At 34.2% G+C, this 70,072-nt stretch overlaps 9 protein-coding genes across 23 annotated transcripts; 4 read left to right on the top strand and 5 right to left on the bottom strand.

Moving 5' to 3' along the window:
- The first annotated feature begins 3,518 nt into the window (after positions 1-3,518).
- LOC108335906 (protein LPA3) lies at positions 3,519-8,709 on the top strand. 2 transcript variants are annotated; one of them, XM_017572112.2, is made up of 10 exons: positions 3,519-3,678; positions 3,813-3,995; positions 4,256-4,303; positions 4,415-4,454; positions 4,553-4,653; positions 5,112-5,304; positions 5,379-5,477; positions 5,706-5,823; positions 6,053-6,196; positions 6,570-8,709. In XM_017572112.2, the coding sequence occupies exons 1-9, from the start codon at positions 3,610-3,612 to the stop codon at positions 6,174-6,176; spliced, it is 975 nt and encodes a 324-aa protein (XP_017427601.1). In that variant the 5' UTR covers positions 3,519-3,609; the 3' UTR covers positions 6,177-6,196; positions 6,570-8,709. The 2 variants fall into 2 exon arrangements, with proteins under 2 accessions (XP_017427601.1, XP_052725439.1); XM_052869479.1 differs by lacking the exon at positions 6,570-8,709 and having other exon boundaries at positions 3,520-3,678; positions 6,053-6,416.
- LOC108335905 (UDP-glucosyl transferase 73B2) lies at positions 7,153-8,709 on the top strand. The gene has a single exon (XM_017572111.2). It carries the CDS (start codon positions 7,153-7,155, stop codon positions 8,626-8,628), a length of 1,476 nt encoding a protein of 491 aa, XP_017427600.1. The 3' UTR covers positions 8,629-8,709.
- Positions 8,710-9,508: 799 nt separating this feature from the next.
- Positions 9,509-18,485, bottom strand: LOC108334837 (dihydroneopterin aldolase 2). Of its 10 annotated transcripts, none has more exons than XR_008245822.1 (5): positions 18,247-18,475; positions 16,096-17,290; positions 10,350-10,551; positions 9,954-10,207; positions 9,509-9,705 (listed from the first exon to the last, which is right to left on the bottom strand). XR_008245822.1 is itself a non-coding variant. In XM_017570770.2 (4 exons), the coding sequence occupies exons 2-4, from the start codon at positions 17,285-17,287 to the stop codon at positions 10,006-10,008; spliced, it is 1,596 nt and encodes a 531-aa protein (XP_017426259.2). In that variant the 5' UTR covers positions 17,288-17,290; positions 18,247-18,485; the 3' UTR covers positions 9,742-10,005. The 10 variants fall into 10 exon arrangements, 8 of the variants coding, with proteins under 8 accessions (XP_017426259.2, XP_052726040.1, XP_052726039.1 ...); XR_008245823.1 differs by having other exon boundaries at positions 9,509-9,683; XM_017570770.2 differs by lacking the exon at positions 9,509-9,705 and having other exon boundaries at positions 9,742-10,207; positions 18,247-18,485.
- A 5,785-nt stretch (positions 18,486-24,270) lies between these two features.
- Positions 24,271-38,677, bottom strand: LOC108335705 (protein ENHANCED DISEASE RESISTANCE 2). 3 transcript variants are annotated; one of them, XM_017571818.2, is made up of 22 exons: positions 38,031-38,665; positions 37,613-37,687; positions 36,457-36,510; positions 36,255-36,320; positions 35,922-36,025; positions 35,576-35,643; positions 35,375-35,491; positions 35,203-35,243; positions 35,012-35,112; positions 33,353-33,448; positions 32,955-33,019; positions 32,605-32,676; positions 31,681-31,836; positions 31,234-31,466; positions 31,109-31,148; positions 30,826-30,980; positions 30,637-30,738; positions 29,625-29,669; positions 29,395-29,535; positions 27,115-27,210; positions 26,889-26,990; positions 24,271-24,711 (listed from the first exon to the last, which is right to left on the bottom strand). In XM_017571818.2, the coding sequence occupies exons 1-22, from the start codon at positions 38,172-38,174 to the stop codon at positions 24,604-24,606; spliced, it is 2,181 nt and encodes a 726-aa protein (XP_017427307.1). In that variant the 5' UTR covers positions 38,175-38,665; the 3' UTR covers positions 24,271-24,603. The 3 variants fall into 3 exon arrangements, with proteins under 3 accessions (XP_017427307.1, XP_017427308.1, XP_052725235.1); XM_017571819.2 differs by having other exon boundaries at positions 38,034-38,665; XM_052869275.1 differs by lacking the exons at positions 24,271-24,711; positions 26,889-26,990; positions 27,115-27,210 and adding an exon at positions 27,857-28,379 and having other exon boundaries at positions 38,031-38,677.
- Positions 38,678-43,348: 4,671 nt separating this feature from the next.
- LOC108334633 (uncharacterized) lies at positions 43,349-47,243 on the top strand. 2 transcript variants are annotated; one of them, XM_017570522.2, is made up of 4 exons: positions 43,349-43,682; positions 43,782-43,799; positions 44,750-45,235; positions 46,507-47,243. In XM_017570522.2, exons 3-4 carry the CDS (start codon positions 44,889-44,891, stop codon positions 46,994-46,996), a joined length of 837 nt encoding a protein of 278 aa, XP_017426011.1. In that variant the 5' UTR covers positions 43,349-43,682; positions 43,782-43,799; positions 44,750-44,888; the 3' UTR covers positions 46,997-47,243. The 2 variants fall into 2 exon arrangements, with proteins under 2 accessions (XP_017426011.1, XP_017426010.1); XM_017570521.2 differs by lacking the exon at positions 43,782-43,799.
- Positions 47,244-50,154: 2,911 nt separating this feature from the next.
- LOC128194344 (uncharacterized) lies at positions 50,155-51,482 on the top strand. Of its 2 annotated transcripts, none has more exons than XM_052869796.1 (3): positions 50,155-50,367; positions 50,439-50,603; positions 50,775-51,482. In XM_052869796.1, exons 1-3 carry the CDS (start codon positions 50,207-50,209, stop codon positions 51,343-51,345), a joined length of 897 nt encoding a protein of 298 aa, XP_052725756.1. In that variant the 5' UTR covers positions 50,155-50,206; the 3' UTR covers positions 51,346-51,482. The 2 variants fall into 2 exon arrangements, with proteins under 2 accessions (XP_052725756.1, XP_052725755.1); XM_052869795.1 differs by having other exon boundaries at positions 50,439-50,696.
- A 540-nt stretch (positions 51,483-52,022) lies between these two features.
- On the bottom strand, positions 52,023-53,003 carry LOC108336035 (uncharacterized). The gene is made up of 2 exons (XM_017572329.2): positions 52,486-53,003; positions 52,023-52,410 (listed from the first exon to the last, which is right to left on the bottom strand). Exons 1-2 carry the CDS (start codon positions 52,672-52,674, stop codon positions 52,147-52,149), a joined length of 453 nt encoding a protein of 150 aa, XP_017427818.1. The 5' UTR covers positions 52,675-53,003; the 3' UTR covers positions 52,023-52,146.
- Positions 53,004-53,130: 127 nt separating this feature from the next.
- Positions 53,131-60,674, bottom strand: LOC108336034 (MOB kinase activator-like 1A). The gene is made up of 7 exons (XM_017572328.2): positions 60,547-60,674; positions 58,675-58,723; positions 55,174-55,282; positions 54,934-55,027; positions 53,955-54,088; positions 53,702-53,865; positions 53,131-53,536 (listed from the first exon to the last, which is right to left on the bottom strand). The coding sequence occupies exons 1-7, from the start codon at positions 60,567-60,569 to the stop codon at positions 53,462-53,464; spliced, it is 648 nt and encodes a 215-aa protein (XP_017427817.1). The 5' UTR covers positions 60,570-60,674; the 3' UTR covers positions 53,131-53,461.
- Positions 60,675-63,679: 3,005 nt separating this feature from the next.
- Positions 63,680-65,866, bottom strand: LOC128194388 (uncharacterized). Its single transcript, XM_052869973.1, has 2 exons — positions 63,983-65,866; positions 63,680-63,899 (listed from the first exon to the last, which is right to left on the bottom strand). Exon 1 carries the CDS (start codon positions 65,864-65,866, stop codon positions 64,061-64,063), a length of 1,806 nt encoding a protein of 601 aa, XP_052725933.1. The 3' UTR covers positions 63,680-63,899; positions 63,983-64,060.
- Positions 65,867-70,072: the final 4,206 nt, after the last annotated feature.

The raw sequence follows: 70,072 nt of genomic DNA, 5'->3' as shown, positions 1-70,072 counted from the left end.
TAAAAGACTTGAAAAGTGAGTTGTCACTTAATATTACACATTAAAAAAACTAATTGACTTAGTTAATCTCTATTTAATTACTTTTGTTGTTTTTTTGAGTTTCTCATTACAAGTACCAAGATACATAGTTTTTTTTTTAAGTTCAAAACAAAAGTATATTTTACATTTTTTTTCTTCTTGCATAAAAATTATGTTTATAACTATGATCGTGCAAATAAAATAAATGGGATGAAATAATGTTTTAAAATTTGTCAATAGTTTGCCTAATAATAATTGAGGATTTTTTTTTTCAATTAATGCATTCAAGATATGAGGAATTCAGTTTTCAAACTTTTTGTAAATATTTTATTTTAATAACCTAACCTGGTTCTCAAAGAACATTTTCTTTTAATATTTTTTTTTTAATTTTCCATTTAATGGATTACGATAGCAACTTGTTTCAATTTTTTTAAAAAAAGAAACTCCTTTTATTGGCTGCAATTCTGATTGCAGTGTTATGAATTGTAATTAGGATGGTAAAAGAGGAAATGTTGAGTGCATTTATTACATTTGATTAGCTTTATGGTTTTCACCATCGGAGGTAATGAATATTACCAAAGACCTTGAGCCCACACTAGGTGAATGTTCCCCTCCCTGCATGTTTTTTTCTAGGTGTTTTGGTTTTCTGGTATTTCCTGTAATTTCCACTTTTGCAATTTGCTTCTTTATATGGTTTCAACTCTGCGTTTTAGTTTCAACTTCATTCTATATGTTCATTCAATTCCATTTAGTTTTACTTTCCATTTGCATTATAGTTTCAGTTTTTATTTTGTGTAATAGGAGCATCATAAAAATAGTGGAGAAGGAAAAGAGAGCGCAAAGTGTAATAACTCTAACAAAAGATATATAATTGCCGGTGTAAAATATGAGACTTCTCATTTAAAGCATTGAAAAATGTACCAAAAACAAATTTGAATTAAATGATGGTAGACATGCAAAGAAAATTGAAAAAAAAAACCAAATATTTCGTGAATTATATGTTAATTTAATTATCTAACATGATTTATTATTCAAATTTGTTAAATTACCCAAAACTTAGAATTTGGATAAATTATTTGAATCTTGATGTAACTTTTTTTCTATAAATACCATTAAGAAGGATATATCGAAAATATATGTGAGAGAAAAGAACAAGTTGAAGGAAAAGTTACATTACATTATGAGTAAGATTTATTTAACTTTTAATTTATGGACATTTTTGCACTACGAAGGGTTATATAAATTTAACTATGCATTATATTGATTCAAATTGGAAGTTGAGTACCAAAATTCTCAGTTTTTGTCATTTCCCTCCACTTTACCCTGGATTTGAGTTGTCTAAGAAGATAAATAAATTTTTACATTATTGGGAAATTGGAAAGAAAATATTTTCTATCATCTTAGATAATGTTTCTACCAATGATGTGTTGGTAAAAAGTTTAAAAAGTCAGCTCATTTTACAAAATTCATTTATTTGTGATAATGATTTTTTTTCATGTGTGTTATTATTGTTGGGAAAATCTCACAATATACTCATTCTGATATTTTTCTGAAATTGAGTTTTATTATTGGGCTTTAAATAGCCATGACACTTACAATATTACTAGAAATAAAAATAAAATATCAACTATCTTAAAAATAAAATATTCTTAATCTATCATAAAATAATATTATACCTAAATAAACTGAAAATCATAATTACGTGTCCCTATTTTATCTATATCAAATCAAACTAAATATTACTATACCCAAAAATTAATAAAATAAGATTTAAACAAAATTATTCATAAAACTCTAAAATTTAAGTTTATCTCAACAGTTATACCTACATTTTAAATTTGATGGTACAAAAAGGATTGGAGATACTTGGTAATGTTTTAGATCAAATTAGAGAGAGCATGAAGTATAATGTTAGGAGTTTTAAAAATAGAATGATTAAATTTAAAAAATACCTCTAACAAATATGGGACATTGATGCATCAAGTGCATGATGTCTAGATGTTCTTACAAGATGGAACTCAACTTTTTTTATGCTTCAAAGTGCATTTAAATACCAACAAGTATTTACAAGTTTATGCTTATTTGATGAGAATTACAAGTATTATCCATTAGAAGAGGTATGAAAAAAAACAAAAAAAAAAAAACTCACTATTTTCTTGTTATTTTATGAAATTATAAATTTGATTTTTTTCTCAAGTTATCTTACATTTAACTTGTACTTTTTACAAGTTTGGAAAATTCAATGTCTTATAATGAAAAGTGTAAAAGATGAAGATGAAATCATAAGAAATATGGTTGAAAAGATGACTGTGAAGTTTGATAAATATTAGAATGAATATAATATTATTCTTACATTTGGGAAATTTTAAACTTAAGGATGAAATTGGAAACATTGAGATTACAGGATTGATCTCTTTGTTGGAAGTAAAGTTAGGGAAAATAAAGGAAAAACTATACATGCTATTCTCTCAATACTTTCAAAACATCAACTTCAAATGCTCTAAAACATAAGCAAAGTGATCTCTTATCCTCATCTTCGATGAAGTCAAACCTATTTGATGTAAGTTATTTATTTTATTCTAATTTAATTATTATTGTTCATATAAATAAACTCTCTTTTTTTGTGTGTCATGTTAGGAATTAAAAAAACGTAAATTTCAACTAGCAACTTCAATGGAAAAGAATCAACAATATATATTTGGACGAGTTCACATTGGATATTGATTTTTCAGAACATATAGATGTTCTTGAGTGGTGGAAGAGTAACCATCAACATTTTTCAAATCTTTCCTTGATGGCTAGAGACTTCTTAAGCATTACAACAGTGGTATTTGAATCAACATTCAACATTGGTTCAGACTCTTACTAAGTATAAAAATTGTCTTTTGTCAAAAAATATATAGACAATTATTTATACTTCCAATTGAAAGCATGATTTTTGTGATGGTAAAATTGTCTACTATAAATGTCATTAATTTTTTTTTTAATTTTCATACACAATTTTCTATATCCTAATTTTTTCTTTAATTTAATTTCATTGAAGATGATGAAGACAATAATGATAAAGATAGAAGAGTGAAAGATATTTCTTACAAGGTGCCTCTCTAATGATCCTGAAAATGATGAAGAATGACTTTTGGGAGTTTGGTATAAGTTTTTAAAAGTAAAATTATTGACTGAACTTAATTTTGCACACAATACTTTGCTAATTGTTCTTTGTTATGGATTGTATTGTATGGAATTAGAGAGGTGGAGGAGATGCAATTGGGGTGATGACAATGAAGAAGATGATGCTGTTGGAAAGAATTAACAAGAAAAGTGACCACCATGACTTAGGTTGGGCTGACCCTATAATCCTTAATTATAATCAAGCTTCAACCCATAAACTGAAATAAAATTTATTTTATGCTGAAAAATAACACTATCAGTGTCTTCTATAAAGGGACTAAAAGCAATTTTAGTGAGAAATTAAAGTAACATAAAAATTGATGGAGTGCGAATAAGACTTTGAATATTTCACAAAAAACTGACTTATGTTATGAATATTATACTTGTTGGCATCTCTCTTTGGATGAGAGGTTCAGGTTGAAAATGGTTTTATCCAGTTCCATGATTCTCTCTAATTCTCCCTTTGCATCCCCTTCTCTTCCAACTTCAACGGTAAGATATTGTTCAACAACACTTTCACCCAATTGCCACAAAATTTATAACAACAGAAAGTTTAATTTGCTTAAAATTTTTCTCCAAAATTCCCTACCACTGTCTTGTACCCAATTGCTTTTCTGAATCTATAGAATGCCAAGTTGGAAACTTTTTTCCTGAAATATGATGGGATCATCAGAGTTAGAGGATTTACGGCTTCTTCAGTGACACCCAGAAACCGAAAATTATCAACATGTTCTGCATCGAGAGACGGAAATGCCTCTGTTGAAACTGATGCACCTTTCCCTGCTGATTACTCTGAGCTTCTGGAACAAGTAAGCATTTCATGGTTCTCACTCTGCATCAATTTTTATTCGTTGCTACATTAAGCTTTGGTATTGATGAACCAATGTTCTGGTCATTTGGTAAATTATATTATATGCAATAGTGAATTGCGCAACAGTGTAAGATTCACTGAACCAACAAATTTATAAAAATAAAAAGGTGGGACTTATAGTAATTTGTTCTGTAGACTCAGATACAGATGCTAATTAAGTATTGAACATTAAAATCGGTGTCTTTGTTATTGAATCAGGTAAAAGTAGCTGTGAATTTGGCTATGAAGGATAACAGACAGCTAATGGTGAGTAACTTTTTATAGTAATTTTATCAGGAATCGAGAACAAAAGTTACAACACAGAAAAATTGAGGAGCTGATTTATTATAAAGCCTGTAATGAAAGAATCTTATACAGGAGATTGAGTTTCCCACAGCTGGACTCGGGTCTGTGCCAGGTTCTGTATACTTAAGTATCATATTTTTGGTTGGAGTCATGTTTAGTTGTTGTTTTAATCAATATGTAAACTGATTCATCTCACTCAGTACATCACAGGTGATGGGGAAGGTGGAATTGAAATGACTGAGAGCATGCAATTGATTCGGGAATTTTGTGACCGCTTCATTATTCCAGAGAAAGTCACACGAACAAGAATAGTAATCTTCTTGGTTTAAGGATTTGTTCTTCTTTGTGCTCCTGCCATGTCTTTCTGGGTGAAAATTTAAAATCCTTCCTTATGTAAAAAATGGTTCTGTTCTCCTTGCATTTCTTTCACTTTACTTGAAAGTTGATGTTGGTTAAAAAAATAGTGTTTTTAATAGTACAATATAACCAAGTTTACATTTAGTTTCAAGTCTCTTGCTCTATAACTCCAGTGCATATAAATTTCAATCATCCAGTTGCCATGATTAGATTCCATGGGGGATTATGAGTAGTTTGATTGGACCAAGTAGTTCTAATTTTCTTGCTTATATGTTGTCTCCCCTTTCTTCATACGTGTTTGTCTACAAAAGTTTGTGTTGTTTTGTAGAGATGGTTGTGTGAAAGATTTTAGTGTCAATATTCAGTTTCCTCATTCCCAAATGAAATTGATGCATAAACTTGTAATGATCAGTTTTTCCCAGAGGCTAATGAAGTTGACTTTGCTAGACAATCAGTCTTTGGTGGATCTTCTTTAAAGTTGGACTATTTGACCAAGCCTTCATTTTTTGAAGATTTCGGTTTTGTTGAGAAAGTGAAAATGTCAGACAGAGTGAAGACAGAAGATGAACTTTTCTTGGTTGCCTATCCATATTTTAATGTCAATGGTAGATCCAAAGGTCCTTTGTTGTTGTTTATATGAACAATGTGAGTTTCCTGATCAGAGTTCTTTGTATTTCAGAGATACTTGTTGTGGAAGAACTTTATAAAGAGGCAGTCTTGAACACAGAACGAAAACTGATTATTTTCAATGGAGAACTCGATCGCATAAGATCTGGGTGTATCCTTTGCCAAATGTACTGCTTTCTAATATGAATCTACCTGCTCCTATTCTCCATTTTAAGAGTTTATTTTCTTTCAAAAATATTAGTTAGGTAGTAATTAGAAAATAAGTTACCAAAGAAAATAGTATCAAAGATGTGATTTTGAGAAATCAACTTCTATAACCTTAGAATTTCTTTAGTGTTCTTGGCTTTTTGAGATAGTATTTATCCTTGATTTGATGAAGATTATCCATCATTCTTCTACCCAAAGCTTGGTGCACTCACGAAGACCTTTCTACCGATGATGGAAACTGTGTATTACATTCATAACTTCAAGGGCCGCAATGGAGGAACACTTTTTAGGTGCGCTAGCTAAATTAACTTCATTGGTCCAATATGTTGGAAGGCCATACTTAATATTGTGGTAATCTGAGAAATTTTGGATATATTGCTAGCAGATAGAATGGAATTTCTGTCTGTAGCTAGACTTTGGTTTAATAACTGCATAAGTGCTTGTAATTATGAAACTTATTTGTTTCTCTTTGGGTGCATGTACCACTTATGTGTTATGTGTTTACTGCATTTTCCTCAGGTGTTATCCAGGACCCTGGAAGGTCCTGAGAAGAGTTGGGCCTAGGAAATATGTTTGTCTGCACGAGCAGAATAGTATGCCATCCCTCAAGGAAGTTGCTCTTGAGATTCTTCCATCTGCATAATATATCAGGAAACAGTAATGGTAAGCAATTATAGTTTCCTACTTAACATATAACTTAGTGCAATCACTATGGTGTCTTTTCTGGAGCTACAATATTGTCTTAATGTATGTCTTATAGACAAGAAACTATTGGCATTAATTCAATAATGCTGATTCGTTGACACCCCTAAGAGTACAAACTCTCCTACTGATCTGGATCTATTTCTTCTTGCTACATCATAACATCAATCTCTTTTATCTACCACTTGGCGTCAACGAACTTTTTTCCTTTAATGTCTATAAAACTAGTCTCCTACTTTTTGGTTGGAGGAAGATTGATGAAAAAAAATTGTGGAAACCAAGAAGATTTTTATGTTCACATAATTTATTAAGTTACTTATGTGATGAGCAACAGGGGTTGGTCTTAAGCTGTTCTGCAGAAATTTAGAAGGAACTGAGCACTTGCCATTTGATTAACAAAGTATTAAAGTTGTGGATCAAAGTAATGGCGTTTTCTAGCACAAAAGTGGTGTCAATAAGTGGCAATTTGTTACTTGTCCAACAGCAGAATGAAAATTCTTTTTGTTCGATTTCTTTATTTTTTGCTGATAGAATTACAGACATGACCTTTTTCGTTTGTAAAATCTTCTACATAAAAGTCATTTACGATAAAAAGAATCTTGGCCAAGTAGTGCTCTAACTTCGTTAAAAACGAGCAAGACTATATACAATAAAAGAAAGCATTTCTCATCCAACGCAAAGCTCTTTCAAGAATACACGTTCCTTCATTTACAATTGACATTTGACATTACCTAACAGTCAAATGAAAATATGAAATGTTTATGCTTTGTAACAAATAAATTCATACCAGCAAGTAAAAAAACTTGACTCATCATCACTACATTCCATTGATTAGGCTTAGTTTTGACCTTCAGTTATAGCTTCTTCTTTCTTCTTCCTCTTACTATAAAACACAATTCTCAGACTTACCCACAACAATGCAACTATACTTGTTCAGTCACAAAACAATGTCTTTTGAAATTTGCATAGTACCCTTTTGGGGACAAGGCCATCTTTTTCCCTGCATTGAGCTATGTAACCGTTTAACATCAAGAAATGTTAACATCACCCTCATCATCCCTTCCACCATTACAACTTCTCTTCCCTCTTCCCTCCTTCAACACCCTCTCATTCGAATCGCCCAGTTCCCGTCACCACCTCCACCGCCATCCCACCACGACCTTGCCCCGGACCTCGAACGCATCCTCGCCAACAACCCCACCCGACCCGTTTGCGCCATCGTTGACATCATGATGAGCTCCTGCTCCGCCCCCGTTTTCACCAAATTTCATATCCCTACGGTAGCCTTCTTCACCTCCGCCGCCTGCTCCGCCGCCATGGAACTCGCCACCTGGAAAGCCCAACCTTTAAATCTTGAACCCGGCGAGACCCGTTTACTTCCCGGGTTGCCCGAAAACATGGCAATTACGCATTCGGACCTTAAACGACGACCTCAACATCCTCATCCTCCGCCGCCGATCGGTGCATCACCGCATTACGGAGGAGAAACCAGGTTTCCTCCGCCTCCAGGAAAGGGACCACCGAACCACGGCGGGGGATTCGGTTTTCCTCCGCCGCCGGGGAAGGGACCACCTAAACTGGGGGAACCGCCACCGTGGCTGGATGATGTTCGAGAAAGCAGCGCGGTAATCATCAACACGTGTGATGATCTGGAGCGTACATTTATTAAATACATAACAAATCATATTGAAAAACCCGTCTGGGGTGTTGGACCACTTTTACCAGAGCAGTATTGGAACTCGACCGCTTCAGCTCTCTTAGACCGTGACGTCCGGCCGAACCGCCGGTTCAGCGTCACCGAAGAAGAAGTAACCCAGTGGTTAGATTCAAAGCCACGTGGGTCGGTTCTGTATGTATCATTTGGTACAGAGGTGGGTCCCACTTCGGAGGAGATGGAAGAACTCGGTGGAGCCCTGGAGTCATGTGAAGAAGCATTCATTTGGGTGATTCAGGCCAGTTCAAGTATTGGAGGTAGTAAAGAAGGGTATTTTGGGAATAGGGGTATGATAATACGTGGGTGGGCACCACAGTTGTTGATACTGAGTCATCCTTCAACGGGTGGGTTTTTGTCTCATTGTGGATGGAACTCGACGGTGGAGGGTGTCGGACGTGGGGTTCCGTTGTTGGCGTGGCCCATAAGGGGTGATCAATACCATAATGCCAAGTTGGTGATGTCTCATCTTAAGCTCGGTTACATGGTGACGGATGATATGTCGGAGAAGATAACCAAAGATGATATTGTTAGGGGAATAAAGAAGTTGATGGCCGATAAAGAGATGAAGAGAAATGCTGAGATTCTAAGTGCCAAGTTTCAGCATGGGTTTCCTAGAAGTTCACTGGAGACTTTAGATGATTTTATTGACCACATCAAGCATTCAGGCGTCCATTGCTAAGTCAATATGTTCTTTCTAGTGAATTGAACTGACTCTGAGATTTAAATAATGAAAAGTGATGATGTTCTTTTCACAAATAAATGTTATCTTTTGAACAGAGAATGTTACTATGCAGATAATACATACAAATTAAAGTGCAAATAAATGGATAAGGAAAATAAGAAATAAATAAAATTTAACTAATATAGATTAAGAAAAATTAATTTCATAAACCTAATAAAAATAAAATTTTATTCCAGATATATCATGATTAAAATAAATCTTTTCCACAATTGAAGAAAACATGATTTTTACTTTAAGAAAAGTGATCACATAATATATATATATATATATATATATATATATATATATATATATATATTATAGGTGTTAATTATATTTTTGGTTTCTAAAGGGTGAAATGCATAAATACAATAGGTGTTGCCTAATGATATTGTATCCAAGTGTACTCTTCTCTCCCCCTTCCCCACCTCTCTTCCTCCCAACTCCTCTTTGAACAATTTGTAGATTGACCATTCATAGTCTATTTAACAATCAATTTTTAATGAGAAAAAAATTTGTGGAGTAATCATCTCAAAATATTTTAATGCAAGAATGTTAACAAATTTCTTCGGTTAGGATGTCAGATACGTAAATGATATCTTTTTAAGGAATTAGAAAGAGCTTATTTTAAGAATCTCCTGTCTTAACTGAAGTGTAGGTTCCACTATTTAGGATTCTGTGTCTAGTGTAGCATTATTTATGTTCCTTTATATAAAATAACATAAAAGATATGAGTGCATTTTTTTTTCTCTAAATTGATTGACGAATTTAACTCAAATTGGTGTTCTTCCAATACACTCGATGTAACCATAATTTAGGGTTTCATCACAGTTTCCGGTTTAATAATAAGATATGTCTCGAATAAAAGTAAATATATGGCAAGTCAAATATATAAAAGGAGCACTTCACATGGGTCCAAATAAGGATCTGGTCACCAATAACTGCTTCTGCCTAATTTGCTCCAAAACTTGGGTGGAAGCAGGATACAACCAGGGCATTTCGATTGTTAGATCCTACACAGCCTCCAGTATGTTACTAAACAGGATGAAAATAGAGAAACTATTATGAGCATTTCTTCATGTCAAACCAAATATGAACGATATATTATATTGGATGTCTAAATTTTGGAAGATGAGAGAAAAGCAATACTTAGACAACTCTATCAATAACTCTCTGGATGTTTAGTTTATTTTGTATGCCTAACTTTTTAACTTCTAATTTTATCAGCAAGACTGACTCATGATAGAGAAAAAATTAATGGCCAAGGGAAAGAGTGATATTACTTTTGCGTGGATCTTGAAAATATAAGAGTGGAACCAAAACAAATATAAAAGTTTAGCCTGACAAATCGCTTCTCCGTCTATGAATCTCAACGCCTAAGTAATCAACTGGACCTTGAACTGCCACATGAGGCTTTTCAACCTTCACTCGAACAGCAAAAATTTCTTTATGATTTGTCAGAGTAGTTATTGCAATTTTTTGGGCCACTGATTCCAGAAGGTTGTGAGGTGAGCCTTCAAGAACTTCCTTAACTATACTGCATCACAAATTATTGACATGTTAATAAGATTACAGCTACTAAATTAAGACATTAACCAATATGAAGAGTGCCACTAGAAGTTCATGCAATCAAATGATGAAAGCATAACCAAGACGTTCTAAATTTGTTGGCCACTCACTCATATATTGCTGTGTAACTAACTGTATCAGATAAGTGATCAGTTTTGCCAGCAGTTGCGAGATCCATCCAAGCATCTATATCTACCACGAACTTCTGGCCCAGTTTCCTTTCTTCCGGCTTTGCTCCATGAAAACCATGGAATGACAATCCCCTCAGTACGAGTTTGTCTCCACATGCCAGTGCATCAGATTCCATTTTAGCTAAAATAATCAGCAAATAGAAATATAAAGGCGTATTTTATTTTTAAAATGAAATTAAATAGTCCTTAGTTAAACTATCTCATACTGATTCATATAATACATATAATAAGCAAGTAGTATGTGACATCTTCAAATATATAACAACTCATATAATAAAGACGTCACATTTCAATAAAGAGAACAGTCAGAGTAGAATAGTAGTTCCGTAGTTGACATTACAGTCATCCACATAAAGAATAGAACTTAAAACTTAAACAATTTAAAGCATTTCAAAATAACACCAACTTAAATTTAGAAATCCTAAAAAGACTATACACAAACAGCACACAACACAGAAGCAAGGATGGCTAGATAAACAAGCAATAAACATATAGTACAATCAATCGATGTCATCATGCTTAGTTACATATAAAAGAACAATTAAAGCATACTCTTTAAACCATGACTCAAACACTCAACACAACTCATACGGATTGGTATAACTGTCGAACTATTGGTCGTCTTTGCACTTGCATAGTTCAACTGGCCCTCCCCAACACTATGCAAGGTAAATCCCCCAATCTGTCTATGTCTAAACTCTAAGACTATAGACGAGGACCTCCCTCTACTCTCACCACTCACACTGTTCTTCTCTATTTGAGCATGAACAGTGCTTTGAGTGTAAGGATAGACATACCAGTTCAAAGCTCCATACAGTTATACAGAACAACATTAACACCCCGCACATCACTTTCAATCATCTCACACTCAATTTCATCATTTCAATTTGCAGTCATATAATTTCAAGCCACACAATTCAAATATATGGACATACATACATCCTGACAGTCAAACAACATCAAATAGCTCAAACAGATGTGGAAAAATATGAAACTCACTGAACCCGGTCTCCCAACGCACCAAGATGCAACGCAAGACAACAAAAATTCGCACAACGCACCCCTTAATTCGCTATGCGAATTAACTCGCTGAGGCCACTGGCCTCAGGTCTTCTCGTATAGTGCACCCCTTAATTCGCTATGCGAGAGCTCAAACAGAGAGCACACCCCCAAACCTTCTCGCTATGCGCCCAACTTGCTCTTCGAATTAAATGGGCAGTGATTCCAAATCACCACCAGTCGCATAGCGACAGGATTCGCTAGGCGAATTTCACCGACAGAGAGCACACCCCCAAACACTCACAGAGCGAGACCCACTCGCTAATCGAATAAAATATATAATAGCTCCAGACTCTGGCCAGTCGCATGGCGATTAGATTCGTTATGCGGATGTACAAACAGAGAGCAACCCTCTCACTTCACTCGCACAGCGCACTCATTCGCTATGCGTGTGCATTGGAAGAGAGCACCTCGCCAAGGTGACTCGCTATGCGAATCCACTCGCACAGCGAGTCTGCATAATCTGCAGAACGAAATTCTGTAGAATTATGCAACTCAACCACTCCTTACCACTTTTTCCCAACTTGGCCAACTTCTAACACTTCTAATTTGATGTATATACTTAATTAAACTTGTCTAGATGATCTAAAACCTTCCTACTACCATTCCAAAGTAATTACAACTCAAATTCAACTCTAAAACACCAATTTCCACCACTTAGGGACCCAAATTCAATTCAACCATTTTGCACCTGTTTTGATCAGTTTGATGACTCTAACAAGTCACAAATAACCTCCCTATAGTGTCCCAACAGACTACAAGAGCCCTAGACCCTTAACTCTCAAATTCACTATCTCACTTCCTCCAAAATAACTCAAAACACTAATAATCCTCTTCACTTTTAACATACACTTGCTACAACAAATTTTTTCTCATCAAACAACAGAATATTACAGCTCTCAGCACATGTATTGTCCATACAATCCATAGAAAAAGATATAGCTCCCGTTACCTTGGTGGTTATAAGCACAATACTTTAGGAGAAGCCCCAAAACAGTAACCCTCGTTGTAGAACGCAAAACCGATCGGTTCATGTCGAAGCTCTCGACTCCCGAAACCCAAAATCACCACCTAAATGACAATACACCGGTTCAATTTCAAGATTTGGTAGAGAGAAGGTAGAGAAAGTTAGGGTTGAAGTTTTAGAGAGGGAAAGTGATTTTAGAAAAAATGAGGGTCTCTCTCTGGGTCCTTATATTCTCCCCAACAACAAAAATTTTCGTCCTCGAAAATTAAACTTACCAGTGAATAGGTGAGGATATGACTCTCTCATTTCTTCCTCTAACTCCCAAGTAGAGTCGCCTGTTCTACCATCCCAAATGACCTTGACTAGTCTGACAGTTCTTCCTCTAAGTTATTTGTTTTGGCTCTCCTCAATCTTTATTGGTTGCACTTCAACTGACAAATCCTCTCTAACTTGCACATCCTCAACTTCAAGCACATGAGAAGGATCGGACACGTATTTTCTCAGCTGAGATACATGGAACACCGGTTGCAAGTTTGCTAACTGGGGTGGCATGGCTATCTCATAAGCTACCGGTCCTATACTCGTAGGATCTGATAGGGGCCAAGATACCTAGAAGACAGCTTCCTAGCCCGAATGGCTCTTCCTACGCCATTAGTAGGAGTTACTCGGAGGAAAACGTGATCTCCAACTGCAAATTCTAACGGCCGGCGCCTCTGGTCTGCATAAGATTTATGCCTACTCCGAGAGGCTCTCAATCTCTCCTGAACGAGCTTCACTTTGTCAATAGTTTGTCGAATCAACTCTGGCCCATTAAACACTTTTTCTCCCTCCTGAAACCAACATAGAGGCGTCCTATAACGTCTCCCATACAATGCCTCAAATGGTGCCATACCGGTGCTAGCCTGATAAATGTTGTTATAGGTGAACTCTACTAGTGCTAACACTTCATCCCAGGCTCCCAAGTGATCCAAGACACACGTTCTAAGTAAGTCTTCCAATGTCTGGATCGTCCTCTCAGACTGTCCATCCGTCTGGGGATGATAAGCCGAGCTCATTTGCAATCTGCTGCCCATCTCGCTCTGAAGCGTCTGTCAGAATCTAGAAGTAAAGCGAGGATCTCTGTCCGATATGATGCTAGAAGGAATGTCGTGTAGTCTCACGATCTCATTGACATACAGTTGTGCCAACTTCGCCATAGACATCCTTAAATTGATTGTCAAGAAATGAGCACTCTTGGTCAACTTGTCTACAATTACCCAAATAGCATCATGACCCCTAACCGTGCGTGGTAAATGAGTAACGAAGTCCATGGCTATGCTATCTCATTTCCACTCCGGAATCTCCAACTGTTGCAATAAGCCTCCCGGTCTCTGATGCTCTATCTTAGCCTTCTAACACGTTAAACAAGAGGCAACAAACAGAGCTACATTTCTCTTCATACCGGACCACCAAAAAGACTCCTTGAGGTCTGATACATTTTAGTCATGCCGGGATGCATGCTAAAATGACTTTTATGACCTTCCTCCAAGATTAACTTCTTCAATCCCGAATTGCTAGGAATACAGACTCTGTCTTTGAACCTCAAAATACCATCAGCCCCCAAGGCAAAATCCTTACCTTGTTCAGTCCCCATCAAACTGGCTGACGTTTGGAGCTCAACATCCTTCGACTGCTCTCTTTAACACGCTTCAATAAGTCATTGGACACCACCAAATTATTGCATCTGATGCTGTCAGGCTCTAATTCAACCTGTAGTCTCAAATCTCTGAAGTTTTCCACCAACTCTAATTCTCTGATCATCAATGAGGACATGTGCACTGCCTTTCTGCTCAATGCATCTGCCACTACATTGGCTTTCCCCGGGTGATATAGGAGATCAAAATCAAAATTTGTAAGGAACTTCATCCATCTCCTTTGTCTCATATTAAGCTCCTTTTGATCAAAGAGGTACTTTAAGCTCTTGTGGTCACTAAATACCTGAAATTGGGCGCCATAGAGATAGTGCCTCCAAGTTTTCAAAGCAAAAACAACAGCTGCCAACTCCAAGTCATGAGTCGGGTAGTTCTTCTCATGAACTTTGAGTTGCCTCGAAGCATATGCAACTACCTTCTTCTCTTGCATCAGCACACATCCTAACCCCTGAGAGGAAGCATCACAGAAAACCTCAAAGGGTTTTGGGTGTCAGGAATAACCAACACCGGTGCACTAGTCAATCTTTGCTTCAGCTCTTGAAAGCTAGATTCACACCTATCAGTCCAAACAAAGGGCTAATCCTTCCTGGTCAATTGGGTCAGTGACGCTACTATCGGAGCAAAGTTCTCAATGAAGCGGGGATAGTAGCCTGCTAATCCCACAAAGCTCCTGACCTCTGTAACCGTCTTAGGCCTTTCCCACTCTATAACTACTCGTACCTTGGCTGGATCAACAGCAATTCCACCAGCCGAGATAACATGCCCCAAGAAAGACACTTCATCCATCCAGAACTCACATTTAGACAGTTTTGCGTACAATTTCCTTTCTCTAAGAACTCCAAGCACTGCCCTAAGGTGTTCTTCATGTTCTTCTCGCGTTCTAGAATAGACAAGTATGTCATCTATGAAGACAACAACAAACTTGTCTAAGAAGGGTCTGAAAATCCTGTTCATGTAGTCCATGAAAATGGCTGGAGCATTAGTCACACCAAAAGGCATAACTACATACTCATAGTGGCCATACCTGGATCTAAAAGCTGTCTTCTTCACATCATCTGCTCTCACCAAGATCTGATGATAGCCCGACCTCAAATCAATCTTAGAAAACATCGTAGCTCCATATAGCTGGTCCATCAAATCATCTATCCTCGGCAACAGATATTTGTTCTTAATGGTTAGCTTGTTCAGTTGCATGTAATCAACACATAGTCTGGAGCTACCATCTTTCTTCTTTACTAATAACACTGGTACCCCCAAGGCGAAGCACTAGGCCGGATAAACTGTTTCTCTAACAGTTCTTCAATCTACTTCTTTAACTCGACCAATTCTGCTGGAGCCATCCTATAAGGAGCTATAGAAATTGGTCCTGCTCCTGAGACCAAATCAATAGAGAACTCCACTTCACGTGGAGGAGGTAAACCAAGAACTTCTTCAGGAAAAACATCCAAGAAGTCGTTCACAACTGCGAGGTTTACACTCTGATTCTCTTGTGCCGCATGATCTGAAACTTGAGTCGCTTCTATATGTGATAGCACTAAGAAGCAACTAGCGCCTTCCATGAGGTCTTGCCTCAAGACGCCGATTTACAAAGACATATCTTCATCTTCATCAGGAAACATCAACTCCTTATTACCGCAGTCGATGAGGATGCGATTGGCAGATAGTCAATCCATTCCCAAGATTACTTCTAACCCTTGTAAAGGTAAACATATGAGGTTTACCTTGAACCGACGTCCCTCTACGACAATCGGACAACGGACACACATAGAAGACGTCCTAACTAACCCTGATGCTGGTGTAGACACCACTAGGTCAAAGTCTAACCCCTCTACAGGCATACCCAACTTTTCAACACATGCCTCCGATATGAAGGAGTGTGTTGCACCCGAATCAAATAGCACAACACAAGACACGCCAAACAGCAAACAACCACTGATGATGAGATTACCTGAGCTGACTGCCTCTGATCCTGTCATAGCATATACTTTGTCCACCGCCTGAGGTCTACCACCTCCCCTGGGTGGAGGCAAACGAGTCCTCTGCGCCTGAGGCCCTGACTCTGCTGTAGAGGTACACTCAGCAGCAATGTGTCCCTCTTTCACGCACTTGAAGCACTTCCTTGCTACACTTCCCATAGGGCAGTTGTTCCGGTAATGAGGTCCTCCACAACCAAAACATCTAACGGTGCCAGATGGTCTGGTTGGTCCTGACTGCACTAATGGCTGAGAGGATGAACCCCTAAACCCAGAAGAAAGGGATGGTCTAGTGTAAGGGGCCTTCCTAGTGCTAAGTCCACCACGAGACCCAGATGATCCCCCACTCCTAGCAGGCTGACTCTGTTGTCCCTCAGATTCCCTCTTCGTCTTCTCTAGATCACGTGCCATCTCCACTAGAGCAGGGAACTCTCTGATGCGCAACCTCTTTACAAGCAGCTTGATATCACTCCTTAAGCCATTTTCAAATTTTCTGCATTGCCATTCTTCATCCACCGCCATAGTGTTGAAGCGAAGTAGATGTTTGAAGCGATCTGCATACTCTGACACTGATCTGTTGCCCTGTACCAGCTCCAGGAATTCTACTTCCTTTGCAAATCTAACACTGTTTGGGAAGTACTCAGTGTAGAATTTGACCCTAAACAACTCCCAAGTAATAGGAGTCTTACTCCTTTCAAGGATCATCTTCATGCTACTCCACCAGTGGCCAGCCTCCCCGGTCAACAGATATTGAGTATAGGCCAATTTTCTCTCATCAGGACACCCCTTAGCTTCATATATCCTCTCCATGTCCCTAAACCAGTGGTCGGCTTCATCAGGGCTGCACTTTCCAGTGAATCTGGCTGGGTGATGTTGGAGGAAGCTCTCCAAGCTCCACTCTTGGACTGGAATAGCGAAGGAAGAAGCACCTAGAGTGGCCCTGCCACTAGTCAACACTTCCATGAACTGCCTTTTAGTGTTCTCAGATGACACTCTCGCGTTCTCAGCAGATACTCTTGCGGCTTCCAGATTTTGTAATGTAATGGTGTTCTGATGCACCAAAGCAGCATTTTGTTGCTGCAATGCTTGAAGTACAGACTCCAACATTCTGTTCAAGTCAGACGGCTCAATCTTAGGGGTAGGAGGAGGAGGAAGTCTAGGTGCCATCTTCTGTTCACACAGAGAGAAAAACCATTAGCACAACTTAGGGAAACTAACATAACCACCTACACATAGCTAAAAGTACATAAACACAACAATGCACCCCCACAACCTAAGAAACCGCTCTAATACCATAAATGCGACATCCTCAAATATATAACAACTCATATAATAAAGACGTCATCATTCCAATAAAGAGAACAGTCAGAATAGAATAGTAGTTCCGTAGTTGACATTACAGTCATCCACATAAAGGACAGAACTTAAAACTTAAACAGTTTAGAGTATTTCAAAATAACACCAACTTAAATTTAGAAAAAATGCAACAACAAAATTAAAGTATAGAACATGTACATCGAATTACTCAACAGAAAATGGTTTAGCTGATAATCAAGATGGAAACATAGAACATTGACTTGCTCAGTATCATATACATGTACACCATGTACATTCGAGGCAAGAATGTAGTCTCTTAACAACACAATTATGTAATAAAAACACAATCTGTCATCGTTTAGCACCTCTCTGCTATTTGGGGAATACAGGTCCAGTATTGAAAAGGTTTTTTATCTGAATTTTATACAACGAAACAGAAACATAAACTCCAAAAAAAATTTCCCAGAGATTTTCTTCCAGCCAAACCAAAAATACCAAAAACATATAGTTTTAATTGAAATAATTAAAATCATAATTCATACAGATAACATCATTATGGTGAGTAGAATAAAGGGCTAAAGACATCTTTGTCGCAGTTATGTACGTGTCATTTCAGGTTATGAGTTTCACGTAAATAGAAATTTAACTTAGTAAAAGTCGAAACAATTTATTCATTCCACAGTGTCTAGTTTTCCAGGTTTCAAATTCTACATTTTATCCACGCGAAACAAATTTGGCGAGTTTAAAGAGAAAAAATTTTAAAACCCAAAACGAAGTCGTTTGGAATCGCGAGAGTGAAGAAAACTCACAGATTAAGGGGTTAGGTATCACTCTTGTTCTTATTCAACCCCTTCTTCGTTCCTTCTTCTCAACTGCGTCGCGCCACCGTCCGTCCCTCGCCGCTGTTCGCACTCGCTCGCCGTCGCGGTCAGTCGCCGTCGCAGTCGCTCCTCTGTGCGAAGTTGGGTGGAGAGGAAGTGATCCTTCTCAACGCCTGCGTTTAGTGTCTCAGCAAGTGGATATTAATGCATTTCAAATGCTACCCTCCACCGAAAAACATATATATTATATTATTTGTAATATAAATTTTTTAATTGAATTTTAAAGTAGGAATTATAAATAATTTTTAGTTATTTAATAATTATATAAGATATTTTTCTAGTTTTGTAGTGGAAAACTGAAATCAGAGAATAATTTAAGAGTGTCAGAGAAAGGATAAATATTAATGATAATGATAGAGGACTGAAATGTGATTGTATCGTCCCCTTTGTTTATAAAAAATTATTTACACGATATTATTTATAATATTTTTATTTCAATAGCTAAAATTTATTTTATCTATAATTATATTTATAATTATACACACATTTAGTTTTTTTAATTCTACCTTTTTAATTAATATTTTTAAAATTCAAATAATTTATGTATATTTAAAAAATGCATAGTGTTTAGACTAGGGATTATTATTTTATGATAAACGTTGTTTTAAGTTATTAATGGGTTCTTTTAAATATTAAAAATTGATTTTAAAAAGACAAGTACAGATTGAAACAAACAAGGGATTACGAAGAAGGTCTAAAACCATATTCTTGTTGAAAAAGAAAATCCAAAAAATTTATCATGCAAGATAAATATTCTAAATTTTATGCAGAATTAAATTAATATATTGTAATCTTGTTCCGCACATACAATTTAATAATAGATAATTTAGTAGGTATTGGTTTAAAAAGAAAGCAAGTTGTTACTTTGTTGAATTTAATATATTTTACTATAACATCATTATATGTGCTAGGTTGAACCACCAATAAACTCATACAAAAACTATCAACATATATTATAACACTTTCTCTTAACTACAGTATTTTTAAATTTTTTTATGTCATTTTATAATGGGACTTACTCTTATAAAATAAAATAAAAAATTGATTAACAGAGGTTAGATATTAGTATCTTGTTAGTAGAAAAAGTTGAACTTACAATCTTTTACATTTTTTTTAATTAATCAAACCAATCTTATAAATTAGTAGAGGAAATTGAAAACACAATCTATTTCATTATTTTTTTCTACCTTACCACTAAATTATCTTTGTAGTTCGTTTTACCATATCTTTTCAAACGAAATTTTGCTTTCACATTTCCTTAACTTAAATACAGCATATAATTATCGAATCATAATTAGTCATTAATTCATTCTCTGCATAAGAATCTATCTTTTTGTTTTATATTTCTATTTCTCTTATTACATATAATGAAAACTTTTTTCTCTTAAAAATAAAGATTTTAGAGAAAAAACATAAAAAAAAAATATTTAACACCGTAAACAAATTAGTTTACAAAAAATCCAAACATTACTCTCAACATAAAACTTTAAAAGAATAAACTTATATATATATATATATTTTATTTACTCCTAGCTCTCCACGAATTTTTAATATCACTCTCCCTTCGTATCAACATTACTCTCTATTTTTTTAACAAGAAACTTCACACTGATATTAACTTATAGTAATATTAGGTGTATGATTATGATACTCAGTTTTTCTGATACATATAAAAAAAATACTTTAACACATAAACTTCTTTATATTTATTGTATACTATTTTTTTTAGTTTTCTTTTTTTTTGAAAAAAATGCAAAAATTTATTCTTTTATATCATTTATCTTTATATTATATGTTAAATAAATGTAGAAATATATCAACATACCATTATTCGTATATGGACTGGTATATTATAATAAAAAAAATTATTTAAATTAGGTAAGATGATTAGTAAACTCCTTTTTTAATATATAATTTAGTTGTGCATTTAGAATATCAATTTGAGATTTTTGATCAAACATCACACATCACACAGTTGAAACTAGTTAATCTATGATGGTGACGGCATACATTCTATATTCTTATAATTAAAATGGCATCTTGACAAGTTTTTTGGCCTTGGCTTTTCCTATATCTCTTCACATGTGGTCATATTTCAAGTTATTTGCTCACAACTTTCTTTTTTTTTCATATAATAATACATAGTTACATTTATTTAATTTTGGTTTGATGGATTTTGAAGAAAGAGTGAAAGAAATTTTTGGTTAAACTTAATTAGTTTACAGCAATTGTGTAGAATTAACATACGTGTGTTTTCTTTATTATAATAAGAAACATATACTTAAAAAATTAATTATTAAAATAAAAAAGTATATACATAAAATAGTTATATTTGTTGGAATTTTTATGTTAGAAATACATTTTCTTTCAAATATAGTTGTAAACAAATTGTATGTATATTATTCGACCAACTGCTTTACTGAATAATGGATGCACTCTTTCTAATGTCCCTATAGATTAATGAAATGTACTTAGGATTTGATTGGTAGGTATATAGTTGGCATAAAAAAACATTATATGTATTTCAACAACCGAAGAAAAAAAGAGAGTCGAATTACTTCAAAATTTAACCTTCAATTATTTAAGGTAAACTATGAACTGTATATTAAAAACAAATCAAGACACTGTTTTTTTTCTAACCTTGTCATATAAGATATCTCGATAATAGATAGAAGAGAAAATTTTGAGTGATGTGATTCTAGTTAAAAATTCATATGTGAGTTTGAATCTCACATTAAAAAAAGAAATAGAAAATTTTAACAAAATATATATATATATATATATATATATATATATATATATATATATATATTTAAACAGTCTCAATTTTTTTTAAGATTTTAGATTATAAATGTTATAATAGTTTTTTTATATAGATTTTTCGTATGCTTGAAAATTTGTTAGTATTAGATATTCTTGATAACATTTTTTTTGAAAGATTAAAAAATAATACGAGAGTCGACAATTTATTTTAATGATATGTTCAAACAAATTCAATATTTTATATCTAGCTTAATATCTCTTCTGACTCAATATTTATAGTAATTGCTTAACAATTTTTCTTAAATTTTGTCATCCAATATGACCTCATTATTTACCAGTCAAGGAGTTCTAATTGTATTGTGATAACTAGACAACATGATACATTTATGTTTGTGTAAAGAAAAAATATTCATATTATTCTCTCAAGTCATTATCTTTTAATTACATTAATGTTAATATATTGAAATAGATCACATTATTTTAATATTAAGCCTTTATGTTTTTAACTTAAATTATTTCAGATAATTTTGTTTTTTAAAGGAATTTGATTCTTCTTTTTGTTGTTGAAATACATGTCAACTTTTCAACTTTGTTTAGAGATATGTATACATCTAGTGTAAGTAAATTTTATAAATCTACAATGACATGAAAAGAGTGCATCATTAATGTTGAAAAGGAGTTGGTGGAATTTTATACAACTTTTTCCCATATTCGAATGAAACTTCAAACCTACTTTTGAAAATTAGTGCACATTATATACATAAGATACAAAGAAAAAATAACAAAAGTTATTGAGTTGAATACAAAATTACAGTTGAGATACTTAATTAACATTCAAACATGATGTACAAGTAATTAATATATACTCAAGCTTAGGTTTATTGAGACATTATCGACTTTAATCCTTATTGAAAATAATTTTTAGTCAAGTTATTCTTTTCTTCGAGCTAAATTAATATATATGAGAAAAGAATTTATTGGTGGATAGTATTAATTAAAACCACACATTAAATGGGAGAAGACATAAATATGTTGATGTGATGGGATCCAAACTTTAAGGAAAAAGAAAGTAAAAAGGAATTTGTTTTCTAATTTAGATTGATAAAAATAAAACTTGGCAACTCTTTCCAAATTTTATTTTAGACTTATAAAACAGATTAAAAACAATTTGTAGACATGTAAAATGTAAAATATTGAATGCATACTTTTGTTACAAGATATAATGTTAATTTAATGATAAAAGTTAAAAAGAATGTGAGAGAGGTTATGTGCTATTTCCGTACTATTTGAAGAATATAAGATTGATTTAAAGAATTAAAAAAAAAAGAATCAGATGGATTATAGATTTGACTCCTCCCACCTACCCAAACTAACATCTTAATTTTATTGATAAAAGAAAAATTTTAACTTTTGTTAATTTAGTTTAACTTTTATATACTATGACTAAAAACAATAATTTCTTCTAAATAACTTAAAAGTTATTGTAGGTATAACTTCTAAAATAGTTATTAAAAAAAGTTAACAATCTTTGTCAGCTTAAATATATATTTAATGATAGTATATGATCAAACTAATACATTAGATAATGAAAGTAACTTATAAAATTTTCTTAATACAATTCAATCTGAAAAAGTATTACAATTATTTTTAATTGTACAAAGTTAAATTATAAACCCACAAAGATCCAAAACCAAGCTGCACCAACACAAAAAAATAAAAAATAAAAAAAATGAACGTTTTTAAAAAAATTTAAACCAACCTTATGCATATGTTTGCTTCTAATATATTCAAAACGATCTTTGAAATGTATTATCAAAGAGGATTTTAAGAACACTTTACAAACATCTATTATGTACCAAAATATATTATCTTTTAAAAAATAATAACAGAACGTAATGTGATATAAAAACATCTTCATGATTTTTCAACAAAAAAAATCATATATCACATTAACATAACTTTTTTAAGACAAAATACTTTCTACATGACCAATCCAAAATGCAATGTTACAATTTAAAATTTCAGTATGGACAACAAAACCAACTTTAAAAAAGTTTCAAAAATTGATTTTAAAAAATCCAGTAAACTGTGTCAAAAAGTTATATCAGAATATCGTCGGATTTAAAAATTATGGGATTGTAAGAAGAAAGAGCCACGGTTCCATTCTTGGTGTGACCCATAAGGGGTGACCAATTCCATGATGTCAAGTTGGTGGTGTCCCATCTTAAGGTGGGTTACATGGTCAATGATATGTAAGGAGAAAAAACATATTGATATGGTAATAAAGAAGTTGATGAGATAAGACATGATGAGAAATGCTTACATTCTAGGTGCCAAGTTTCAGCATGGGTTTGTGGGATTTCATGGACCATATGAAGCATTGAAGGGTCGATTGTGTATGTTCATTTTGGTGCCTAGGATTTGCCAGAACGAATTGGAGGAACTGACACTATGACATTCAAATAACAAAAAAGTGACAGAAGTCTGTTTAGAAATAAATGTTGTCTTTGTACAGAACTGTGTAGATAATAAGTACTGAAATTAATAGATAAAAATATAAAAACAAATTGAACTAATATAGATTAAGGAAAATTAATTTGACAAACCTGATAAAAATAAAACTCTATTCCAGACATATCATGATTAAAATAGATTTTCTAGAAAGTAATTGTTCTTCAAAAGAAAAAAGAAAAAAAAAAACTCCTATAAAAGAATTTGTTGATTTCTTAAAAGGATGAATGAATTTTTCCCACAATTAAAAAAAAAAAACTTTTTACGTTAAGTGATAACATATAAGATACACAATATATATATAATTTTTTTGGTATAATAGTAATTTATTTACTCTCTTTTTATTCACTCTTTCAATCATAGAGGATGAGATTCCCGTGCTGTCCTTTCTACTTTGTATTCATCCAAATAAAACATCTATCAGTATTTCTCTTTTTTCTATATCTATATTATTCTTAATCCAGATAAAACAACATAATCTTAGGGAAGAGAACCTTCAGAATTACACACTTCATGAAATCCCCTCCTTACTACACATACAACCTTTTTAGGTATAGAACCGGGAATGTCAAAGAAACTACATTTCTACAAGATGTAGATACAATCTTTGGTGGAGAGGAAGTTGTCATGGAAAATAAACTATATGCAGGAGAAACTATGTACATTTACACAAGCAAATTCCATGACGAGATGAATGACTGAACTGAACCTTTTTCTTCCTTCGACTTACTGGGAGTTACAAAAAATTGTTTGAAACTATATAACAATATTTCATAATCAGATGAAATATATCCGAATATGAATACTTTGACAAAATACAGATCCTAACAGCTTAAAAACTTAAAATGAACTAAAAAAAGCAAAAAGGAAAAAGAAAAGAAGAATTTCCTTTTAATGTTTCACAGAAGAACCCAATTATAAAACAATGAGCCTACATCCCAGAGAAAAAAAATGGTACACTTGCATATTGCTAACAAATGATTTTGTATAGAACAGAAACGACTGAGTTAGTCATGATACATCCTGTTCCAGTTTTGGGACGATGGCAGATTTAAGCTCTAAGTGAGAAATACGAACAGCTCCAATAAGCCTCTCGGGCAACTCATCGGGAGTATTTGCCTGTCAATAACAATTGTCATGATTTAATGATACATACTAAAAGATATCAAGAACAAAGCATTTGTTCAGAACCACGTACAGTTGTTACCTCTCATGCACACATGCACAAGCATAATAATAGTAATGCAACGATAAATAAAATAATTTCTCATTTAAAATCCAGCAATGAAACTGAACACGGCAAGAACATGATCCAATATTCCAATGCTCCCGGTTCAAAATACAAATCACAGAAAAATCTCTAAAATTTTTTAACCCACTCAAGATTATCATACCAAACTGGAATTCAAGTAAAATGTAAAAACATTGTTTGTTTCGGTACAGATACTTAGAGTAGCAAATTCAGACATAAACTTAAGCAGTTAAAATTAATAATAATGAACAAACAAAACTATTATATCTTTATCATAATTCTGCTCCGTAGCATCATTATATGTAAATTGGTGGAGTGATGGACAATTGGCACAATACAACACCGGCCTCTCCCACATTCACACTTTCACTACTACGTTTGCTATCCATCTTGCCATCTGTGGTTAAAGATTTACAAATTTAAACTCAAATTACTTGGTCTGCATAACATTATTACTTGTGTGAAACTTTCTTTTAACCGAAAATCAAATGCACTCAATTTTAGAATATACATACCATATTAAACAAACACAATAGTGGAAGCATAAAACCAGCACCTGGTTGGTTAGGGGCAGATCCGGGGTTGACCATGAGTTATCATGGTCACCCTCAATTTTTTTTTAACTTGTTTTAATTTTATACTTAAATGTTGAAATAGGTGATATTATTTTGTTGTACAGATTTTATAAAAGCTGATTTTGGATGTACCTAACTTTAAGTTAAGGAACATAGGTTGTAGCCTTTCTCCGAGATATACTTGTACTCATCTTTATATACACATATACATCAGCTGAGTCGGTACTTTTGGCCATCTCTAAATTCAAGGTGATAGGTCTATCCTACTCTGTTGATAATTTTCTAGTGAAATACAGTCACTCAACCGTCTGGCAGCTGTCTACCAAGCAACATACAACACAAGATTTGGTCTTGACATGCGACTGCAAACCCTCCCAAACAAGCACTAGATTTGGTCTTGACAAAGAATCTTTGGGTGCTCCAACCTAGTGTGTGAGGGGCCAATCACCGACGTTCTTTGAACCCGTTCCCCCAACCTTGGTTCTCTGTTCCAACTTACTTGGAGTTAAATACGTTTGATCACACGTTTTTTTAATATGGATGTTCGTTTTGTCGCCATTACAGTGTACATATCTTTGAGATGGTCTCTGTTGATTTTGTTCTCATTTTCTGGTACTCCTATTATTGCAACTACAAAACTCAACTGGAAAAATAACTCTCGACTACCAACTGTTGTTTTTTGGCAAATTAGCTGAACCCAATGTCTAAGAGATACTCAAATCCTTCAAGACATGCACTCTTATTTTTGGAAGAAGGCCAAGATATCTTTGATGCAACCCAAAAAGTAGCCTCCCTCACATAGACCAACCAAGATATGCTCTCACATAGAATTTTTTTTTTTTTTTGTGTACATAATTTTAAGATAAATAACATAGGTTGTAGCCTTCCTCTTTGAGATATACTTGTATTCATCTTTATATATACATATAAATAAACTGAGATGATACCCTGGTTTTGCTCCATCCCTAAATTCAAGTCATAAAAAAAATATTTTGGCCCCCCACTAGAGAAAATAGTTTGCTGCATAGCTCTGCCTCCACAGGAGGTTTGGTGATAACATACTGTTACAAGGTGCAGACATTCTTTTCCCATTATATATAAATATCTAACGATAATGTAAACTTGAAGGAAAATACAGATATAACTTAACCCAAACAAAAGGTTTGGTTCAGAACTAGCTCAGCTTAATAGATTATTTATAATTCCTTGCAGTTGAGGGTTATAAGGACATGGAATGGAATTTAAAACAACTCGTTAAAACAGCAACACATTTTTTGTCATAGCAAGCTCCACAATCTGAAAATTAAATACCCACAACCTACCTAAGTGAAATCAACTAAAATCAAGTATTATTAATAAATGTTAAATGTTCCACACTAGATGCAACAAGAAAATTAGTCTAGCCCAATTGCTGCCACTTAAATCTCATGACTTGTTTAGATGTTAATTTCTAGTAATATCTAACGCACCTGTACAAGAAAAGCCATATCTACAACCAATGTTGTAATCACACCAATAACCAGCCCCAAAACTCCATTGGCAACAGTAGAGGAACCAATATCAACATCAATCTACAATTAAAGAGTGATTGGTTAAAAAATCATAGCAGACAATTAAGATTCAAACATCATTCATCAGTGGGAAATTTTAACACAAGACAAACAAAAAATTTATAGAGCTTGAATCAAATTTTACTTCTAAATACTTGGGACCACGAATGTAGTTGCAATCAACTGCCTTTCCCAGCAAACAAGGAGTACTCCCAACACTCTGGCGTACAATCCATGAACCCTGCATTTTTAAGATAGAATATCAATAAGTGTAACGAGAAAGTATGCCTGTTTCTCCTCTCCAGTCTTTATGGAAAGATGGTAGTTATAAATTACAAACAAAAGTGGCAAAGAAATAAAAAGAAATGTAAAAATATAAATGGAAAAAATCAAAGAAAGTCATAAAGCCAACAATAAGAGATTTGATCCTGTGGATTAAGCTAGGCCAAAAATGTATATACATCAACTTGGTAACAGTCAGCAACAAAGCTGCATACATCCACCTAACGCACATTTTTTTAAGGACTGTACAATTATTCTTGGGAAAAGTGAACTTGGCAATATGATATTCCCATATTGGTACAAGTTTAAACAATTATTTTTGGCTATCATTGATTTTGTTCTGTTTGAACTTTGACCCACACAAGGAGAGGCGAGTATGTTCTTTCTTGTGGCATCTGAAAAGAAGTTATCTTATAACCAATTATTTACTTGGAACCCCACTGCTGTCCATCCATTTGAATTTTGAAAAGCCTAACAAAAATATTAAATGCTAGCAAACATGTTTTTTGTTTTACCCACAATTAGCACTCCCAACCACAGAATTTCCAAGCCTGGCCTCCTAGGAATATATATATATATATATATATATATATATATAACAAACAAAACCTTAGAATTAAGTGATGACTAGCTAAGCATATCAGCCATTGCACGAAGCAACAAAACAAAGGGAACTAAAAATTTAAATCTTGTCATACGATCATATCTGAGAATTGTGTTCATGATAAGATCCAATGCAATCCTAAAATATGTATATATAAACCAGTCCAAATTGCTCTACAATCCGGTCCTAAACAAGGAATAGAGTTAATAAGCATAATCAGGAAACTCTACTTGCACGACAGTGCTTGCAACCTTAGTTTTAAACCCACAGTTTAACTCATGTCTAGGTACACGAAGACGCATCTGATAAAAGTTGGCGAAATTTGATTAATTCAGTCAGTCTACATATTTGAGCCAATTTTTTTTACATTTATGCTATGTGCAGGCTGAATCCCCCATTGAAGAAGTTGGTAAAATATGAAGGAAAAAGAACATTTAAAAATAAAATTATAGACTATTGCTTACTTATGTAACGCATTGTGAATATGCAGCCACGAAATTCGTGTATCTTGTTCCAGTATGTCACTACGACATCAGTTCTGTTACTCTTATTTTTCCATTTTATTAACTAAATGAAGGGTAACACAATACTATAGGCAAAGGAAGACCATGAAAAACTATAAGCCAAACAATTTAAAAGGATATATTGGATGATGATTTGTCTATACACAAGTAACAAACAACAGTATCAAATCACTTAATTTATGTAGCTAAACCCAATCTAGATGGAAAAAGGATTGGTTGTTGTGAGATGCATTCTAAGTCATTAAGAAGATTCTTATAGTAAATGGTATCTCAAAAAGCTTTAATCTACAACCAATCCAAATAGCATCATGTAATCTATGTATCCAGCCTCGCCTAGTGGGATTAGGCTTTCGTTATTGTATACATTGTTTAGAACAAATTACATATGGTACATAGTTTAAGGTGTCTCTTGCAGCCACCACACTCACAAAAAACAAAAGATGACCATACCCATATTAAGACATAACTACAAAAGAATGATACAGCTACAAATTATAAAATTAACAAGTAAAGGCAGCTCTGATGCACCGATAACAAGTAAATGGTTTCTAAACCAAATTTTCAAATAATAATATCAGTAAATAAAAATAGTTTTAAATAAGGTATAAACTGAATTTTAAAATATCAATATCAGAAAATTAAGTACCTTTAACAGTTTAAAAAATCTTAAAAACTATAAAAGTAAACATTTAACCATGTTTAAAACTATAATTTGTCATTTCTAGTTTATATATACAATTGAGTTTAATATATTTAGCATATTTAATTTGGATAATATTCAGTAATGATTTTTTAATTGTGGTATGATTTATAACAAATTACAATAGCATCATATATTTTTCATTTTATATATTTTTCAATATAAAATGAATTGTTGCATCATATACATGTCGTATCCTAAATTTTTCAATATAAAATGAATAAGATACATGTCGATATTTGTATAGTATCTATACATCATATAAAGGCAGTGATAGTTTCCTAAATTATAATGACGAAAATTTTCAGTAAATACCTTAGGGACTGATGGTATAAGCTTAAACCTGCTGTTTCGAAACTCATCATCACCATCAACAAAGCGATGCAACAGGGATCCAGAAACTAACTCCTTTGTCACAAAATAAAAAACCATACTATAGTGTGTTGATGCAGGCACCTACAACCAAACAGCAAGCATTCATTTTCTTCTGACTCTAAACTTTTGAAGTTTAAAGTTGACCCAGTCATATGAACAGAAGAACTCACTTGAAGATTAATGACAATGGAGAAAAATCCTTTTTCTGAAGCTACCTACACAGAAACAAAAAGATTACGACCATAATCAGCAAAACCCTAAAAAAGGCATGCAACAACCTCCCAACATCGTAAATAAATAGTAAAAAGGAAAATCAAATTCAGTAAAGATATTCTCTTGATAACACTCCCATTTAAGTAAAGATATTATCCTCCTTAGTTTGTGGTTCAGTTACAAGTGTGTGGGTTGGTTTTGGGCCTGTCTTCTTCTTCAGTAAGGTGTTTACTCAATAATTTAAAAGATGGGGTGGGGGGGGCTGCTCCGTCTTCATTTAACATTACATACCTAAGTTTACATGAAATTTTATTATTTTCAAACATCATCATGACCCGTTTCAATTAACAGGGGTTGGTATTTTGTCCCAAATAAGATGGATATGTGGTATAATAAGCACAAACCTTGAGAAAGCGTAACTTAATTTTCCCATAAATATAAACTCCATCAAATATCTAAGTAAGAAAAATCAATCATGTGACATGTTTACTTCACACGCCGGGGTAAAGTAACAAACCTACTCACAGCTGATTTGGTAGGAGACATATATGATGGAAAATAATCAAATTATTATGCTTCAATTATAACTTGGCTATTGTGCTTCAAACAAAGGGAACCCGGTATAGCTTTCAGTTGATACACGATACTTATAATGACCTCCACCTAGAAGACAAAATGGATCTTTTGGGAGACGGTATTGTTAGTTTCTCATCCTATGCGAAGCAAAGATAAGATAGGGGATTCAGTAACTAAATGACTTCTGGACCTTTCGGATAGGAAGGCTTGAAGATCCTAAAAGTTCTACAACCATCACAGTGGCTTATTTTTGTTTCCTCTTTAGTTGAGTCTATCTTGTGATAGACCTATCATCTGTGTAATAGAGTTTAGCCCTGTTTTCTGTAATAAAATTCCCAGCTTCAACCACCTACCATTAATCTTCATCAAGAAACAAAAAGTTAAATTACTCACTTGGGCTGCACAACCATGACGCCTAGCCACATGGTCCATCCTTTTTGAGTCCTTAAACCAATCTACAGCAACAAGATCCAGCATATGCTTGCCAGCAGGAACCTTTAAAGATCACCACAAGGGAATATGAACACGCAGACAATGATAAACTTTGTTCAGAAAGTGTAAAAGAAAAAGGAGAATGAATACCTTCGACTTGTCATAACAAAAATGCTTGCTTCTGACTCTAAAGTTATTTCCATCAGAAATTTTCCAGCAGTCCCGAGCATTATCTCGGTCATCCCGGCGCAAATTTCCCGAAAAGGAAGATAAGTCGATTTCATTTGCAGGTTCTTCTTCCAAAGCTTCAGTTTAGGAAAACATCATGAAAAGATTTAATTGAGCTTCTGACAAACATGCGTCATCATGGTGAATTGCTTCATGCACAAGTATGTAATACCGTTAAATTGAATAGGGTATTGCAAGCAATTACCTGTTCTTTTCACATCATTCTCAAGACCAATTTGGTACGCCTGAAAAGTTTAATAGTAATATTAATGCTAAAATTTATGAAGCAAACCTCCAAAGTATACAGATAAGGCAAAAAGTAGATACAACCTCTTGTTCAGATTCTGCTATTTGAAAATCTTCTTCATCATCAGAATATTCATCTATCAAGGCAGAGTTTCTGCTTGCAGAATTCATTTGATCAAGAGAAGAAGGATTGACAGAAAAATCATTTGGCTTCTGATTCTTCTTTGAAGAAACAGATGTTGAGGACATGTTAACCATGACAGGAATTCTTGGATGAGCGTTTCTTTCATCTGATTGGGCAAACCATTCACGTAAACCTGCAGAAAGAGAAAAAATACAAGAATGTTGACACTAATTGTACAACAGGTTATCCCATGAAAAAGAGATTCAAAATGGGGCAATCTCCACTCTAAACTTTCAATTATTAAATCGATAGAGAGAAAGGTAAATAAAAGAAACCATGATGATAGAAGGGAGAGCATTATCATTCAGTACTAAATATGTAAACCGCATAAATGGAAATCAACTCACCAGCTACACTATTTAACATTTGACGGACACAATACTGCTGAAAAGATGACAGGTAACCCACACCCCATCCCTTCAAATCAATCTGCATAAGATGCTGGACTTGTGTCCTTGGCCTTCCATTTCGAGGTTTTAAGGGGGAAATATTAAATCCTCCACCTGAAGAAAGCAGATTTTAGACCTAAGAAATTTCAATGGAAATAACAGAAATATAGAGAAAACTTACATGAGACACATCAATGACAAACAAAAAATAATTCTTTAATGATAACTAGTGAATAATAATGATAATGATAGATAAATGACATAAAATTAATTTTTTTATAAAGATCAATCATCACTTTAAGCTGGCAGAAAACCTCAACTGATTAAAAGAGGGAAACCTCAATATGCTAAAAGTTCTAGAATTTCCATGATATTCTCCAACTTGTTAATGCTACCTTATCAAATATTATGATTCTATCCATTCTGTTGAAGGTACCGTAACAGCTTACAAGAACAATATATTCTATTGAAATTAATAAATTTTCAAACACGGTTCAGCTGTCTTTTAGGATTTAAAATTGGGAGTGTTCGCATGCATGCAAGATCCTACTTCTTTTCATAAAAAAAATAAGTATTATTACTAAGGAAAAGAGCTAAAACAACGATCCTCCTTAGCAGAAAATCGTAAATAATACAGGTTCAATAGAAAGAAAGAAAAAAAAAAAGGCATCAAAGCTTCCTGATTTTAACAAAAATCCAGATTTTCACAAATCAGAAGAGGCAAGGACCTTACAATAAACTATTAGCAAAACACCAGAGAGATAATATGAATAAACTAATCCATAATAAATTGAGGACATCAAAACCCTTTGAAATATAGATGAATCCAAGTCTTTTGAACTTTGAAGGACAGAGTCAGGTTTATAAGCAATTGAATCTTACTCTCAATATGTGCTCGAACACACCCTGGCTGTGGACTGCAGTTTTCATGCTCCCTAGAACGAAATAAAACAACTGCAAGAAGAAGAAACATCAACGCAAACTTCCAAAAGTAATAAACACAAAGTTCTGTAAAGAGTTCTTTAGGAGCATTAATTGAGAAATAGTCAATAGTGGCCATCAAATGTGTTTGATAACTTAAAGAGAAGTATTACATGTTTGAGTTCCCAATATAACTAAGTATTATTTTTATTTCAAACTCTCTTTTGTTTCCTTAATAAGTGTCATCATTAGCAAATCCTTTGAGATATAAACAGTACCAAAAACTTAGAACAAAAGAAGTAGATTCCTACCATAACTTCCATCATCATTTCGGCGCCAATATCGTACATAACAAAGATCACGGGGCCACACAAACCTGCAATGATAAATACGCATTGACAGTCAATACAGTTAGCCAACTCACTTGGTAGATGAATAACCCTTTTTTAACTATTTATCGAGTCTCAAATCATGCTTTCATATGTACAAAAAAAATCATATTTAAGCAGTGAGAGCCCTAAATATTGGCTTTCGTGTTCAAGAAATAAAAAAATTTATTCAGAAAACTTACAACACAATACAAGAAAAATCGGTTATTCAGAAAAAGACATTTTCATTCATCAGTGATTTATGTGAAATTATTTGATCAAGTTTAACAAATATAAACCACAAACAATTATAAATGACACAAAAGATAGATTATCTATACATTGGAAACCAATCTAGCTGAAGTCGATGATAAAGAACTGCTGTATGCCCATCCACCTCCTCAACTAAACTACCATGTAGGAAACTGCAATCCCATCTGCAGACATGCAAATGATAAGAAGCAAACAAAATTTATCTGCAGAATTGTGGAAAATATCGAATATCTAAAAAAAATTGTGTTTATAGTGAATATTTTAATTTCATTCAAGTGATAACTATAACATCATCTGAAATGAACAAGATGATGTCCAGAACCGTGTCAGGTTTCCAAATGATTTTATAACCCAGTTTATGTTATCATACTCAAGACTCAAAAATGTCAAACATCTTAGAGCATCAATGGTTATCAACTACGAAAAACATATTAGAAGTTCCAAACTAACTACCCGTCTTACCTTGCAACCAAAACTAAACAAATTTGCACCGTAGTTCACAATTTTCATCAAATAATTTTTTTTTTAATAAAACTATCAGTTCATCATATATAATAACAAGTTAATAACCAAGTGTTAAAACACTTTGTTAGGTCAGCCATATGGATCATATGCCATATATTGACCTCTAAGAAAACCAAACTCCCAATTAATTCATTTAAAATTTTCAATGATTTTTTTGTCTATTCTTTTCATTTGTTTCCTCTACCATTTTAATGTAGTGCTCAACCATTTGGTCCACCTTTTGCACCATGACCTCTGTTGGTTCTCAGTTCTTTGCCTCACAACCAAAAGCCATCTTAGGCAATTTTCTATAATCTTCTATATAGGTGTTACTCCAATATATTCCCAAAAACTTCCACTCATAATATATTTGTTAGTCCATTAAACTTATTCAGTTCAACATTCTAAATTCCCACCACTCAAAAATTGAACTGAAAAAAATCACGTCATAGGAAGAGCACAAAAAAATGTAAATAGTTTTCAACTCCAATAGTGCCACATTATAACATAGCAATGCCTCATTCACCTCCTTGACCAGTTTACCCTAGTATTTTTCTTAACACTGATAACTTTAACCCATTTAGCATCTAAGTTACTAAATTAGATAATTTTGCTTTCAGATTTCTTTACTATTTTTTATAGGAAAATAAGGTCTAGAGGAATAACTATCCTTAACAGGAAAGACACTCCTAAGGTGCCAAGAATAGCTCACCCCTGCTGTAGTCTTGCCTTAGAACCTTGGGCACAAGTTCTGGTTCTTTTAACTACAATGTCCAGGACATGGTACAGTAAGGCCCAGTTGGGATTAATTTCTAGCTTATGGGAATTTTTTCATTGCAGAACCTACTATAAAGACTTTTCTAAGACAAGAATTTCAAACATTGTTAAGTTTATAGGGGCAGATTAAATGAGAAAGCCTCCGAAAATTTTAGCTGCTTAAGTTAATTTTAAATTAAAGAAAATTTTGATTTATTTACTCCTTGATTCATTTTATTTTCTTCCCATATACATATCATATATGGGTTTTGATATGTTTATCCAAACTGAATCCATCTAAAGTAGTATTAGATGACATCACAACTTCTTGTCAAACCTAATTGCTCTCTCATACATCACGATAATATTTCTCCAGAAACAACAATGAATAACAATCTGCCATCATGTATGACAGCAACTATTACACAGAAACACAAAAATTGGCGGTAATTCTACAGAAAACCTACTCAAACCGTGTCCCATCCATGCTCATCACAAGTTCAAAAATTTCTTCACAAGTCGCCTCCACAACACCTACTGCCTTCATAGCTCTACTGCAGCTCCTTGGCTACATGAAGCAAATGAAAATAATTGTTTCCCAAACAATTCCATGAATGTAGTATACCATTAAATTAAAGAAAGACAGGAAATAACATACAAGGTAATCAACTTCAACGAGTTCTTCAAAAATACGAAGTCCTGCGAATTTCAGAAAGAAAATAGTGTCAGTTCATGCAACTACTACTTATCCAATAATTTAACACTAGAATATTTAATCTTTTATGTAAACAAGATAGAAAATTGCTCTCATGTAATTATATGTAGCAAACCATCTTGACATTGTAAAAGACGCCAATGTTTTCTTGAGAATGCTTGGTTGTTGATATTCTGATTTGACAAATCCGAGTCTATTTCCCGTGTCCAGTCAAAAACTGATTCAGGAGGGCCTGCATCTCAAGAAAGGAAAAGTTTAAATATAGACTGGGCAGACTAATTACAAACCCACAAAGCAGTAAGGATATAAAGTAGACCATTTCCAATTGTTGTCCTTCTTAACAAATTAGGATGAGTATCATCTTCATCCTCCTGAGCACTGAACCTGGTGATCCAAAAAATATATTGGATGTTATGAATGTATAGGAAGATATGCACAAAAACATTGGTACCAGGCAATAATTATCTACACAGGTGCTATTTGCTAAGCAGTGAAACAAAAGTGGCTGAAAATACTAAATCGTATTCCAGTATGTTTCAATAGATTATTTCAGTAGACAATCCAGAAAAATTGACATTGGACACAATTTGAAGGAAGACAGACATAATTTAACAACATATGAAACAGTATGAGGAAAAAAAGCAAAGCACAAAACTGCTTACTGGCTTTCACGATCTGAGGAAGAAGCTGTCTTTCCATTGTCCATCCCAGATTTGTACTCAAAAGAAATATATTTGTTGCCATTTGATGGTTGAGCTCCCTGGTGCTGCATGTATCAAAGTTCAATAGCATCAACTTGCACAACCAAAAAGCATGTCCTTCTAGGATGGACTCACCAAGTTAAATTGCAATGCATCATTTTATCTTTGTACAAGTAAGTGTTTTTCATATTTCAAGTCAATGTACATCAGGGAGAGATAAACTTTAACAAAAAATTTAGGAACATGGATATCAATCCACAATTAATGAACGTTGTGCAACTTCTTGAAACAGACCTGATCAATAACATACTCTATTTTTTCCTTCCAAATTAGGGCCTCTTGGATGTTAAATGCTGCCATCTGCAGTAAACACGAGACTTAGCAAAAGCAAAATTATAATAATAATAATAATATTAGTACGAAAAGGCAAATTGGCAATTATGGATAAAAGGGAACAAATATATGCTGGATCTATGAATGAGGAAAATCCACTAACCATAATTCGATGGTTCTTTTCTTTCTTGTTGTAAACCGACAAAACATAAACCATCTGCACAAAATGAAGTAAATGGTTGAGGACAAATAGAGAGAACAAAATCATTGTCAATATTCTAACTACAAATACAACTACCAAAAGTCAGTATATGCTACTTTCAAAATAATATCAATGGTCAATTTGTTTTATTGAACTTTTCATTAAAAAGGAGAAAAAACATGCTATCAAAATTCTTGACATGTCCTTACCTCTTCAGAAATTATTCATTAAAAGAGGAATTTCTGACTACTTTACACTATGGCTAAAAATAACCTGGTTATTGGTTACTGGTCCGTGCACCAGGTGAACACACATACCTCTCATTCTAGTGCACAACTCCGCTTGAAAGGTTTGATTTGAATCTGAACGATTGTGCTAACTTATGGACAGGATTAATAAAAAAAATGGGTTTAAATGTAAACTCTGGCAAATCCATGAGTTAACTTACAAGATTGACAACAATGGAGAGGATTATATCACAGCTCTTACTTGATGATCAGAATATACATCTGATCAGGAGATTTCTCTTTTAGACAAGGAGAGAGATTGCAAAGTTTTTGCATGTTTTCCTCCCAACTTTAGAATTCTTTCTTCTTTTGTGAACACGTTGAAGAATGATACCCTATCCTCTTACTTTAGAGTTATTTTCTTGTGACAAATTTCTTCCTTAAGCTAAAAAGAAAATAAAAATACTAATCTATCTTGGACAATACAGGACCCAACCCAGGCTCCATGAGTATATTTAACAGTACATAAAGGGGTGTTAATTTTTATGTGCATAAAAGTGTGAAGTCCTAGCATTACTTGTCAAAAGACTGAGGCCCGTTTGTTTTTCCTTTGTTTCATTAAAAACCATTGGTATAGTTGAAAGATCCTTCTTTACATCACACACCATAAATCATTCCAGAACATCTCCTCGTTTCACCTGCTTAGTTGCCCTCCATTCCCATATTCAATTCCAATAATCCGGATTAAAAAATTGACACATGCAAACCAAGCATAGTATAGATCGTGTCAAGGATAATTTCAAGACCAGTAGGCTCACGCAGCAAGCAGAGGAACCAACAAATAAATAATTGTGTATGTGCTAGTGTCCATGTTTGATTGGAGAACTCACATGTCCATGATGAGTCTTCAAGCCTCTATCCTCCACTCTGCAGTTGCCGTCAATTAGCAGTGTTTTAATTGGGACCTACCAAAAGCATAAAAACAAGTTCATCTCGTCAAGATTTTCAGCAGCATCCACTATCCAACACACTGCCCTACTCCCACAAAGTAAAAGATAAAGAACCAAAACCAAAAAACAAAAAAAAGTTTAGGAAGCATAAAAAAATTGTAAAAGTAAAAAAGCAATCTCGCAAATTCCCTATCCTTTTCCATAGAATACCCCTAAAGGTATTTCTCGGAGAGTGGAAACTTCAACAAGCAAAACAAATTCAAGCAAAAAAGAATAACAATCGGTTTAATTCTCCGAAACGCAAAGGAAACCAAAGAAGAGAAATTCCACACACACAAAAAAAGAAAAGCAATAGAACCACCTGATTATCCTGCGGTTTCCTCTTGTAATAGGCGAGCAGCCGCGACTCCAACACGAAGTACCTCATGTGAATGAACGATCTCCCGATCTTCCGCCGGCCGTACCGCACCATCCACCCTTCGTACACAACCTTAGACGACATCCTTTCGTCCAAAGAGAATTTCAAATTCCAAATTCGGAGAACAAAAAAACTGACGCGGTTCCAGCCGGAAGCAGGAGACTGAGAATCTCTGCTTCGGCAAGATCAATTGCGAGCTCCTACGCGGTCCGACGACCCATCACTGACGACCGGAGACAGAGGATCGTGGAACCGGCCACTTCACTCAACTTTCGCAGAACAGGGAAGAACTTATGATTTGGTACTCGAATTCCGCATTGGCACTAGTGGAGTTTACTCTCCATCGATTGCCAGAACCTTCCACCTCCTTCTTGGACTTGGTTGGACCGAGATCGGCGTGGATGAGATCGGTGAAACGACGACGTACAGGGGAACTGTGTTGAGAGAGAAGAAAGAGAGAGAATTTGAAGAAGAGATTCTGTTGTATTCTAATTAGCGCAAGTGTGAGATCCCACGTAAGAAAAGAAAAGGCTGTGACCGCGAGCAGCACTTGCCACGTGGCGTGTTTGAATTGGGCCGTGTGGGTTAAATGCGAGATGGCGCCGTGACACTTTCTCCATTTTTGAACGAAGGTGGCGTCCTCTTCTCGTTCTTTCCTTCTAATAGTCTCCACCAGACCAGTTTAATGTTAATTAGAGAGTTAATTAGTATTACTGTTTGAAGAGGACATGATGAAAAGGGAAGTGGGTCCCATGTGATTTTTTTCATAAGGGAGATTACATATTTATCCCAGATGAAATACGGTTGTAATTTTGTTTGTATTGGGGGTTATGGTCATTTTGCTAGTGAGGTTGGACACTAATTTACGCAGGTACAGTGATGGATACAGTGTAGTGGGATTAGGAATTGGAATTAATTTGTGCGTCTCACTGTGTGAGTGTCGACAGCTAAGCGAGACATTATTGAAATCTAAAACCAAGAAAATTAGTTGTAATTAATTATTAATTATCTATTGTGCATTACAGGAATATATATATCTTTATTATGATTTATTTTTTTAGTGTTCAAGTATATATATATATAATATGATCTGGTTTGTCCAGAAAAACTAAAATGTAAAATCTAATTACTTTCTTAAATCCTGTATTTACTCACGTGATTGTAGTATATTTACTGGATTAGTATTTTAGTAAAATTGGTTTTATTGTAAGTAGCAAAAATTTACTCAGGTGACTGTGTTTTGTATTAAATTTTAGTTGTGTAACTCATTAAACTTGGTATACTTTGAAGTAATATTTTTATTATATGTTGTAATGTATTAAAGTTTAAATAAAGAGTATAAGAGAGAAAAAGTAACTTATAATAATAGTTAAAAGTTCGTATAATAAATTTGAAAGTCGTAGTCACTGTGTTTTTCTAATAACATGGTTTACTGAGATCCGTTATTTATAAAAAAAATTATAATTATGAAAAATATCATCTTACTTTATATTCTTAACAAGAATTTTTGTGATTGAGAAATAAATAATGCCAATTTTTTTTTTGTGTTTGAAAAGATGATATTCAGTTTATATAATAACTATAAGAGTGGTAAGAATAAATAGATTTTGTCCCTTAAATTTTTTGGTTCATAAATTATAATTTTATTATTTTCACAACTGAAAATATTCTCATAATTTATCATGGGTTGCATAATTGATCACGTAACTATTTCTTATTTTAATAATGAATAATTAAAATTGATAAAAAAATATTAATAGTAAATAAAACCATTTTTTTGTTCATTTTTGTTTCAGAAAACAGTCTATTTTTCCTTATCTTGAATTTATTTTTTCTCTACCACAAAATTGATGCAGTTTAAAACAACATTGATGTGACTAATGATGTTTCATTTATGAAGATTCTAAATTGAGCTTGGTAGGTTTTAAAGCTCTTGAAATTTAAAATTTAAAATTAACCTAAAAGGAAATGTTAAAGACGTAGAAGCAGCAAAAAAAGTTTTGTTTTTACTAATTTGACAAACATGTGAACATGTGCAAAAATATGGAGAGAGTTTAAAGAAGAAAGCTATGGCAATATTTCAATAACAACAATTACCAAAAGTCATAATTGCAACTGTTAGGTGCTTTTTTTCTGTAAGTTGTTTTAGGGTATGAAGCGGTGTTGTGGTTGATGTGATGATGACACTCTCCCTTCTATCCTTCTATCAACAACCATCACCACCGGTATCAATTTATTTCAAACACTGAAAAACCAATTTTAATTAATTAGATAACGATTTGAGAATAATTTTTTGATAATATTCTAACATTATTTACGTGTCATTATATTATTGGTCTAGGTTGATGTTTATGATTATTATTATTGATTGTAAAATAATTTTAGACCAATCATGTTACAGATAAATGATGTTAAAATATTGTGGAAAAAATATGTTGTTAAAATATTATTATTTTTTTAATTATTCAATTTTTTTATTTTTCATTTTTCTGAACATGACAATAGCATGTGCAAGCTTATAATAAGCACCATTTTGAGAAAATCTTAATTTCAGTTGCCACTTACGCTGTGTTTGTTTCAATATGTTTATTATTGATGAACGAGTGATATTCCCGTAAGCGGATTTGTAATTATACGAAGGTGTGGATCTGAGAAAGATTATTTGTATTTTAGGTTTGAGGTTGAAGTTGTCTGTTTTATTATATTATATATTTTTATGTATAAATTTCAGTTTTTATCATTGTTTGCTTTGAATGTTCAGTTAAGTTAGATATTTTAATGTTAAAGTAGTTTTTTAATTACACTAATTAGTGTATAATAAATATAATTATCTATTTTTTTATTTTAAGTATATATTTATAATTTTTGAAATAGATTTTAGTTTATCAATTATCTAATCACAACTCAATTACTAGTAATTTTAATCTGCTTTAATCTAATTAATGTTAGTGTAAATCTTGTGGTAATTTGATTGTTAGGCCAGTCAAGTAATAACTATATACAGTCCATCATATAGATATAACTATATAATCCTATAATACAATATTAGTTATAATAAATTTACTTTTTGTTAAATTATCTATAAAACATTAAAATTCTTGTTACCAAATTTTATAACATTGTTAGTAAATTACATTACATTAATTTATATCAATTTACATTTTGTTATTACTATTTAAATTGATTTATAGTACGTCAACCATATTTGAACCTTCCAGCTGACAAAAGTGACCAAAAGGTTCATTAAAATTTGGCTCCTACCAACGAAGTTGTGAACTAAAAAGAAACAAATGAAAATATGGTCCCAAACCCAAACCCATTTTCCATCGGATCTTTGAACATGGAACTTAGCTTTGTTTTTATTCTTTTATACTTTTGGTCAATAGTAGATAGAGGTTTCACTTTCACATTGCATCCTTTGACTATATAACATCATTATATTGAAAAAAAAATTATCCCACAAGTCATTAATTTTAAAATTAATAATTAAGTTTTTAGATAACAACTTGCATATTAAAAAGATATTAGTTTAATAATTACTAATTAATTCTTTTGTTGGAAAAAAATTAAAGTTTTAGTAAAATGTTAGCTTTTATAAAGATTTGTTATTAAAGTTAAATTGACCTTCTTAAGGAAAGGTGAAAGGGTGAAGAGACAAAAAAAGGTTACAATGAGAACTTCTCCAAGTTGATAGCGAATTCCTGGGTGCCCACAATTTCTTAGCGAATTCCACAAATTTTCAAAATGATAATTTTATCTTCTGAAAAATTAACTTATGAAATATATATATATATATATATATATATATATATATATATATTCTAGAATAACTTTTTCATAATTTTGAAATGAAATTTATGGAACGGAATGACATGTTTGGAACAAAAATTCTAGAATTAGGTTTGCAGAATGACTGGAATACATTTTTCAAAATGTTTCTCAGAATAAGATTTTTGAAATAAATTTTCTGAAATGCATATAATGTTTTTTAGAATAAGTTTCCCAAAAAATCTTAAATGAAATGTGTTTAAAAAAAATATTTTCAGTTTTCAGAACACATAAAATATGTTTGGAAAATAATTTGTTTTAACCTTCTTCTTTTTTCACTGTAACGTTCTTCTCTTTTTTCTTTGCAACTGACAACGATGATGGAAATAGCAATGATAATGGTACCGTGGAGTGATAGAAAGTATATACGTATTTTCTTATTATAATGAATATCCAATTAGTAATTAAAAGGGTGCAGGAAGCAAAAGCCTAAGTCCAAATGGTAGCATGTTTTATGAGAGCTGAGATGTTGTATGTTTTGTCCAAAAGTTTTCTTTTTCATTTTCTAATATAATGATAAATTTTAATAAGAGGTCAGAAATTAAAGTGTGTTTTTAAATTTCACATTTAATAAAAAAAAATAAGCATCATATAAAAAAATTAATGAATTCATTATATTATGTGTGAGTTGGCTATTAAAATTATATATCTCATGGGATCCTTCCTTAAAAGATATATAATTAGTTCATACAAATTCCTAATTAATTAACACATATCTATTGGTTTAGGAACATAATTTTATTTTACTTACTCCTATTTGTTATTTATTTAAGTTATTAATATGTGTATACTTTATCCTATTTGTTATTTATTTAAGTTACTAATATGTGTAGGGTTGTTTGTACTCAACTAATGTCAAATATTTATCTTGAGAGGATAAAATAATATATTTAATTATTTTCAACAAGTGTGGCTTACTTCTTATCAAAATTACGATTAACTTTTATGAATTGAATTGATACATATGATTGGAGGAGTTAGATAGAAGTGGTTGACATTTCTAGAATATTTGAAAGTTGAAAACCTATAACATATTCTTCAACTCAAGAGACAACCTTTGTTTATGTTGAAGGAACTCTTTTTATTTTCATTTCCCCTGATCAAATGTGTGATGTCCTCTACTCACATTTTACTAAATTTCTGAACAATATTTCTTAAATAATAATAATATTAAAAATCAATATATATATATATATATCTTTTTTTTTTCAAAAAGGAATAAGGTGAACAGGCCGGCGGCGAAATGCCATTATTATCTCTATAAAAAAAATAATAGCACAGACCATGTAATAATGATGTGATTTATGTTCTGACAAGCTGTTATCTTTTGAACCCCGTCTAAACTATATATTATATTTGTTTCATATTATTGTTATATAGTTTATTTAAGTAAAAAATAATAATATTGTTACATCGATTGAGATTGTAAAATGTTATCGTGCCCACTTGTGTATGGAAGAAAACAGATGCGGAAAGAGACCGCAGTTTCCAATTAAACTACGTTGGTTTTCTTTTTTGGTGAATCTCAAGGATGCTTCTTTGATTCACCCTTTTAACCCCACAAAACCAAACATCATTGGTCTCAGATCCCACGAACCCGTCATCATACCACTCTTTGCAGTTTGTGCCACCAAAGTTTTTTTTTCTTTTTTTTTCTGTCTCTGCTTGATGAATTCAACGAAGTTGTCGTGGTCAAGAAGAACGTAGCTTTTTGAATCGGAGAGAGAGACAGTAGTTTATGAATTTAAACCAATCACTCCTTCGGTAAGTAATACACCTTCTTTCTCTCTCTCTCTTTCTTTTTCTTTTTCGATTTTCATCATTGTTATTTTCTTACTTCATGATTATGCTTATTTTTTTCAGAACCCCATTATCCACAGTGTAAAGTGCCCAACTATGCATCTGATGTAGATTATAAAAATCTAAGCTTTCATGCCCACACACACAATCTGACCCAGATAGATATGTATAGGAGGGGAGAGGAAATTGTGTTTTCTGATTTAATCATGAGTATAAGATGGGTTTTACTTTATTGTTGTTGTTTTTTTTCTTTCTACGTAGGTTGAGATATTGTTTCAGTTATCGATTGATCCCCTTGTTTTTGTTTTCCCCTTTCCTTCACTAATTTCTTTGTCCTGGCTGAGTTTTTTGTTTTGAGCCCGAGTTTCTAGATTTTGACTTGTTTGGAGGATTTTTTTTCTTTGATTTATTTTAATTGACTGAATATGATTCCTCGCCCTTTGAGATGTGGACTTGTGTGAAGAGTTTTTCTTTATCTCTGTCAAAATGGAAACTTAAGATTGACTCTGAAAACCAGACTTTTCGAGTGAATCAATGGAAGCACTGAACCGGAGTCGCTTCTATCTTATTTCACCAAAAATCACTGAACCAGAACTGCACTAGAATTGCATAGTCAACAACTCTTGGCTTTGCTAGTTTCTCTTGTAAATTCAAGGACCGGGTAGGATCCATCTTTGATTCTTGGTAGAGGGTGGCCTTGCTGGATCCTGTTGTAAAAGAAAAGCTTTTAAACTGTTAAAGTTGCAGTAAAAATAATAAACAATTTAAATTTTGAAGCACATCAGATATAGCAGACAAGGAAACTGAAAAGTGTATATATATATATATATATATATATATATATATATATATATATATATATATATATATATATATATATATATATATATATATATATATATATATATATATATATATATATATATATATATATATATATATATATATATATATATATAATTTAAGAAGATTCTGTCCAAAAAGGCTGCTATTTATTGTTTGAAAACTGATGGTGCCATTATTGTTAACAGGAATAATTAGTTAGCTCATAAAGGGGGAATTCTTCGGTGATCATCTATCTAATCTGGTCCAGCTAAGGGATCATTGAAGGCCAAGTTGGTTAAATACTGAGGAGATTGTATTTTGGAGAGGTAACATTTGATCAGCAGCATGGGATCTTTCAAGGGTCATGCTTTGCCAGGGACACTGTTTCTTGTAATTGGGTTGTGGCACATATGGGGCTCTGTGGTGAGATATGTTCGTAATCCTAAGAAATTTGAAGTGAGGGTTTGGAATCCCGTGCCAGGGTTTGATGGGAGGCTCAAGCACCTGGAGCTGTATGTTATTACAATCGGTGCTTTCATTGACATGTGCATCGAGCTCTTGTATTCAACTCACCTCAAGTTTTTTGTTAATGGGGTCCTTAATCCTTCTCATATGAATGACTTTGAGCACTCAGGAATGCTTCTCATGTTTTTCATCTTCGGTGTCGTTGCCTTACTTTCCCAAGAGACCAGGTTAGTTCCTCTCTCCCTCTCTCTCCAATAGGATAAATTTTGCTTTATAAATTTGAATGTTCTTTTTCTTGAAGAACTAATACTGTTTAACTCAGTTTTCTCTGTCTAAATCTTGATTACTCATAGTTTAGACAATCCAAATCTTGATTTAACATTTCTCTAATGTCTAAAAGGGTATAATGCTCGATTCTACCAGTTTTTTTCCAACAGTTGAAACTTTGCTTTTCATTCATTGTGTCTGGTTCTTGAAATTAAACTAAAGATCTTGAAATCACGTTCTGCTAACCTGCTTTTTAAGTGAAAGTAGGTTTTCAGTGCTACTGCTGTATGATGAGTAATGGGATGCTGATTCAAACAGTTAAGATAATTTGTGAGATAGATAACTCCACGCCATATACGCTTTCCCATTATTCACTTTCTACTTCTAGAGTTTCCCTTTGTTTTTAATTGGCGTTTTCAAGAATTAACAAAGTTTCTTACAAGATATATTAGTCCTTAAGCAGCATAGACAAATTTCATTTGGTACTTTTTGTGTACATGTGTACATAATGCATTCTTTGCTCCTTGTGCCACATTGCATTCATAGACAGCACTAGTTGCGTTTGGTTTGGTTTTCTATTGGAAGCTGTGGGGATATGAAATGAAAATTCAAAATAATTTTGCTGTGCATGGGGACAAATGGTTATGCCGTTCACCTTTATTTATTTTTGGTGAAATTAAATATTTGGTCTCTACATTTCACATTATTCTTCAGTTTAATCTTACATAAGAAACTTCTACATTTTGGTTTTAAACCTGAACAAATTTCTAAAAATCAGCAAATAACAAGAATAATTTCATAACGTTTGTTTTATAAAAACCAGAGTGTAAAGTTTATCATGTGGGGACTATAACAAAAGTTGATTTTAACCTACTTTGTTTAGTTTGGCTAAGGAACATTTAGATAAGATGTGAAGAAACTAACAACCAATTTAATTACCTCGAGGAATTTGGTGAACAAGAAGTAAAGCTTTTTCTCAGGAGGTTTTCAATTAGTTCAACTGCCAAAGATCTTTTCTTTTCCCAATCATAATGATTCATTCAGAGACTCTATCTTTAACTGCATATTCTTGTTTTCCTATCATTTCTTCAGTCTGTCATTGATTATAGTTTTTATCATGATCTCTAGTTTACTAGACATGCAACCTAAATTGGAACAGTTACCAATTTCCTTTCAAGCATCTTATTTTATACCTTTTTAATTATCTTTCCTTGTGACTTTTTCTTGACAGATTTCTTCCATTGCCAGAAGGTGCTCTTTGTTTGATTGCAGCCTCAGCATTCTGTGCAGAGTACCTTCTATTCTACTTCCACTCAACAACACACAAGGGTCTGGAGGGCTATTATCACACCCTCCTTGTCTTCCTGGTGGGACTCTGCATTTTATCTTCAATTGCTGGAGCCCTTTTGCCAACAAGCTTTCCAGTGGATTTATGCAATGGCATTGCTATAGCACTTCAAGGTTTTTGGTTCTATCAGACTGCATTTGTTCTGTATGGCCCTATGATGCCAAGTGGCTGTAAGCTTGGGGAGATGAGTGTCACATGTCATTCTGCTGATAGTGAGGTTCGGGGTGAATTGCTTGCTAACTTTCAGCTCTTTGTTGCTGTTCTTGTGGTCCTTGTGGGAACTGTGGTATCATATGGCTTTGCTGCATCAAGATATGGGAAGTATGAAGTTAAGAGTTTGCATGCATTTCAGGTTGGATTTGATGAGGATTGAAGCAGTGTTGCTAGTTTTTTTCTAGAGATAGTGGTGATGTATTTGGAGAGTAGTTTCTTATAGAACACGGCTGTATAATGATGAAGTGAAAAGGTTCATGCATATATGATCACAGAAAAATGAAAAGTAGAGAAAAAATAATAGTTAGATTTTTGTGATGACAATAATTTTAGGAATCTGATGTTAAAGTAACTTTGGATTGTTTTTGAGGTATATGATTACAAAATGATTTTTGCTGATTACAAAATGTGGATTCCACTTACATCATATGTTCTTGGTCATCATTCATTCTTGATGATAATGATGATGCATTGGACCTTAAAGGGATCATTTTTTTCAGACAAAAAAATAAACTAAAGTTAACAGCTGATTAAAGAGAAAAGATAATTTCATATTGGCTAAAAATATCATGAGAGCGCCACAACAGTAAAGTTTATCAAACCAGCTTTTAGGACGCTTGCGCCGACTTTATATTTGCAATTTATACTTTGCTTTCTATGAAGAATTTCATCAATTTAATCTAAAAATTTATCTCACCAATATAAATCTTTAGAACTAAAATATATAAAAAACTTTAGATATATTCATATTATCATCACTTAAATCCATGTACAAGAGACCACAAAATGAAGATTGATTTTAAAAGCTAAAAAAATATAAATATTTGTTCAAAATTTTCTTAGTTTCAGAAAATGAGCTACAGTTTCAGAGACTAAGAAAATTGCAATGTGTTCCATTTTTTATTGCAATGTTGTGGTCCCCCATGTTTAAAGTGATTTTTGTCTGTGTCTTTGAGTGCTTTTTGTTTATGGTTTTAATACATGTTTTGTCGTCATGTGATTACATTATAGGTGTATAAATACTTATATATAGTGTTTTGCATCATGGACGAGGATATTGAGGTTGTCTTTCACCATGGAGGGAAATTAGTTAATGATGGGAAGCTTAAGTATGAAGGAGGGGAGACATCTAGGTTTATGTTTGACCCAGATGTTTGGAGTTATTTCGTGGTTGTTAGTGTAGTGAAATCTTTGGGATACCATGGGTTTAAAGATATGTGGTACTCTGTAGGAGGGGCTTCAGTGTTGGATGATAAGTTAGAGTCTCTGTGTAATGACACTGATGCCATGCATATGGTTAATTTAGCTAGGCTGAATGGTGAGGTGCATGTGTTTGTGATACACCATGTTTTTGAACCCGAAGTCATACATATGTTGGAATATGTTGGTAATGATGAAGGACAAGTTGAAGAGAGGGGTGATGTTGATTGTGAACAACAACAAATGGGTGATGTTGATGGTGAAGAACAAGAGATGTGTGAACAAGTGGAAGTTGATGCTGTTATGGAGGAAGAGGTTGTTAGAGTTGAACAAGTTGGTGGTGTGTTGAAGAGATAGGTGATGTTGATGGTGAAGAACAAGAGATGGGTGAACAAGTGGAAGTTGATGTTGTTATGGAGGAAGAGGTTGTTAGAGTTGAACAAGTTGGTGGTGTGTTGGAAGAGATGGGTGATGTTGATGGTGAAGAACAAGAGATGGGTGAACAAGTGGAAGTTGATGCTGTTATGGAGGAAGAGGTTGTTAGAGTTGAACAAGTTGGTGGTGTATTGGAAGAGATGGGTGATGTTGATGGTGAAGAACAAGAGATGGGTGAACAAGTGGAAGTTGATGTTGTTATGGAGGAAGAGGTTGTTAAAGTTGAACAAGTTGGTGGTGTGTTGGAAGAGATGGGTGATGTTGATGGTGAAGAACAAGAGATGGGTGAACAAGTGGAAGTTGAGGCTGTTATGGAGGAAGAGGTTGATGGAGTTGAACAAGTTCAGGAAGTTGGTGGTGATGGTGAACATGAAGGTGAAGAAGAGAATGAAGTTGAAGCAGATGTGGAAATCCGAAGCTGGAATTCCTCTTTTGAGAATGGTAGTGGTGATGGAAATACTGAGTGGTTGGAGGGGCTTGTTGATGTCAATGTTGGTTGTGATATAGATGATGATATACATGCAGATTTGGAGGGAAATGTGGAAGTGGAAGTCCAAAGTATGTCAAATGACTCTAGTGGACCATGTTCCAATGTGAGTTCTGACAGCATGTTTGATGTTAATGTGGAGGGTGGGAATGATAAAGGTTTGTCAGATGATGAGTGGAAATCTGAACAATTAATTAGTGGAGCAGAAAGTGATGAAGACGATACCGATGTAGAGGGTTATGAGACTTTTGCAACATTTGTGTTGCCAAAAAGTATGGTTGACTTTAAGTGGGAAGTTGGGACATATTTTGCTAAAAAGCAAGACATTTTGGAGGCTATAAAAAGTTATGCGTTGGATAATGGAAGAAATATTAAGTTTGTTAAGAATGATAAACAAAGAATGAGGTTCAAGTGTGTGGGTGCAAAAGGTAAATGCCCATGAGGTTATATTGTGGTTATATGAAGGCAGTCAAAACATGGCAATTGAGAACAATGCTGGACAACCATACCTGCAGCAGGGAGTTCAACCTTAAATTAATTGATGCCAAGTGGTTGAGCAAGAAGATACAGAAAACTATTAGAGATAATCCTACAGTTAAGGGTGAGGATATAAGGGAAAAAGTTCAAAGGAAATGGAACATTGGTATTTCAAGGTGTATGGCCTATTGGGCCAAAAACATAGCAACAGAGCAAATTGATGGCTCTTTCAAAGAACATTATAAAAGGTTATATGATTATGCCCATGAGTTGCTGGCCAAAAATCCAGGGTCAACAGTGAAACTAAAGGTTGAGGATGTGGGGGGTGAAGTCGTTTTCAAGAGATTCTATGTATGTTTAACGGCTTGCAAAGACAGTGTTATGTCATGCAGGCCAATTATTGGTTTAGATGGAGCATTTTTGAAAGGTAAGTACAGTGGTGAGTTGTTAACAGCTGTGGGCCGATATGGGAATGAGCAGATGTTGCCAATTGCATACTGTGTTGTTGAAGTTGAGAACAAGGATTCATGGAAGTGGTTCTTGGAACTATTGGTAGATGGCCTTGGAGGGGCTGAAATTTGTTCTTCATTTACCTTCATATCAGACCAGCAAAAGGTAATAGTAATAATTAATTTGTAATTGTACATTTTAACTTTAGGGTCTTAAGTATTGGTTGGCTGTATTGATTACTTGTATATTGTATTTCAGGGTCTACTTCATGCAATAGATGAATTGCTTCCTAGAGTTGACCAAAGGTTTTGTGTGAGGCATATGTATGCCAACTTCAGGAAGAAATACCCTGGTAAAAACCTGAAGCGTTTAATGTGGAGGGCAGTTACAGCCACAAATCCACAAACCTGGGAGATGAAAATGAGAAACATAAGAGCAGTGAACGAAGATGCTTATAAGCATTTGATTGCCATCCCTCCAAGGTTAGTCTTCAAAAGTAGAACATAACTCCTTATTCATATAATGTTAATAATAATTCTATTATTTGTTGTAGGTATTGGTCAAGATCAAGGTTTACTGAAAGAGCTAAATATGACACCTTAGTAAACAATATGAGTGAGGGCTTCAACAATGTCCTCGTTTCTACCAGGAGTAAACCCATAATTACTTTGTTGGAGAAGATATGGCTTTACCTCATGCAAAGATGGGCCAAGAACAGGTCAAGCATATCATCATTTACTAGATTTATTTGTCCCAAGATCCTATCCAGATTTAGAAAGGAATCTCAGTTAACTAAAAATTGGATTCCTAGGTAAATTCCATTAATGACTTCTATGTTATCTTAATTTACTACTGTGGTTCATAATTATTGTTGTCTTCTTCTACACAGTTGGTCAGACAACAAGCTATTTGAAGTTCGTCACATGTCTAACAATGGAGATAAGTTCGTAGTCAACATAGATGACTCCTCATGCACATGCAGAACTTGGATGATGACTGGAATCCCCTATTGTCATTCATTGGCTTCAATGAAGTTCCTCAACATTGATGGAGAACAATTTATTGACTCTTACTACATGAAGTCCAGATATGAGGAGACATATTCAACAATTATATATCCCATAAATGGAGCCAACATGTGGAACATTACTCCATATCCTGATGTGTCTCCTCCACACAAAAGAGTATTGCTTGGAAGACCAAAGAGAAAACGAAGACTAGAGCAATGGGAAATGAGGAAGGATGAATCAAGAATGACCAAATCTGGCTTGCGGAAAAGATGTGGCATATGTAGAGAACATGGCCATAACAGAACTCGTTGCCCATCAGCAACCCAAGCAGGAACTGTGCCCAGTACATCAGCAACCCAAGTAGGAATTGTGCCTAGTACATCAGCAACCCAAGCAACTCAATCCACTCAACAATCTGAAATAGCACATCACTCTCATCCTCAACCGTAGTACACAGTAGGAATGCAATTTTGTAATATTTTAAGGCTACAAAACATTATGTAGAAAAGCAGTAGATGTAGGAAAACATTATGCTTTTGACATCCAATCACTGTTATTGTGGTACTGCTGTTGAAAACTGATGGAAAATACTGGTTTTATGGTTATTTTGGTCTGTATGACAGCAGTTTTATATACTGCTTGAGATTAATTAAATTTTAGCATATATGCTTAATTTGGTTCCATTTATCTGTTGTGTGCATTGATGTTATGTTGATCTTTTAACATGGTTATGTTTTTGAAAATGGTGTTAGAAGGAAAAGCATATTTATCTTTTAGCACAAACGTCTCAAGTTATAATTAAAAGTTATAAAAGTTATAGTGTGGTTCTGCTAAGATTGGAGGCAGTGTTTGAATGAAAAGGTACAAACGTCTCAATTTGTCTTTTGCAATGGTGAAGCTATCAACCACATAAATGTTGCCAATTACTATCCATAAATCTCCAGGAATGATCCAAAATGGGCATGACTCAGAAAGATCAACATATTCTAGATTTATATAGTGCTTGAGATTAATGTAAATTCTATGAAGTTTATGTAATTTGTGCTTATCAGTTGACTTTGAAACCACTTCATATGATTGTGCTTATTAGTTGACAGTTCATTACGAAGAGTATTTTGGCCAAAAGTTTCAATCAATACTTTTAATTACTTTCTTACCAAAAGTTACAAACAATACAAACTTTTATAGTCAAAATAACTTTGGTTCATTGCATCCTAAGTACATTCCATCATAAGTACAATGAAATCATTCCTATGAACGAAAAAACACTATTGTAAGTATAATAATGTTCACCACAACAAGAACACAAACAATCCCTAACAAGACATTAAGCTTATTTCCCAATTTCTTCACTAACAAGTCCAAATCACTTATAATCTTCCATCCACCTTCCATTGCTTCTCTGTTCAACAAAGACTCAGACTTGCCTTCACACTTTGCACTCGTTTCCGTTTCAACAACCCCATGATCTGCACACCATGTGAAATAATTGCAACCACCATCTTCACCACCATTCTGTGACAAGAAAACGCCAATCAGGGCACCCTCGAACTCAAAATAAGAACGAAAAAACCACGAAAAAAATCTTACCTTGAACTTAGGGCAGCCCCAAAATTGCTTGCCTCTGTTCTTAACTGTTCTTGCAGTTCTGACAACATATTTCATCCCACAATAGCAAAATGGACCACCATTACTACATCCTCCTCGAGCACCACCACAGACCACATTACTGTCTTGCTTCCACCACCCACTGCATGACGAAGACGAACAGGAATGCATCTTCAAGCACAACTTGGATTAAACCCTAAATCCCCAAAATGGCCAATTTGTGAAATGGATTGAACTTTGGACGAACCCTAGAAGAACTTAGAAGAATCCCAATCCTAATTCGATAAAACAACAATCTCAATCCCAATTTTGGTTTAAAACTTTCATTTTCTTTTTACTTGTAAAATTGAATTATCCACGTACTTGAACTGCCCCTACTTCAGTCAGCCACGTCAATTAAGAAACTGACTACATCGTGTCACGTCAAACACACACTAACGTCGTTGGAGACAATTTAACGAAAAGGATCCAATTGTTGCAATTTTCATAAATTTGGAATCCAATTGAGATTTCCATAAACAACAGAACTAAATTGAGATTTCACGCGAAAATAGAAACTTCGTGAATGATTAAACCTAAATCAAACTACAGAGCAATTTATCCAATAAAAGTGTAGGAGCAATCCCATAGAAATACGCATAGTTCATGTGTTACTAAATTATTAGTGAACATTGTTTTGGCAAACAACCTTCCAACTTCAAACTTCACATTTAGCATATACGAACCATTGCAATTAACTTCTTTTTTAAATCTATGATGCCCCACTGCATATAAAAGATGCTCTGGTAAGCTTTGAAGAAGGATAACTTAGATCCTGTTCCCAAGCACATATAACACGACAAATGCAAGGAGGCTTTGTGAAGTCAAATACTAAAATGCAGTTTCTATTTAGAGTAATACATTAGTTGTGCTTTCTAGGATAAGATTTTTCACAGAAGGTAGGACCCGATTCACTTCTCTAGTATGGGACGATAATGGTCTCTATAAGCTCTTGAAGGGGTGCCAGCTCCTTTTTGTCAATCAGCCCAAACTCCTGCATAACAAAAACTAGTTAATTTCAAACAAAATCTACACTGATAGACAAATAGTTTATTTATATTATTAATAATATTATTTTTTTAAAAATAGATTGATAGACAAAAAGCCAGATAAGTTACTTCAGCAAAATAAACAAGTAAAAGGAAAAGATGAGGCTTACACAGGTGAAGAGTATAAAATGCTTGAAGCAAGTGTTTAAGTGGGCCTCTTCTTTGAGGCTCACAATTTTCTGAAAGTGAGAATGATATATGTGAGCATATACACGGAACAAACGCTTGAATATCGTCTTCACAACTTCCTTGAAGTTGGCAGGAAATGGTGAACCTGAAAGATTTTATAGTTTAAGGAACCAAAGTGAAAAAGATAATCATATAATCTAAGAATATTAATGAAAAAAATATTAAAATCTTCACCAAGCTTCTGAGGGAATATGGATTCATCATCAAGCTGTGCTTCAATCCAGTCCATCAGATATTCTACATATTTTGGTGCAGAAACCTCAATAGGTTTTTTAATTTGTACACCATCTGCCCATCTATATTCATACCTACAGTATTCCGAACAGAGTACAACATTAGAACTACGGATGCATAAATATATAATACAAATGGATCTAGACTTCTCACTATCATTATAGGTATGTTTACATACAACACAAGAGTTCCCATCAAAAGGGCAGAGCACAAAAATCAAACATTGCTAAATATTGTCTAGCATCAAGAAAATGAACTGACTCGAGCATCCAAATTATAATGACTTTGCAGAAACATAAAACTGAAAGGCAAGACAACATAAGAGCCAAGAATGTATAAATATATAGCGCAGATGGATCTAGAGTTGTTATAAATATTAAAGGAAGGTTAACACACCTTCAACTGGAGTATTTTTTAGGTACTTTCAGAAAGGAAGAGCAGAACTTACTCACTGCCAAGTAACAAAATATAGTCTAGATTCTATAAAATATGAACAATTGGCAAGAATAGCTAATGATTTTGCAGATACAGAGAACCAAAGAAGAAATTAACACAAATAACTGAAGAAATGGCAACTTTAACGGCACTACGCAAAAGCAACCTTTTTCTTTACAAAAATAGTGTGATGGCACTATTTTGTACAAAACTACATTCAAATTCTTATAGAAGGGGATACTCACAAGGAATAAACAATTTATGCCAAAGTGTAATAAGCTTTCAGAACACAAAGCATTGTTTCAAGCTTCATAGTTATTTAGTTACCATTCAACTCAAGATACTAGATACAATACCGACATTGTTTCAAGGAACTCAGACTTTTTTCATCCAACAGCAAAGATAATTGAAAAAATCATACAAATGCTTTTCCCCCTCAAAAGAAAAGGTAAACAAATAAATCAATCAGTTAAATATGCCATACTTGGGTCCTGCAGACATTGTCCGACAATTCTCGGGAGTACAGAACTCTGTAAGGGTACCATAAAGCAGATTCACCTGGTTGAAGAAATCAACAGCTGTAGTGTAGACAGAAAAAAAGGGTCAGATTACTGCATCTAAGAATTCTATGAATACAAACAGGAGGAAATCAAGAATAAAAGGCATAAGAAAACTTCATGTAGAACTGCTCTTAACAGGGAATTAGAGAGGGAAAAATAGTTACTGTTGACAGCTAGCCACTCATTTAAATCCTCCCCAGGAGGTAGCTTTACTGCTTCCCTCAGATTTCCACTACCCAATGTGGCATCAATATGTTTTCTGAGTTGAGCTCCCTGCAATAATAAGAATAATAATAATTAGCAGCAGAGTTCCATTCATCTCCCACTGGATCTGGGTGAACTAAAAAAATCCAAGACAGACCATCCGATTACTCTCTTCTCTGTCTCACTGCCTCACGTTTGTCTCAAAAAACCAGTTGAAAACTAAAAAACTCAAATTATATCTATATATGTAAGGACAATGTATAAACTCAACCACTCACGACGCAAAATTAACCGAATTTCGCCATTACTCCTTCCTTCCCCTCCTCAGCCAAAGATTAAAAAAGAAACAAATATGACAAATTGACATGTCCAGACAATTTTGACCAGCTGGCAAAAACAAAACGCGAACATGCCGAAAATGCGTAAATTATATTAAATGCATGACCGTTAGATATTCGTCACCAATTTTGGAGTGTGTGCAATACAAAGTAATATTGTAAAATATGATTTTATAAAATGACTCCATTAAATGTAACTTTGCTTTGACGATAACAAAATTAAATATTACATTTATTGAGTATACCATGTAAGTCCATTTCCTATACACTTGAGATTGAAACTGTAAAATAATTCTAGGGGGCTTGATTGATCCCTCTCATAATCTTATATTTATAAGAATAAACTGATACAAGAATACATGATAAATAGAGTAACCGTAAACACAATATAATTATGATAAATAGGGTAACCCTAGACACAATATAATTATGATAAATAGGGTAATCCTAGAGCATACAAATTGTATGTACCAAGCTTGGAATAGATAAACTCAATCTGAGATCTCTTTAGGAACTTAGAAACTTCGACTTAGAACAAGATGCACAGATGCTTTAGACCATCGAGAGAGAATGTCTATAAACCAAATTGGACTCACAATCCAGCATAGCCAAAGAGACTCCTTTTGAAATATAGGGCTCGTCTTCAAGAGTTTGCAACAAACAGTGCTTAACGGATAGCAAAAGTGCAAAACACAGATTGACGAACAACTCACATCAGCTTATGTTGAATAATATTGGACAGCAATGGACAACCACAAAACTTCAACTAGCACCATGAACCTTCAACTAGGATGACTTTGATAAAGAAGATTTCCATACGGCCAACAGTGGTAGACAAGGACAAACTACAGAGACTGGATTGCAATCAAGTAAGGATGGGGTATGTAGTGGCTAAAAGCGACAAATTACAGGGACTAAATTGTCATCACTGACTAATGGCGCCTATATTGACTAAAAGCAACCAAACTGTAGGGACTAAACTGCCATCAAGTAAGGATGGGGCTTGCAGTGGCTGAAACATACTCCCCCTCACGACAAACGACAAAATGACAATGCGGCGATGACAAACTGTGAAGGTGAAAGGTCATAATGGTCTCCTTTATTCATCAAAGCATTCAAAAACATGACAAGGGGTTGGTGAAATTGTTTGACTAAGATTTTGAATCTTACCAGAAATAGACTCCCCCTCATGCTATGAACAACCTTCAACCCATGACTTTGGTGTTGAAATTCCTTGGTGTTAACCAGCTGATAGCACCGACTCTCCTTGAACACTTGTAAATAAATGACACGAGCCATCAAGAACATCACAACTGCTAGAATATACAAAGCTAAACACACATTATGAAAGGAGGCTAAGGAACAATGTTGAAACAGAGGTACAATGCTGAAATAGAGAGTTTTTTTTTTTATTTCTTCCTTTGGAAGACTTCTCTCATCCCATCTTCACTTCCATTCACCAAGTGATCATTCTTCAATTTCATAATCTCTATACCTTTAGAGACATATTCAATCATCAATTCCCTCATCATCGTTATTCTTCATCCAACTTAGAAAACACCATTAACCCCAATTTTCTCCATCACCAATCGAAAAAAGTGAAACTTAAATAGATCTTAAACTCATTCAGATCTTGACAACATTAAAACAGAAGGGAAAGAGCTAATCTCCAAGAGAGTAAAGAAGAAGTGAGAACTTCCATAGAGACATTATGTGAAGTTGGCGGGGACTGCATTTCCCGCTAGTTACTGCAAACCAAATTACTTTCTTCCACCCTAGAAACATTCATAAGGTCAAAAAAGGAAAATGACAACAGAGGTTTCCCTGGATTAGCTTGCAGAACGAAATCAGAAAGAGATTTGGAGATTTCTTATTTTAGGGTTTCGGAGAGAAATTGAGATTTCCCAATTATTTCCCATGGCTACTATGGAGGTTCAGAACAGAGAGAGGTCCGGCGAGATGAACTATAGTGGCACGGTGTGATTCCGACACCGAGAAGGTGGCGTGTGACAAACACACACCGAAAGTTGATCGAAGAGAAGTCGTGTGTGACGGCGCTCCTCGAGGCGAATGAGGCAGCAACCACCAAGATGGGTCGCACTCCTTGAGGCGCACAAAAACCCTAACTTCGCCGGAGAAAACATGACCACGACGGCGACGAATGTCAGACAGATGTGGTGCGCATGGTGTTGCGTGGAGGAGAACTAGCCCTCGACACCGGCGGGGTTGGCCATCGCTTGAGGAGATGATCCAAATCCACTGGTCCCCGGACAAAATTGTGACGGTGAACGGCGACGGACGGCGACGGCAGCCGGCAGCGATGGCTGAGAGAGGCGGCGAATAGTTGAAAATAGCATAAAAGGGTCATTGCAGACGATGAGCTAAAAGAAGAAGATTGCTAATTGCAAAAAAGACAATTTTTTTTATAAGGCCGCCGGTGGCTGTTGCCACCGGCAGCAACAAAGATAGAGTACAAAGAGACTCAGATAACCTACTCTGATACCAACTTGAGATTGAAACTGTAAAATAATTGTAGAGAGCTTGATTGTTCCCTCTCATAATCTTCTATTTATAAGAATAAACTGATACAAGAGTACATGATAAATAGGGAAATTCTAGACACAATATAATCATGATAAATAGGGTAACACTAGACACAATATAATGATGATAAATAGGTAAAATATTCTAACACCTACATCATCTTTTCACTGGCAAAAAATAGTCTCATTTGGGAGGATCAAACTATTTACTTCTAAACGTGTTCCTTTTTCTCAAATTCTTATCCTTTTAACATCATATTTCTAAATTCTAAGAAAAATAAAATACTATTATATTGCAGAGATTCTCTCAGTTGATTTTGAACAGGGTCTTTTAACAAAAGGACTTTAGTGCTTCAAGCAATCTAATTTTGTTGATTAATCATTAGGATGCCTTTCGTGAGCTCTGTGTAAGGTTAAAGCAATTCCTTCCCATCCATGCACGTGTGATATAATTAATGAAATAAAAACTGAAATGGTCATAACAGCAAGGCTCTCAGCTTTAAATGAGAAAAAAAAAACTTAAATCATCAAGAACAAATAATATCTAAAAAAAGATCCCAGAAAAATAATAGAAACCCACCTTACTTCCAGATGGAGTACTTTTTTTTGGACGGAATGTTCTCTGGTTTCTGTTGCAGAACAATATCAGGTAAGATACTAACGAAAGAAGGAAGAGAATCAAACTAAACTAAATTACTAAAAATATTTCATCAACATTGTTTGCATTTGTGAAATGCATAATAGTATCACCCAAAGTTGCACTAATAGCATAATAATTATTTTATTTCTCTACTGCTGAATATTCTTTTTTTTAACAGTGATCATTTCACATATTTGTAACTGTTTAGTGAGAGGGGGGAGTCTATTAAACTTGAACGTCCAGATTATAAAAATATCTGTGTCAACTAGTTGTCCATTAATCAGCAAGTCTTTACATTAAAAAAAAAAATTGCAGGCCAAATATGAGTAGTGATCATCTGTGTCACCATAATAAAGCAGTTTAGTTTGGTATAAAGAAAGAAAACATCGAAAGGTAAGACTGACATGAAAGGGTCTAAATACTTTTGAAATGCTAAAGAAGTATGGATTACTGATCACATGATAGGACATAGAGGTAATGAAGGAATTCTATAGACAATCAATTGAAGTGACAACTGAAACATTTTTGTCTTCATATTAAACTACCAATGAATTTAAAAGTTCAAGTATTTGTTTTCATAGAAGTAACCATTGTACCAATAGTTATGACAGTGAAGAAATAATGAAAAGTAAACACTATTATAATCTACTAGTATCTACTAATATTTTAACACTTCAGAAATTAAATTTGTTCAACATTAACTAGGAGAACAGAAAACAGTGGCACATCAATGACGGAAAAAGAAGCAAATGAATAGGGAGGGAATAACGTTGTTGTTAAATGACTGTTCTTTAGTTGTGGAATGGCGCTGCAATTTTTTTGCCTACTGCCACAGGCAATTTTTGAAGGGAGGCCCGTTATGGTGGAGCCACACACCACAATGGCGCATTTATATGGCAGAATTTTGTCCTTCTACCACTCACCATTGAAAACAATAGCAGAAAATCGACATCTAAGCTCCTTACACTCAGAATCTCAGATAGATTAATTAGAAATCATGTTTAGCGGGCCAATTAAAAAAATTAAACCAGGAAAATAAGGCTCTTTCACCAAATCTCATACACTTGCTCAAATGTGAAATTAAGAGAAGTGTAGTGAGTTATGTTAAGAAATATCACTCTTAAATAAACTGCGAGGAAAATCCTATGGAATAAAAAGGGAGATTCGCCATTAGTTATTTTATCCACTGAAATAATTCTGGATTTGCTTGGACGGTGCATGGTGAACTTTCTCTCTAATATAATTATTGAAGTTGAAAAGAACAAGGGTTTGTTTGATTTCCTTTTCATTATCTTGTTTGCTTAATAACTGTTTTCTAAAACAACTTTACTCTACTTATCAATCAATTCATCATCATCTAAGCTCTATTAAGTTTACTATGAGCATGTAAAACAAGCCTAACAACCTACTCCCTTTAAAGAAAAAAAAAAAGCTCCCCGAAATATCCTATTCCCCAAACATAGAATACACAAAATCCACTTCAATTCTACCTGCTCAACAAAATTACTAAGGGTAATCATATAGTACGATGAATTAACAATAGATCACTGATAAACATAGTAGCAGTGCGCACTAAATTTCCCCAAATACATATACTTGAATGTAAAAAACGTGATCCAGATTAAGTTGTTTAATTGAAAAATAAACTACCCATTTAAATATTGAACAAAGATCAGTGATCGGATCACAGAACATAACAAACTGTGAGAAGAAGAATCCATTAATTGCAAACAAAAATCAAAGAAAGTAAAACTCGGAAATTAAAAGTTGAGAAGTGAGAATCGTAGTAAAAATTAAAACTTTCGCACTTACCTGCCTATACCGAAGAGGCTCATCGCTGGGTTGAGAGAGGGAGAGAGAGAGAGGAAAACTTTTCGTCTATGGCGTCTTTTCCACTCACAAGGTTTCGACTTTAGAATTCGAATATTTTATTTTTAATTTTTGTGCCAATTACCGAATCACCCTTTTTTCTATTTTTATTCACTCCTTGGTCCCTTCGGCTTGACGTGTGCGTGGTGTAATAATTAGTAATGATATATTTCGTAATTAAAATAAGATTACCTTTATTTATTATTTAAATGTTTCTTATGATGTAAATTGCTAACTAGTATTTGAGGAATCAAAGTATATTTTTATTAAAAATTGAAACTACTTTAACACTTAATATTTTTAAAATTTAATTGATGATTAAGCAAATTAAGGTACGATTTAAAGTTTAATAACTAAATCATATTTGAATCACAATCGAACTACTTGTATTACTAAAGTAAAAACAATGATCAAACAACTAATATTTTAATTTATAAAAGTTATATAAAAAATATCGACATAAAAGCTAAAATTAAACATATAATAATTAAATCTTAATAAAATATAGCAATATTAGTTAATGATAAGAATTTACTCCAATGAAAAATAAAAAATATTTTATTGATAACTTAATAATTAATGTACGTACGTCAATTATAATTTTGGACTGAAAATTTGAAAATTGTGATAACTTAATCCATTGTATATTATACAAAGGTTTAAATCCTTGTTCCTCAATTCTGTATAGAAATCTCAGTTCGATCATCGTTTTTTCATCTATCTCAATTGTGTCATATTATTTGTAAAAATGAACACATTTTACCCTAACCGTTAACTGGTCTCAGACGGCGTTAAATTGGTATGAGCTGTATTTTTTCTTTTATCGACGTGGTATTGTGCACTAGAATTGAATGTGTCTTGTGTTTTATCCAGGTGGCCTACCAAGCCCTAACATTTAAGGGCATCCACTCTCATCCAAAGTATATTTTCGTCTTGGGGAAGAAGAGGAGGTTCGTCTTTCGTCTTTCGTCTTCGCGAAGCACACCTACTGTCTTACGTCTTGGGCAAGCATTGTGGTGTTGAGGTGGTAGTAAGGATGTCTCGTTTATCTTCCTCTTGCAAATGTTTGGGTTCTGCCATGCAACACAGTAGTGGCAGTGTTAGGAGGTTGGGTGCAAAACCAACATGCTTCTGCGGTCACAATGCACTGTTCTGTATTGCGAGAGCCCCTAAAAACAAGGGGAAAAAATTTTGGGGTTGCCCTAACTTCAAGGTCAGTTTGATATAACCATAAATCTCTGTCTATTTATTTGGGTTTTGACTAAGGAGTGTGTGTTCTTGTTGAACAGGGTGGGAGTGGAGAATTGGTTGGTTGCAACTTCTTTGAGTGGTGCATTGAAGAAGGAAATGAAGGAAATGGACTGAACGTAGAAGAAAGGACTGGTAGTGTAAGAAATGAAGAAGTGGGTGTGATGAGCATGGAAGACAATGTGCTGCAGATGGAAGAAAGATATGGTGAAAAGATCAGACTGGGTTTTATAGAGAAAAGTTTAGTTAAGTTGGATAAGTGGTTGAAATTGTTAGTGGGGATGATCTTTGTCATATTTGTTTTGAATGTAATTGTATTAGCAATGTTGGTGAAACTTGGTTGATGTTGTGTCATCTGTGATCAGAGTTGAAACTTGGCTTATATGTAATGTGTGTTTTATTAATGAAGGTGAGTTATTACAGTGATAATGTGTGTGATTTAATTTGTTTTAATTATATTGTTACTTTAAGTAGAATAATCATAAAGCAAAATCATGACTAAGTGGAATAATCAGAAACATAATAAAGCAATAAGGTGTAAAGAAGATGAGTGATAACAAAATTGGACAATAATCTCTTTCTCATAACCACAAACATTGTCTTACATCATAACATAACCTGTTCAAAATGATAAGAACATTGTCTTACATATCCAAAATACATCATAACAGAGTGTGTTCAAAATGATAGAGCAAACATTTGCTACAAAATATAAATAAGTTCAGTACATTAGATCATTCATCACATCATTCATTAGATAAAGGCATAGTTGTTTCGTGAGTAACAGGAACATCTGTTGCTGAAGGTTGGTTGGGTTGTGGTTATTCAGGACATTGGTCAGTACCAAGCATAGTAGACTCTTGAGTTATTGGAACATCTGTTGGTGGAGGTTGGGTGACTTCTACAGATTGGGCAGTAGGAACCTCTACTGTTGGAAGTCTTTGTGGACAACCTTTTATGTTGTGTCCAAGTTCTTTGCAAATGGCACATTTTTTCCTCTGCCCACCCTTTCTTAATTCACTGTTATTCTTCTTCAACTCCCAATCCTTCAGTCTTCGTTTCTTCTTGGGCCTTCCTGGCCTTGTCCTCTTCTTTGGTGGTAATATATCTGAATAGGGTGTAACATCCCAGACATGTTGACCATTGATAGGGTTAATTATTGTGTTGTAAGTCTCTTCATAGGTAAACTTCCTAAACCAGTGCCCAATGTATTCTTCTGCATTTATATTCAAAAATTTCATTGCAGTGATGGCATGAGTACAAGGAATGTCAGTAATTGCCCATTTTCTACATGTGCAATCCATGTTGTCAACATTCACAACAAATTGCTGACCAAATTGTGAAACATGTTTCACTTCAAATAATTTTTCTCTTGACCACCTCTATTTAATACACAATTCACAACACAATTAGATGGATCAATATAAATGGAAACAAACTTAACATGAATGGAAACACACATCATAAAAGTTACCTTGGTAACCAATATCTAGTAAACTAGGACTCCTTCTGAAATCTCTTAAAAACCTTGGGGCAGATTGAACTTTGATATGATGTCATCTTTGTCCTGTTGGCAGCCTATCTCTTCATTATGTAAACCCTAATGTCTTCTAACATGCTAATAAAAGGCTTAGACCTACTATCAACTAGCACATTATTAAAGCCCTCACACATGTTGTTCACAAGAGTGTCACATTGTGATCTAGAGGTGAATCTAGATCTTGACCAAAACCTGGATAAGTGAACATAACTAGTCAAGTATGTGTGATGGCAAGCAAATATTTAAATAATTATAAGACTTAATAATTATAAGACGTCACATACCTAGGTGGGATGGCAAGCAAATATTTAAATTAGTCTAAATTGATGTCTTTAATATTCCTCATTTCAGCCTCCCATTGTTGTGGATGTGTGGCTGTTGCTGCCCTCCACATGAGACGTTTAAGGTTTTTTCCAGGAAATTTTTTTCTGAAGTTTGAATATAAATGCCTAACACAAAATCTTTGTTCTACACCAAGCAGAAGATCTTGGATAGTTGGCAAAAGACCCTGACATATTCAAGATATTTTAATTAACATTTATTTAATGAAGATATTCAGTTATATGTACAAGATATTGAACATTGACTGACCTTCTGTTGGTCTGAAATAAATGTGCATCCTGCACATACAACTGCCCCACCAAGGTCCTCAATAAGGTGCTCCAAGAACTAAGTCCAAGAGTCTTTGTTTTCTACCTCAACAACAGCATATGCTATGGGCAACATTTGGTCGTTTTCATCTCTTCCCACTGCTATTAGTAACTCCCCTCCATACTTGCCTTTCAAAAAGCATCCATCCAACCCAATAATAGGTCTACAACAAATGAAGCTATCCTTGCATGCCTTCAAGCATGCATAAAATCTTTGGAATATGACCTCACCATTACTGTTATCAACTTTAATTTGTACTGTTGTACCTGGATTTGTTTTCAGCAGCTCATGACCATAATCATGAAGTCTTCTAAATTGATCTTTGAATGACCCTTCAACCTTATCTTTTGCCATGGCTCTTGCCCTAAAAGCCATATTTCTTGAAATTCCTACATTCCATTTCCAAGTGACTTTGTCCCTAATGTCCATGACCTTCATTGTAGGGTTTTCTCTCACAGTTTTCTTCATCCTTTGACTCAACCACTTTGAAGTCATCAACTTTACATTGAAATCTCTACTACAGCTGTGAACATCAAACACTTTTCTTAGTTGCCATGCATTGACATCAGTCCTAAAGGAACAATAGGCATACCATTTACAATTTCCTCTTCCACCCAAGCACTTCACAAAAATCCTTTTCTTGTCATTCTTAATAAATTTTAAACTTCTCCCATTACTTAGTGCATAAGTCCTTATGGCATCTGTGAATTCATTTTTCTCAGCAAAATAGGTTCCTACTTCCCATTTATAACCCTCCAAAGTTTTAGGCATACTAAAAGTGGGAAACCTTATCTTAGTGGACCCATCATTGTCCTCACTATCTGATCCACTAATCAACTCCTCTGATAGCCACTCATTGTTAGACAACCCACGGACATCATCAATACAATCATTATCTATTGACCGTGAAGACTCAAGTAATGATGCACTAGAAGATTCTTCTCTCACATTTCCTTCAGAAGTCCCAATGTCATAATGCACGCTGACATCAATTAGACTTTCTTCACTCACATCTACATCTTCATCCTCAATCTCTGCCTCATGTACATCATCACCCTCATTGTCCTCTACATCATCATCCTCTCCTAAATCCTCTAGCTCAAAATCATGTACATCATGTACCTCAGCTTCCTCTACATGATGGACCTCACCATCCTCAACTTCATGGATCTCAACATCCTGACCATCACCCTTATGGGCATCACCTTCACCCTCAATAATTTTTGTTCCAACATCAGTATGATCCTCACCATCACCCTCATAGGCATCACCCTCACCCTCATGGGCATCACCCTCACCCTTAACCATTTTTGTTCCAACATCAGTATGATCCTCACCATCACCCTCATAGGCATCACCCTCACCCTCATGAGCATCACCCTCACCCTCAACCATTTTTGTTCCAACATCAGTATGATCCTCACCATCACCCTTATATGCATCACCCTCACCCTCATGGGCATCACCCTCACCCTCAACCATTTTTGTTCCAACTTCAGTATGATCCTCACCATCACCCTCATGGGCATCCCCCTCACCCTCCACCATTTCTATTCCAACTTCAGTATGGACCTCACCATCACCCTTATGGGCATCCCCCTCACCCTCCACCATTTCTGTTCCAAGTTGACCATCACCAACCCAATCAATCATTTCTATTATTTCCGGTTCCATCATATTATGAACCACATACAGATGAACTTCATCATTTAACCTAACAATGTTCAGCATATGCATGGCACCCCTATCATCAGTTAATAATTCTAACCTATCTAGGTCCACAAACTCACCTCCTAAACCGTACCATAATTCTTTGATGTCCATATGACCTAATCTTTGACTGAGGCTACTATGCCAAAATAACTCCACAGGTCTGGATCACAAAACCATTCTTCTCTCTCTCTCCTTCAAATTTTAACTGCCCATTATCATCACTGACAAAATGTCCACAATGGTGGATCACCACCTTAATACGTTCATCATCCATATGAAAAAATTGCTTTTATAACCTGTACATTATGGGGGTTAACAAATCTTTGGAATATTAAACACTCACTCACTAACTACGGGAACATCCATTCACTAACTAAACACTCACACCGACACAGACAGGGGGACAAGGAACAAAGTAACATCCCCACTAACGAAACACTCACACACAGGGGACCACTACAGCTCATAAACAATTCAACAAACAAAATTCGGGACCACAATGTCTAAACTACAATGTAACAATTCAACATGCAAAATGGGGATCACAAATCATTATAAAAATTGTTACAGACTAAAACAAAAACCCAATTATCGAAGACGCACATGTTCGTAAAAGAAAAAAGACATTTATGCGTTCAAATAGAAAACCAAAGACGAAACGAAATACCTTACCTTAGTTCGCGTCAACTATCGGCTAGATTCTCTTCGTCTTGTCCAAGATTGCAATTGGTGATCGTCTTCTGCTTCGTCTCGCAACAAGGAAATGAAATCTCCAATTCCAATTTCAAATCCCTAATTCTGATTTCCTTAAACTGAATAAAGGGTACTAAATAATGCCACATCAACACTATTTATTTAATCAAAACACTCCACATAAGTCATCAACACACATCATCACATTCTTTGTGCACCACGTGGTCTTAATTTAACGTTGTCTCACACCACTTAACGGTTAGGGTAAAATGTGTTCATTTTTACAAATAATATGACCCAATTGAGACAGATGAAAAAACGAGGACCGAATTGAGATTTCTATACAAAATTGAGGACCATCGAAGGGTTTAAACCTTATACAAATAACATTCTCCATAAATTTCACAATTTAATATTGGAAAAGCTCTGAAAAAGTACATTTAATATCAAATTCAAGAATAATTATTACTTCCTAAAAATAACTCTACAAATATCAACGATTACAAAATCATCGCATATTTTACATTCATTCAAATATAAAATCAGAATTTATGTTATATATATCACTTGTTTATCCTATGAAAACAAACTTAGAAAAAAGTTCAATCATTTTATAAGCCACATTTTAACACAATAAAAAAAAAATAGTCGTTTATCCTTGTAATTTATAACATCCTAAATATATAATATTTAACTATATAAAAAACTCATTATACTTTAATATTTTAAAAAATAGTCAATAAAAAAAGTATAAAAAAAAGTATCAAGTTGTTTACCTAATATCAAAATAACTATAAAATAAACTTTATACAAAGTAGTTAAACCAAAACTATCTATGAGAGCTAGTCTAAAAAATACTAAATATTCGTAGTCCTCCGTCCAACGCTTAGCTCCAAAGAAAAATCATCTCCCTTTGCTCATACCCACCGAATGATTATAGCAAAGAGAGAAACCAAAGGAAACATACAAACACAAATACAACCAAAATGGTAAGTTAGACATAGAAGACAATTCATATATTACATCAACAAATTTAAACATTTATATGTAAATTTTCGGTTTGTGTGAAAGCTGATTTGTCGGTTTGGTCTTCCCCGAATGGTAGTCATCAACAATGGCAGTCAATTCATCAACAAAAAATTGGCCGAATTCTACAAGAATTTGGGGATTAAACATGACATCAGTTCTCTAGAGCATCCATAGATGAACAGTCAAGTAAAAGCAATTAACAAAACAATTATCGCAGAGCTGAAAAATGAGGTTGGGAGAAGAGAAAGGAGCTTAGGTAGACGAACTGCCCAAAGTCTTGTGGGCATACTGATGCACCCGCACAAGACTACCGGAGAGATGTCTTTTAACCTCACATATGGCACTGATGCCATGCTCCCCGTCTAGATAGGGGAGTCGTCCCTATGAAGGCAATTGGAGGATGTCCGGCTAAACAAAGGGGAGCTAAGGACGAAGTTGGACACTTTGGATGAGCGACGAGAGTCGGCAATTGTACAATCAGAGGCCTGCAAACGATTAGTTGAAAAAAGATATAACACCAAGGTGCGACCTAGGAGCTTCCAAGAAGGAAACTTAGTATGAGAAAGACCAGTGAAGCAAGACGGTCGGCATATCCCTAACACTTGGAATGCTTCCCACTTGAAGTTTTATTTCAGTTAAATAATCGCTCATTGTATTTCCTTTTTTCGTCAAAGATAATACAATATTCATAGTATTTCACCCGAGCAATATTATGCACGAAGACTACTGACACCGAACAGACAACTGAATTCATTGAATGAAAACCAAGTTGATGAATAGAATGTTCCAAAAGGAACCATTGTGAACTTGGTCGGGCGGTGAACGACGAGTTCACCAATGAACCACTACCACCCGGTACAAATAATACTAACCTACGTTAATGAACGAAGCGTTCCAAAAGGAACCACTGTCAACTTGATCGAGCGGTGAACGACGAGTTCACCAATGAACCATTGTCGCTCAATACAAATGATACTAACCTAAGTTGATAAACGGAGCGTTCTAAACGGAACCATTGTCAACTTTGTTGGACGGTGAACTACGAGTTCACCAATGAACCATTGTCGCTCGGTATAAACAATACTAACCTAAGTTGATGAACGAAGAGTTCCAAGAGGAACCACTTTCAACTTAGCCGATGATGAACGATGAATGAGTAAAGAACATAATTATTGTAAACTCAAACAAGCATTAAATAATACGTTAGTCGAACGTCCATAACTTAAGCAGAAAATAACAAAACGATAAAGTATTTGTGTGAAAGAAAAAAAGGAAACTATTGTATTAAATGAAAATCTCGGGTTATACACCAATTGTATCAATGGGTCGATGGAGCAAACACTTTAATAAAATCTAAGTGTTTGCCGCTCGACCACATTCCAAAAAATCACAAAAAGTCCCCTCCTTAGTGCTAGTCAAACCCATTTACTTATCATCGGCGCCATCATTGCCATCAACAGCCGTCGGTTCTTCCTCACCAGCGTCTTCATCAGCGCTAACATCATTGTCAAGCATTTCATTAAGGGGGATTAAATTCCCTTCATAAACTTCCTTCATCACATCAAAGCCCTCGGCATACGGGTCCACCCCCAGCAAGAAGGATGCTTCGCGGAGGGCCTTATTGAAACCCTCCTCGTGCTCGGTCACGACAGACGCATTTAAAACAGTGATCCTCTCATATGCATGTGACAGCTTAGCAGTAAGAGCTTTATTCTCGGCAACTAGCTCTTGCTCCCTCTCTGTAACACCCTAATATTTTAAAGGGTATTACTGATAGTTAGAGACTAAATTAATTTGATATCTCATATAAACAATCAAACTTTATTTCAATTACTCCAAAGTACAATACCAAACTTACAAACTTTAAACTATATAGTCTTCACCATTGAAATTTCAACTTATAAGTTTTACACAACATAATCTTCCCAATACAAATTTATTCTTTTTACAAAAAAAATCCCTAAAAGTTTTTTTCCCCGCATCTCTCTCATCTCTAAGCTTTTTCAACCGCATCTGCAACATTATCTAATCACATATAACATGAGTTATATGATCATAGTACAAACAAATAAGGGTAAGCCAACCATATCATAAAATCATTAAACTTGTAATAAAATATTATAATCATGTGTTTCTGCAATTGATAAAATATCATTATTCCGATGTCATTAATTCATCGTTATCAAAATCATCTTTCTCCTTTCCATAAATCTTACAAGTGTACCATGCTTACTCATGAAGCCTTATGGTCAGACCGCTCTCTGCCTGCTTCCTTAAGCCTCACTTATATACTATGTCTTACTTTCTGAAGCCTTATGGTCAGACCCCTCTCTGCCTGCTTCTATATAACTTACGAATCATATGTTTATGTCAAAGCCTTATGGTCAGACCACTTTCTGCCTGCTTTCATAAACCTCAGGTGTTACATTGCTCATACCAAACTCTCATGGTATAACTCGAACATACTACTCCCGGTAGTAAACATCATTTCATAAGTAATGATTTCTCATATCCACTTCAACATTTCATAAAACCAACAATTCATACCCTCTTATCCATCTAACTCAATCATGTTCATTCTTTAATCATGAATTC

Source organism: Vigna angularis, chromosome 10, assembly GCF_016808095.1.
Source record: "Vigna angularis cultivar LongXiaoDou No.4 chromosome 10, ASM1680809v1, whole genome shotgun sequence".
NCBI classification, from domain to species: domain Eukaryota; kingdom Viridiplantae; phylum Streptophyta; class Magnoliopsida; order Fabales; family Fabaceae; genus Vigna; species Vigna angularis.
This window is presented reverse-complemented; position numbering and strand designations above follow the sequence as displayed.

Bases quoted from the DNA above. Each gene is read 5' to 3' on its own strand.
- LOC108335905 (XM_017572111.2), top strand. From the start codon at position 7,153: ATGCAACTATACTTGTTCAGTCACAAAACAATGTCTTTTGAAATTTGC.
- LOC108335705 (XM_017571818.2), bottom strand. From the start codon at position 38,174: ATGTCGTCTAAGGTTGTGTACGAAGGGTGGATGGTGCGGTACGGCCGG. The intron at 31,149-31,233 runs GTTGTATCTACT...TAAACTTTTCAG, and splicing joins TAGCAGAATCTGAACAAGAG to GCGTACCAAATTGGTCTTGA. The intron at 29,536-29,624 runs GTGAGTTCTTCT...GTTTGGTTGTAG, and splicing joins CCATTGTCATTAATCTTCAA to GTGCCTGCATCAACACACTA.
- LOC108336035 (XM_017572329.2), bottom strand. From the start codon at position 52,674: ATGCATTCCTGTTCGTCTTCGTCATGCAGTGGGTGGTGGAAGCAAGAC. The intron at 52,411-52,485 runs GTAAGATTTTTT...TTCTTGTCACAG, and splicing joins GGGGCTGCCCTAAGTTCAAG to AATGGTGGTGAAGATGGTGG.
- LOC108336034 (XM_017572328.2), bottom strand. From the start codon at position 60,569: ATGAGCCTCTTCGGTATAGGCAG. The intron at 54,089-54,933 runs GTATGGCATATT...GGAATACTGTAG, and splicing joins ACAATGTCTGCAGGACCCAA to GTATGAATATAGATGGGCAG. The intron at 53,866-53,954 runs GTGAAGATTTTA...AAAATCTTTCAG, and splicing joins CATATTCCCTCAGAAGCTTG to GTTCACCATTTCCTGCCAAC.
- LOC108334837 (XM_017570770.2), bottom strand. From the start codon at position 17,287: ATGGCACCTAGACTTCCTCCTCCTCCTACCCCTAAGATTGAGCCGTCT. The intron at 10,552-16,095 runs GTAATCTCATCA...TGATTATTTTAG, and splicing joins ATCAGAGGCAGTCAGCTCAG to CTAAAATGGAATCTGATGCA. The intron at 10,208-10,349 runs GTGAGTGGCCAA...TTTGTGATGCAG, and splicing joins AGTTACACAGCAATATATGA to TATAGTTAAGGAAGTTCTTG.
- LOC128194388 (XM_052869973.1), bottom strand. From the start codon at position 65,866: ATGGACATCAAAGAATTATGGTACGGTTTAGGAGGTGAGTTTGTGGAC.
- LOC108335906 (XM_017572112.2), top strand. From the start codon at position 3,610: ATGGTTTTATCCAGTTCCATGATTCTCTCTAATTCTCCCTTTGCATCC. The intron at 3,679-3,812 runs GTAAGATATTGT...CTGAATCTATAG, and splicing joins CTTCTCTTCCAACTTCAACG to AATGCCAAGTTGGAAACTTT. The intron at 5,305-5,378 runs GTAGATCCAAAG...TTTGTATTTCAG, and splicing joins TCCATATTTTAATGTCAATG to AGATACTTGTTGTGGAAGAA.
- LOC108334633 (XM_017570521.2), top strand. From the start codon at position 44,889: ATGGGATCTTTCAAGGGTCATGCTTTGCCAGGGACACTGTTTCTTGTA. The intron at 45,236-46,506 runs GTTAGTTCCTCT...TTTTCTTGACAG, and splicing joins TTACTTTCCCAAGAGACCAG to ATTTCTTCCATTGCCAGAAG.
- LOC128194344 (XM_052869795.1), top strand. From the start codon at position 50,207: ATGTATGCCAACTTCAGGAAGAAATACCCTGGTAAAAACCTGAAGCGT. The intron at 50,368-50,438 runs GTTAGTCTTCAA...TATTTGTTGTAG, and splicing joins TTGATTGCCATCCCTCCAAG to GTATTGGTCAAGATCAAGGT. The intron at 50,697-50,774 runs GTAAATTCCATT...TCTTCTACACAG, and splicing joins ACTAAAAATTGGATTCCTAG to TTGGTCAGACAACAAGCTAT.